This window comes from Capricornis sumatraensis, chromosome 5 (genome assembly GCF_032405125.1).
Source record: "Capricornis sumatraensis isolate serow.1 chromosome 5, serow.2, whole genome shotgun sequence".
In the NCBI taxonomy this organism is placed as follows: domain Eukaryota; kingdom Metazoa; phylum Chordata; class Mammalia; order Artiodactyla; family Bovidae; genus Capricornis; species Capricornis sumatraensis.
This window is the reverse complement of record NC_091073.1, coordinates 69,573,854-69,645,942: the sequence shown is the minus strand read 5'-3', so window position 1 is coordinate 69,645,942 and position 72,089 is coordinate 69,573,854. Positions and strand designations below refer to the sequence as shown.

Sequence of the window (72,089 nt, the reverse complement as noted above, 5' to 3'; positions counted from 1 at the left end):
GTATGGACCTAACAGAAGCAGAAGATATTAAGAAGAGGTGGCAAGAATACACAGAAGAACTGTACAAAAAAGATCTTCATGACCCAGATAATCATGATGATGTGATCACTAATCTAGAGCCAGACATCTTGGAAAGTGAAGTCAAGTGGGCCTTAGAAAGCATCACTACGAACAAAGCTAGTGGAGGTGATGGAATTCCAGTTGAGCGGTTTCAAATCCTGAAAGAGGATGCTGTGAAAGTGCTGTACTCAATAGGCCAGCAAATTTGGAAAACTCAGCAGTGGCCACAGGACTGGAAAAGGGCAGTTTTCATTCCAATCCCAAAGAAAGGTAATGCCAAAGAATGCTCAAACTACCACACAATTGCACTCATCTCACACGCTAGTAAAGTAATGCTCAAAATTCTCCAAGCCAGGCTTCAGCAATACGTGAACCGTGAACTTCCTGATGTTCAAGCTGGTTTTAGAAAAGGCAAAGGAACCAGAGATCAAATTGCCAACACCTGCTGGATCATGGAAAAAGCAAGAGAGTTCCAGAAAAACATCTATTTCTGCTTTATTGACTATGCCAAAGCCTTTGACTGTGTGGATCACAATAAACTGTGGAAAATTCTGAAAGAGATAGGAATACCAGACCACCTGACCTGCCTCTTGAGAAATCTGTATGCAGGTCAGGAAGCAACAGTTAGAACTGGACATGGAACAACAGACTGGTTCCAAATAGGAAAAGGAGTACGTCAAGGCTGTATATTGTCACCCTGCTTATTTAACTTATATGCAGAGTACACGCTGGACTGGAAGAAACACAAGCTGGAATCAAGATTGCCGGGAGAAATATCAATAACCTCAGATATGCAGATGGCAGAAAATGAAGAGGAGCTAAAAAGCCTCTTGATGAAAGTGAAAGAGGAGAGCGAAAAATTTGGCTTAAAGCTCAATATTCAGAAAACGAAGATCATGGCATCCGGTCTCATCACTTCATGGGAAATAGATGGAAAAACAGTGGAAACAGTGTCAGACTTTATTTTTGGGGGCTCCAAAATCACTGCAGATGGTGATTGCAGCCATGAAATTAAAAGACGCTTACTCCTTGGAAGAAAAGTTATGACCAACCTAGATAGTATATTCAAAAGCAGAGACATTACTTTGCCAACTAAGGTCCATCTAGTCAAGGCTATGGTTTTTCCTATGGTCATGTATGGATGTGAGAGTCGGACTGTGAAGAAAGCTGAGCGCCAAAGAATTGATGCGTTTGAACTGTGGTGTTGGAGAAGACTCTTGAGAGGCCCTTGGACTGCAAGGAGATTCAACCAGTCCATTCTGAAGGAGATCAACCCTTGGATTTCTTTGGAAGGAATGCTGCTAAAGCTTAAACTCCAGTACTGTGGCCACCTCATGCGAAGAGTTGACTCATTGGAAAAGACTCTGATGCTGGGAGGGATTGGGGGCAGGAGGAGAAGGGGACAACAGAGGATGAGATGGTTGGATGGCATCACGGACTCGATGGACATGAGTATGAACTCCAGGAGATGGTGATGAACAGGGAGGCCTGGCGTGCTGCGATTCATGGGGTTGCAAAGAGTCGGACACGACTAAGGGACTGAACTGAACTGAATGCCCCTACTAGTCCTTGTTACGCTATAATGATGACACTTATGATTATTCCATGTACTGTCAATTGTCTAACCTATTTTGTCTCTGCCCAGCTCAACAAGATACAACATACAGTGCCAGTTCAACAAAGATGTAAAACTACAGCTGACCGCAGAAAATATCACTCACCCTTAAATGGACACTGCTATAAGGACTCTGAGGCTTGAGATTAGCAAGAGGGGGAGGCCCAATACCCCTTGCCGCCCCAGTTCAGCAGGAAGTAGCCAGAAAGACCTCAATGCACCTATTCCCAAAGAATTGGGCCTCCCATCTCTTGAGGGGGGAATGTTAGGTAGGTAGAACAGGGAAAAGGAGTCCAAAATGGCGGTGGCTACAAGACAAGGAAGGGAAAAGCCCGCGAAAATAGAACAGAAGAAGGTCCGAGGACCAGAGTGAGGACCTCAGGTAAAACAAACAACCCTCCTGGCTGGCCCAATTTACATAGGACAGGCCCAGGGAGAGATAAACATATAAATAGAGGAGCCAAAGCCAGCTCTCTCTCTCTTCAGCGCGCTGGGGCACTCTTCTCCTCGTGTCTTTAGGTCGATGTGCCCTCACGCCTCAAAGATGGATTTTCCTGCTATCTTCTAAATGAAATAGAGCTGTAACACTGAGCTGTAACACTGATTTGTCTAAGAGCTATAACATGGTCCATTCGAGACCTGACAGCAATAACGCAGTCTATCCAAGACCTGAGAGATGTGACATGCCGAGGGGGCTTTAATGTCCGTCACTCCAAATCTTTGTTGTGACGAGACAAAGAATCGAGGAACATACATTCGCGTGACACTAAGTGTTAGTCACTCAGTCTTGTTCGACTCTTTGTGACCCCATGGACTATAGCCCACCAGGCTCCTCTGTCCATGGAATTCTCCAGGCAAGAATACTGGAGTGGGTTGCTATTTCCTTCTCCAGGGGATCTTTCTGACCCAGGGACTGAACCCAGGTCTCCCTCATTGCAAGCAGACTCTTTACCAACTGAGCCACCAGGGAAGACCCTAAGTGAAAGAAACCAGACACAAAAGACTATATATTTTATTCTGTATTTTATTCTCGTGCATATAAATTGTCCAGAATTATTGAATCTATAGACACAGAAAGTAGATTAGTGGTTGTCTAGAGCTGGAGAATGAGGTATGGAAATGAAAGTGGCTGCTAATGGGTATAAGATTTCTTTTGGGGGGGTGATGAAAATATTCTGAAATTAGATTATGTATGCATGCATGCTCAGTCAGTCAGTTGTGTCTGACTCTTTGTGTGCCCATGGACTGTAGCCCACCAGGCACCTCTGTCCACTTTCCAGGCAAGAATATTGGAGTGGGTTGCCATTTCCTACTCCAGGGGATCTTCCCCACCCAGGGATTGAAACCCGCATCTCCTGCATTGCAGGGGGATTCTTTACCCCTGTGCCACCTGGAAAGCCCCCAGATTATGGTGAACAATTCTATAAATATATTCAATGCCATTAAATTTTTCACTTTAAATGTACATAAATTATATCTCAGTGAAGTGGTAAAAAATAGCAAAACAAAATCAATAAAAACAAAGCAATCATAAAACACTTGAGGCAGTGTTTCCAAGGAGGTAACAGCAAGAACACCACATGAGCTGGGGATGAATTCGCCCTATATAAAGAACAGAGAGTACGGCTGGAGCAGTCGAAGAGGGAGAAGTAAGTAGGGAACAGGTCAGAAGGGTCTCAAGCCATGGTAGGATCTTTTTGAGTTTAATTTCGAGTGAATGAAAAGCCATCGAAGGATTTGAAATAGGATAGTGACCAAATGCAATGCATACTAAGAAGATTAGTCTGACTATCTTGTGGGTTATTGACTCATGGGGAATGAAAGGAAGCAGACAGAGCTGCCAGGACCTATTATAGTAGTTTGGGCAACACTCAGAAAAGTCATAGATTCCTTCCTTTTCCTTCCTTTCAGTTCCCTTTCCTTCCTTTCTTTTCTCTGCTCTTTATCATAAACAAACAGCAAGGTGACTTTATATTTAGCAGAACAATTCTCATGAGTTGCCCCAGAAAAGGACTACTTAGCCAGAATATTTGACCCACTGTTAACCTTTAGTACTTCAAAAAATTATACATCACTCCACAAGAGAACAATCTATTTATAATGAAAAGTGTAAACTCTTATATAATTAATTCTCATTAAGAAGGTAGTATCCCAATTTAGTATCAAAACCTACCTTTCACTCCAACCTACCTTTTACTCACTGTCAAAGTAAAACATAGGTCACTTAATTTGTCCATGACAACTCTTTCCACACCAGTTTTCTAGCTCACAGCAGCTAAATGATTTTCCTGCATCACAAACTGCAGTCTTTGATGCCTTATTTGGCAAAGGAACAATAAGGCATCTGTAGAAAAACAGTGTTTGCGTTTGACTCCTCTTCTTGCCTAAGGGGTTATTTCCATGGTGCAAGCTCAAGTGGGTGGCAAAGAATAGGCAGGCTTTGTGAGACCATTACTCACATAATGAGATCTGAAGTCTGCTATTCAACACAATTTTCAATGGGCACTTTCCCCAGGGCTAAATTGCAGCCTACAGATGTTTTGATTAGCAAATATAATTTAAAAATAAAAGCGTACAAAACGCCTCCCGCCCCCATCCTTTCAAATTCGTTCATTTTTCTCCTAGAAGAAGTTTGCTCAGCAGTGTACTGTGCTCAATCTTGGAATGTGTCACTCTCCTCTGGGACTCCTCCAGCCCTCCTCCCATCTCGTGACAGGTCCCAAGGTATCTCTTCACTTGACCCAGTTATTTCTATGTCAGGAGCCAATCCACCTTGAAAATATGAGTGATCTGATACCTTGTGTTTCAGCCAGCTCCAGGCATTCATATACCACATGCCCACTTCTCCATAAAACTGAGCTACACCCATGCACTGGTGATCTTATCAGTCATTTCAGAGCTTGTTTATCAGTTCTAAACCTGCCCCTGCTTCGGTGCAGTTTTCTTCCAGCTTTTCTTCTTTGTGATACTGTGCATCCTCCTGTGAAATTTGTTTTTCTCCTGATCTCTCTAACTGGCAACTCTTGTCTCCTAATAGCATAGATTCTAGGAAAGTCAAATTATGCTTTAAAGTAGACTGGCAGGTAACTTTAGAACTTTAGGTTCAAGCCCTGCCTATAACTGCTATGGGATTATCCAACCACCTGTGTTACAAAGTCTCATTGTCCCTCGCTGGTCACTTATTGCCCTGTTCCATGGTGATAGCCTCACATGTCTTCTGGGTCCCTAATGGTCAGCTAACTGCTGTGCATTCCCCACTCCACACCTCTACCTCATCTCCAGACTGGGGTACACTGGAAGGTCTGACTCTCCTCAACATCACACCCAGGCTGTGGCGAACCCTGGAACCCTGTCTCAGACCCTCTCTCCACCAAGATCCACCATGCCAGCACTTCTGATGTGCCCACACCATATAGCCACATGGTAGACACAGAGGTGCTCAACCAGAAGATCACATAGGAAGCGTGGTATAAATCCCCTGAGCTCTGGGATTCCCATACGTCTGTCAGGGAATCCCAGAGATCTCCCAGGGCTCTAGTAGCACAGCAGAAACAAGACACAAAACCCACTGAATCTGAAATTATTTTTCCCCTTTTATCTCTTTCCTAGCTTCTCCTACTCCTGACTCTGCAAGGGCTTTCGTGCTTGTGTGGCAAGAATGTTTCTTTTATCATAACTTACATTATTTCATGGTCCAAAGATTGGTTCTTGATTTGTGGAGGAAAAAAAAAAAAAACAAAAAACAGTTTTGGAATTTTCTAGAAAATTATCTTTTTTTCTTTTCTAAAGCCCTGTTTTTATGATTTTTATCTTGATAGGGATGTTACAGTGCTCAAAGCTGAGCTATGACTTCTACATTCTAAACACTATCAGTTCTCCCCTCTCCTGGGGCAAGAATCCTCAAAGTCAGGACCAAGTGTTTATGTCAAAAAAGAAAAAAAAAAAAATGTGTGGCAAGGGGGCAGGAGGTAAACTTTACCAAGAATACATTAAATGAGCTTTCAAAAAATTACACAAATGCAGACATGAACATCATTTCGTGACTGTATCTGTCATTATAATTTTTTTCCAATACTGATAATTTCCCCTGTTGACACATAGATAGCTTCTCATGTTTCCTTCTTATTAACAATGAAAAGATATCTTTGAACACAGGTCAGACAGTTTTGGTAGATTAAATTAATAAAAGTAGGATATCTGGACCAAAATGTGAACATTTTTAAAGCTTTAGATACATATTGCCAAACTATCCCCATTTCAAAATAAACTCACCAGCAATGACCTTTATTACATACTCTTCATAAATCATTATCATTCAAATCCACCAATCTGATAAATGAGTTTGGTTTGCATTATCTGAATATTAGTGAGATCAAACATATTTACATACATTTCTGACTCATTTTTTCCTTTATTCTCTTTTTTCATTTCAATTGTTTATTCACATTCTTAGCATGTTTCGGAATGTGGAAATAAGTGAAGATCACTCAAATGAGAACAAGCAGAGACTATTCACTTCAGAGCTTCCTGTAATGATGGAGTCGACCAGCAGCACTGCGTTTGGCAGTGGCTCTAGGGCAAGCAGGGGAGTGGGAAAGCTTTGTAGTGAAATGAGTGGAGGCCTTCCAGAACACTGTGATTGAAAGTTGTTGGCGTGGGGAAGCTGGAAATGAGCTAACCGGAAAGGAACTCGTTTGGATGATTGGTTTGGGGAGCATAGTTAATTTTTCTGGTTGGTCCTAAGTTGGAACTGGGGTAAAAATTAAGGAAGATGGCAGTAATTATCAACTTAGGGCCATTTGGGGCTGATTATTGCAGGAACTGTGAGTCAGAATTCCTTTTTTTTTTTTTAACATATGTTGTTGGTTTGTATATTCAGTCTTTGGGGAGGGGAAAATATCTGTTTCTCTTTGATATGTAAGAGTTCTTTATAGGATAAGGAGATTCAATCTTTGACATAAATGTTACACATAAATCATGAGTTTTGAATTTGTTTAAATGTGTTTATATCAATTTTTGAATATTATATAAACTATTACTTTTCATAACCTCTGTTTTAGTTAGCTAGGAAGATTCTTCACATTCAGATATTATGCAATATTCACTGACATGTTCTTTTAATATTTGTACTATCTTTTTAAACTTTTAATATATTTGGAATTTATATTGGCATAAGATGGGTGGTAGAAAACTAGTTTTTCTCCAAATTGATATGTAGTTGCCTCAATGTCACTTATTAATAAATTCATTTGGTGCCCATCAATAGATTTCCCACCAATAGTTTTGGTTTTGATTAAATTATAGTATCAGCCTGTAAGTTTTTAATTAAATTCTAAGCTTATGAACTGCCTCACAGAGCTTTAAATGGCAAGAGTCTAATATGGGGGAAGGGCAGGGAATAAACACCATTGTGGGCAATTTAAAAGAAAATCCAGAACTAATTGTTGTAGGAGTGTGCGTCTCATTCACAAGAGCTGTGTTCACAGTTTTTTTTTTTTCCTTTAAACATAAAATGAAATGTACCAATCTTAAATATATCATTCAACAGCTTTTGACAAATGGGTACACCTGTGCAACTCAAGATACTATCAAAATAACGAACATCACATCACTTCGGAAGTTCCCCTCATGTTCTTCACCAGTCAGCCCTGCCTCGCCCTACAGAGGCCAACCCTGCTCTGATTTTCCCCATCATTCATCTGTTTTCCCTGTTATCCTCTACAACATACTTTGAAATACATCAAAAATTAAAAGATAGAAGAATGAGTAGATGGATAGCTATACAATAAGCAAATATAGTAAAGTGTTAATGATTAAAACTGGGTTGTAGTTATACATTTATTCCCTGTAAAATACTTGCAACATTTTATGGTTGGATATTTACATAATAAAATGTTAGGGGAAAAAAAGCAAAAATTCAAGGTCTGAAACACTTCTGCAGAAGATCAAGATCAAGGAATACTGACAAATATCCAGAAAAATATAAAGAAATATTAATCAATACAATGTGGTGTTACAGAGATTTAAAAACTAACCAACAACAGAACAGAGAACTGCAAACAAGCTCATAAGTAGGCAGAAACTTTACTCATGGAAACAGCATCTTGGATTGGTGGAGGAAGAGCAAACTTTTCAAGAAATAGTACTTGGACAATCAGTTATCCATGTGGAAAAATAAAGCAGGATTCTTTCCTGACAGCATAATACCAAATGGATGAAGGACTTAAATGGGAACACAAAGCTGTAATAATTTTAGAGGAGGTGTTAGATGCAGTTGACCGATGCTCAGAAACCATTCCTACTTTCTTCTGATGTATATCCCTGCACTGCAGAAATCTTTTTTAAAAAAAAGACATTTCTTAAACTCCCAGTAGCTAAGACCCAGGATACAAATTAGGTCTCATCAAATAGGTGTGCTCACATGAGATTTAGAAGGTGGCAATGAGGCCAAGGCCACCCACCTGCTGCTTTAGGCTCTTTTCTGCTCAAGCAAGACCATGGCAAAGGGAGCAGGCCTCCTGCCCACCTAGTGGAGGGCCACTTGCAATGGCAGCGGTAGCTGGGTTCTGTCCCAGCCTTCAGTCACCAGTTTCAGAGCTGTTGAAATGTGGCTGATTTGGTGGCCATGACAGCTATGTGATTATGACTTCTTCCTCTTGCATCATGGATTTCATTTTGATCCTGGATCTAGATTTTATTAGAACTCCTTCTTTTGAACACTTCTCTGTTAAAATCCTTGAATTATTGTTGCCTGTATTCAACCCTAGCTGACACATAATACAATATTAGAAAATACCATATTGCCTTTTTTTGTGTCTGTGTGTGGCAAAGTATTTCTTAAAGATGTACTAAACAAGCCATAAATCAAAGTATTGGGTTGGCCAAAAAGTTCATTTGGATTCTTCCATAAGATGCTATGCAAAGACCTAAACAAACTTTTTGACTAACCCAATAATTCATGTTTAATTTCTGTTCAACAAAAGACACCATAAGTAGAGGAAAAAATTCACAACAGAGTTGATAGTATTTGCTACACATATTCTTGGTACAGATTATAATCAAAAATAGATTTTTTTAACTAATATGAATCAATAATAGAAAGGAAGAGGGTTAAAAATGCAGAAACAAGAGGAGAGTCTAATTAATATCATGTACAGATTTGAGAGTTGGACCATAAAGCAGGCTGAGCACCCAAGAATTGATGCTTTCAAATTGTGGTGCTGGAGAAGACTCTTGAGAGTCCCTTGGACAGCAAGGAGATCAAACCAGTCAATCCTAAAGGAAATCAATTCTGAATATTCACTGGAAGGACTAATGCTGAAGCTGAAGCACCAATACTTTGGCCATTTGATGTGAAGAGTCAACTCACTGGAAAAGATGCTGGAGAAGATTGAGGGTAGGAGAAAAAGTGGGTGACAGAGGACGAGATGGCTGAATGACATCACCAACTCAAAGGAGATGAGTTTGAGCAAACTGGGAGATAGTCAAGGACAGGGAAGCCTGGCAGGCTGCAGTTCATGGGGTTGCAAATAGCCAGACACAAATTAGTGACTGAACAACAACAACAACAAAACACATAAAGTATGTTTAACCTCACTGGAAATCAACAAAATCCATATTAAAACCACAAGATAAAATCTCATCAGATTGGTAAACATTTAAAAAGTGAATAATACAAAATTATATTGTTCAGTCAGTAACTCGTGTCCAACTCTTTGCAACCCCATAGACTACAACATGCCGTGCTCCCCATCCTCCACTATCTCCTCTAGTTTGCTCAGATTCATGTCCACTGAGTCAGATTCTATCTAACCATCTCATCCTCTACTGCCCCCTTCTCCTTTTGCCTTCAATCTTTCCTAGCAAGTGTCTTTTCCAATGAGTCAGCTCTTCATGTAAAGTAGCCAAAGCATTGAAGCTTTAGCTTCAGCATATTAGGATATGGAAAAAACAGAATTCTAAAATGTCCCTAATAAGAATATATTTTGCTGCAGCCACTTTGGAAAAGAGTCTGGATTAACTACAATAATTCAACATGGGCACACTCTTGTCCCAGCATCCCATCCAGTTATCACATGCTTTAGTTCTCAATTGCAAAATGATTTTTTGTGTCACCCTAGTTTTACATGGCTTCCCAGGTGGTGCATGATAAAGAACGTGCCTGCCAATGCAGGAGATGCAAGAGATGTGGGTTTGATCCTTGGGTCAGGAAGATCTCCTGGAGTAGGAAATGGCAACCCACTTCACTATTCTTGCCTGGAGAATTCCATGGACAGAGGAGCCTGATGAGCTACAGTCCATGGGGTCACAAAGAGTCAGACATGACTTGGTGAGTAAACAACAACAACAACAACAACTTTTGCACAACTCTATATATAAATTTGGACACAAACTAAAATGAATAATTTTGCAGAAAAATGTAGATGCAAAATTAATCACAGCAGAAACAGAAAATCTAAACAGGACAACTACTGTAGAAGATAAAGAGAAAATAGTTTTATGGATTCCCAACAAAATAAGCACCAGGACCAGGAAGTTTCAGGGAAATTCTACCAAACTTGCTACAGATAAAATGATACTAGTATAATTTAAACTACTCCAGAGCACAGTGAAAAGAAGGAAAAAAGCTTCCAAATTCAGTTCGTAAAAAGAGTAGAGTGTGCACGCTGAGTCATGTCTGATTCTTTACGACCCCATGAACTGTATGTAGCCTGCCAGGCTCCTCTGTCCATGGGATTTTCCTGCCAAGCATATTGGAATGGGTTGCCATTTTTTTCCTTCAGGGGATCTTCCTGACTCAGGGATCATACCCATGTTTCTTGAGCTTCCTGCATTGGTAGACAGATTTTTTACCACTGAGCCATCTAGGAAGTGTACACTGACACCAAAATTTGAAAGATTAACACCAAAAAGAAAACTAGAAAACTATACAACCATTCTCACTTATTAACATCAATGCAAAAATCTTAACTTATTAGCAAATAGAATTTGATGACACAATGAAAAATCAAATATACTGAGTGCCCCCTGGGAATATGCTGCTGCTGCTAAGTTGCTTCAGTCATGTCCGACTCTGTGCGACCCCATAGATGGCAGCCCACTAGGCTCCCCCATCCTTGGGATTCTCCAGGCAAGAATACTGGAGTGGGTTGCCATTTCCTTCTCCAATGCATGAAAGGAAAAGTGAAAGTGAAGTCACTCAGTCGTGTCCGACTCTTCGCGACCCCATGGACTTCAGCCTACCAGGCTCCTTCGTCCATGGGATTTTCCAGGCAAGAGTACTGGAGTGGGTTGCCATTGCCCAGGAATATAACACTTGTTAATTATTAGAAAGGCTTTAAAATTAAGCCAGCATACTAATAAAAATAAGGAGAAAGTGTATATTTTTACCTCCCTAGATGCATTTGAGATTTTTGATAAAATTCAGAACCCATCATATTAAAAATACTCAATAATAAAAGAATTAATGATAGTTTCTTAATAATGTAGCCCAAGTTAGTATAGTACCATGTCTATGTGTGTGTGTGTGTGTGTGTGTGTGTGTGCACGCTCAGTTGTGTCTGACTTTTTGCAACCTCATGGACTATAGCCCATCAGTCTCCTCTGTCCGTGGAATAGAGGCAAGAACACTGGAATGGGTTGCCATTTCATACTCCAGTGCATCTTCCCGACTTAGGAATAGAACTCCATGTCCCTTTCATCTCTTGCATTGACAGGCAGATTCTTTACCACTGTGCCACCTGGAAAGCCACACACATATTTGGAAAACTTCCAGACTTTTCTTCTAGTCAGGAACAAGAATGCCCACTATCTCCTCAACTATTAAGCATTGTTATCATACTGTATCAGCCAATGCTATTCATAAGGAGAAAACAGAGACATGTCAACTGAAAGGAAAGAGGTAGAATTATCTCTACTTACAAATGAAAAAATCATATATCTGAGAAATTCAAAGAATCATGGGAAAACTGCTGAAAACCATAAGAATTTAATAAAATAGCAGATTTTAAAATCAATATGTAAAAATTGTAGCTCTCATATTTATTAAAAAAAAAACTAGCTAGAAACATAATGAGAGAAAATTCCCCATTTATAATAGCAAAAATAAGATAAAGTCATAAACCTAGGCACAAACTTAATAAGGAATATTCAAAAGCTATATGAGAAAAACTATAAAACAGTCTTGAAGGACAAAAAATAAGTAAATTTGAAACAAAGATAGCCAGAAGATCCCTAAAAAACAAAAGCAATGAGAGTAGGGAATAGTCTTATTTTATATAATAAATCCTCCATAGTTAAGTCAGTGTGATACTAGCAATTGAATAGCTGGAACAGACCAATGGAACAGAACAGAAATTGCAGAAATAGAGCCAAATGCAAATAGAAATTTAGAATATGATAAAAGTGACATCTTAACGGTAAAGAGAGGGAGTGAACTTTTAAATAGGTGAATAACTAGATAATCATGTGGAAAAGATGAAATTGAATCCATTTCTTTCATAATATACCCGTTTCTAAGTGAACTGTATGTTTAAATATTAGAAAATAAAACCACAAAAATACCAGAAAACATGGACAAATTCCTCTGTAATGTAGAAGTAGAAAAATCTTTTCTATGATATAAATTCCAGATGCAATTTGGGAAAATAATATATTTAATTATATAATTTTTTTAAAATTTCTGCACATCAAAATGAGAAGGAACTGTCTAAATGAATAGCAAGCTTCAGGAAAGTGTGTGCAACTTCTGTCATAGACAAAGACATAACTCTAACACAGAAGAGCTACCGAGAAAGGGGTCAGAAGTATGAATGAGTTATTCACAAAAAAGAAACTCCATTGGCTCTTTACTGTATGAAATAATGTTCAACCTCACCTAAATGAAAGAAATCAGAAGTATATTGAGATATCATTTTGGCAAAACCTGTATGTTTGACAACTATTCTGTTATTGACTATGAGAAAACATTCTCTCAACACTAACAGTGTGAAAAGTGCACAATGGCATATATTTTCACTCTTTATGCCACTTCTAGGAATCTGTTCCCAAATAAGATGTAGAATATTTACATCAATTTCAGAAAGTTCCCTTGTGCCTATTTTAGTTAACTATCTATGCAAGCAGCTACTCTTCTGATTTCTTTCACCATAAATTGCATTTTTCTATTCTTGAATTTCATATAATCATGCAATAAGTGTCTGGATTTTTTCATTCAACAAAATGTTTTGAGATTCATTTACACTGTTGTTGATATGGTTGTTTACTCCTTTTCATTGTAGTATAGCATTCCACTATGTAGGAGGCTACAATTTTTTTCATCCATTTTCCTACTGATGGACATTAAAGCTGTTTCTAGTTTGAAATTTTTTTCTGTTAGAAAATTCTTGTTTCAGTTTTGTTTTCTAAGTAAATATTTAGAAATGGGATTGTACAAAGGATAGATAGTTATGGAGCTTTACCTCTTACTGGTTGTTCTCATACATGATTTTCAAAGCTCTACTGACCTTCCAAATACACATTTTTGTCTAAGTTGATCCATGAGGTTTTTATTTGACAAAATTAAACTTGATTTTATCATTTATGGGGATGGGAGAATAAAAAATAAAGCAAAGGACAAGGGAAGAGGATGAGTATTTATCAGGGAACTGCTATGAGCCAAGGCACTGTATCAGATACTTTTATGCTGTCATCTCTCTTAGTACTTATCCCAACTGTATAATATGGGTATTACTATCCCTGTTTATAGGTGGGAAAATGAGGTCTCAAGATTAAACTGCCTGTGGTCACCCAGAGGGTCACTAGCTATGATACAGATTTAGCCCCAGTTCTCTATGATTTGAAACCATCAGCTTTCTTTTCCAGTATATTATATGCTTGGGACAAGAATATGTGGGGAATATGGAGGAAAACATTTAGACAGTAATGTTAACCTAGTGGGAGAGGTGAGATAGGATCAGATCAAGTCAGCCTTGATCTGAGATGAAGAAATTCACAACTGACCTTAAAGGCAATTGGTATCATTTCAACTTCCTGGATAGTGATGAGAATGCAAGAAAAACTCCTTTGGAAGCACTGGCAGAGACAAGGGCTGGTTGACTTAGCCTCCCCATAGTGTGTATTACCAATCCAAACCCAAATGAACATGCAATCTAGTAATAACTATGCCTTGCTTTGCAAGTGCAACTTTGAGGCAGAACCTCTAACCTCCCCTTCCAACCACAGTGCACCCTGGGGCTGCTCCTCTATCAGCATTCTAGAGCTGCCAGGCCAGGGTGTCCTGGACAGACAGAAAGCAGGGCCAGAGTTCTGCATAGATAGAGGCCCTTGCCAGAAACTGAGGCGCTGACCTTCTCACTGGCAAAAGGCAAGAGAGTTTCCCACTGGGCTTTATGTGTGTGGTTATATGAGGCATGTAATTTCCTTGAAATCAAGTGCAGAAGTTATAGCCGCTTTTTTCAATACATGCTGGGTTTAAAATTTGCTTTCACATATTCCTAAATGGTGTGTCATTTTTCATGACACTGAAACTAAAGAGGCCAAGTCCTAAAACTTTAAAAGATTTTTTCCATATCCTGAAAACCTTACTCAACACTTTCATAGGCTCACAGAAAGTTAATGAACTTACTTATTAATATTTTTGTAGCACAATTCAAATGTGATAACCCCTCATTTAACTACTTCTTTCTGAGCAACAAAAGCTTTAAACCACATTGCACATACCTTGAAATTCCATGTGCCCTTCGGGAAAAAATACGTGCTTGCTCCCTCTGTGTTTAGAAGCCCCATAAACAATGCGTCGTGTTGCACTGCTATTACCATCTGGCAGCTGACATCAATTCCCTCGCTGGTTTCCTCCAACCAGGCAGCCTCATATGAATGCTTGCAGTAACGTTTGAAAGGTTTTGGTGACGCAGTGGGAATTAGGCTCAGTTCCCTCATTGTGTTGCCTCTAGTGGAAATTTCTCACAATCTGAACAAGGCTCAGATTTGGAAAACTCTAATAGCTTAGCTAGAAGGAAGCAAGCATGGAAAAGGACTATGAATTCATTCTCCACAGGCATATGCATATTGGAGAGGTAACCAGTGACCAGAGAGCATTTGGGTGCCCTTCACACCCAAGATAATCACGATGGTGTGATCACTCACCTACAGCCAGACATCCTGGAATGTGAGGTCAAGTGGGCCTTAGAAAGCATCGCTAGAAACAAAGCTAGTGGAGGTGATGGAATTCCAGTAGAGCTATTTCAAATCCTGAAAGATGATGCTCTGAAAGTGCTGCCCTCAATTGGCCAGCCAATTTGGAAAACTCAGCAGTGGCTGCAGGACTGGAAAAGGGCAGTTTTCATTCCAATCCCAAAGAAAGACAATGCCAAGGAATGCTCAAACTACCGCACAATTGCACTCATCTCACACGCTAGTAAAGTAATGCTCAAAATTCTCCAAGCCAGGCTTCAGCAATATGTGAACCGTGAACTCCCAGATGTTCAAGCTGGTTTTAGAAAAGGCAGAGGAACCAGAGATCAAATTGCCAACATCTGCTGGATAATGGAAAAAGCAAGAGTTCCAGAAAAACATCTATTTCTGTTTTATTGACTACGCCAAAGCCTTTGACTGTGTGGATCACAATAAACTGTGGAAAATTCTGAAAGAGATGGGAATACCAGACCACCTGACCTGCCTCTTGAGAAATCTGTATGCAGGTCAGGAAGCAATAGTTAGAACTGGACATGGAACAACAGACTGGTTCCAAACAGGAAAAGGAATACATCAAGGCTGTATATTGTCACCCTGCTTATTCAAATTCTAGGCAGAGTACATCATGAGAAACACTGGGCTGGAAGAAGCACAAGCTGGAATCAAGATTGCTGAGAGAAATATCAACAACCTCAGATATGCAGATGACACCACTCTTATGGCAGAAAGTGAAGAGGAACTCAAAAACCTCTTGAGGAAAGTGAAAGAGGAGAGCAAAAAAGTTGGCTTAAAGCTCAACATTCAGAAAACGAAGATCATGGCATCTGGTCCCATTGCTTCATGGGAAATAGATGGGGAAACAGTGGAAACAGTGTCAGATTTTATCTTTTGGGCTCCAAAATCACTGTAGATGCTGACTGCAGCCATGAAATTAAAAGACGCTTACTCCTTGGAAGCAAAGTTAAGACCAACCTAGATAGCATATTGAAAAGCAGAGACATTACTTTGCCAGCAATGGTCTGTCTAGTCAAAGCTACGGTTTTTCCAGTAGTCATGTATGGATGTGAGAGCTGGACTGTGAAGAAAGCTGAGCATCGAAGAACTGATGCTTTTGAACTGTGGTGTTGGAGAAGACTCTTGAGAGTCCCTTGGACTGCAAGGAGATCCAACCAGTGCATCCTAAAGGAGACCAGTCCTGGGTGTTCATTGGAAGGACTGATGCTGAAGCTGAAACTCCAATACTTTGGCCACCTGATGTGAAGAGTTGACTCATTGGAAAAGACCCTGATGCTGGGAGGGATTGGGGGCAGGAGGAGAAGGGGACGACAGAGGATGAGATGCTTGGGTGGCATCACTGACTCGATGGACGCGAGGCTGAGTGAACTCCGGGAGTTGGTGATGGACAGGGAGGCCTGGCGTGCTGCGATTCATGGGGTCGCAAAGAGTCGGACACGACTGAGTGGCTGAACTGAACTGACTGAATGACTTAGAGTTGCCTTAGTCAGCGTATTTTCAGCATATATCTCATCTTTAGTATAGTGACTTAATCGAGCATCAGAGAAGGTGTGAAAGAAGTAATATTTGAACAAAGCTTTGGATTAGTAACTGAAGAAAAGCCACCTGGCTCTCTTGCTATTCTACTGAGTGGTGATCACCATTTTATATAATAGCCAGATGTCCAGCTTTGAGAGCATGTTACTCATAAAGAATAAAACACTTGGTTTTCAAGAGGAAGCAAAGTATGGGTCCTATCTGTCTGCTTCGTTGATGCAAGAGAATGAAGCGCGGGAAGACCACCAATGCAGAGACAACTGGGGAGAGTGTCACATGCATTACAGGCAAGATAGAGAAAAGAACATTGACTGGGGAAGAGAGATGTGGGTTCAAGCCACTCCCTTGCTCCTTAGCAGCTATTCAGCATTGACAAGTGACCTAGATCTCTGATAATCAAGTTTTAACTCTGTAATATAAAATAACACATACCTAGTGGGTTGTGATGAGAATTCATTGGAATCTAGTTAGATTGAAACGAGAACTTAATAAAAGGCCATAGGGCAGGTTGATGGTGTCTGTTTGGATCAGAAGAATGCTCAAGAACAATTAATGTGATTGTGATTCTCTGGGTCAAAATGGCACTTAAGGTCACTGGGACTGTGTCCTCTTTGGTCAAAATGATGCTCAGAATCTCCTGGTTCTAGATCTCAACTGGATAAGACAAACCAGTATAGGCCAGGGCCTGGAGACTAGAGAGAAATGCACATAAGTGGTACAAAACTTGGAACAGAATCAGCTGCAGAAATGAGAGAAAATCAATGTAGAGATGACAGTGAGATAAAAGATGGTGTGTGCATGGAAAACATGGGTGTATCACAGATCAAATATCCAGTCAGGCTTTGGAAAGCTGCAATGTCAGGTCCTGACAGATGACAGGCCCATCCTAAGAGATATTTAAGCAGGTCAGCTGACATCAGAAAGTAGGGACGCCACTGTCATGTAAAGGCAAGCTACCCACATTCCTGGGGAGATGTCATCACTGAGGCCAAAACAGCATAATAATTCAAAGTTTCATTTAAAATTTGACAGTTCTTAAAATGATGTAACATGGTCCCTCCTGAAAGAGTGTCAATTTTGTTCTTTTTCAAAAGGGTAGGTAAATATTTGCTGTAGTCTTACAACCTCCAAAATTCGACGGTTTTTGGCTATCTGCCTGAACCATATTTCAGGCAAAGGACTTTGAAATTGCAGTGACACTGTATTTTATTCACTATTGTATCTGTTGCACCTAACATTGTGTCAGAAGGAAGGTTCAAAGGAAACTTGAAAACACCTAGTATTAAATGAAAACAAAAATACAACACATCAAACTCTGTAGTATATTCTTAAAGCAGTTCTGAGAGGGGAACTTATATCATTAATACATTTAAAATGAAGAGAGAAATGAAGAAAATCAATAGCTTAATTTCCTATTCCAAGAAACCAATTCAAGAAAGAGAAAATAAACCCAAATCAGGTAGAAAAAGAAAATAATACAGATAAAAGTAGAAATCAATGAAAATGAAATAAGAGAAAAACAGAAAAAAAAGTCAATGAAACAAATAGCTTATTCTTTGGGGAAAAAATTAGTAAAATTGATATACCGTTAGCTAGACCGACAAAAGAGAGAGATCACCAAATCACCAATATCAAGCATGAAACAAGCAATATTACTATGTATCCTGCTGCTGCTGCTGCTGCTGCTAAGTCGCTTCAGTCGTGTTCCACCCTGTGGGACCCCATAGACGGCAGCCCACCATGCTCCCCTGTCCCTGGGATTCTCCAGGCAAGAACACTGGAGTGGGTTGCCATTTCCTTCCTCAGTGCATGAAAGAAAAGTGAAAGTGAAGTCACTCAGTCGTGTCTGACTTTTCACGACCCCGTGGACTGAAGCCCACCAGGCTCCTCCATCCGTGGGATTTTCCAGGCAAGAGTACACCCACTTAAAAGATAACAAGGTAATAACTTTATGCTCAGAATTCAGTAATTTAGAAGAAATGAACCACCAATCCTTGAAAACCAACTACCAAAATTTAACCCACAGGAAATAAGTCATCTGTATAGACCTAGAACTTGTAAATAAATTGCAACTGTAATTTGAAAGCTCTCGAAAGAAATGTCTAGTCCTAGATGATTTCAATGGGAAATCTTTAAATAAGACTCATGAAATTTAAAATTTTGCTCTGTTAAACTCATGTAAAGAAGATAAAAAATAAACTACATACTACGAGAATATCTTTTCAAATCACATATCCAACAAAAGATTAATAACTGGAATATATAAATAATTCTCTAAACAGTAAACATTGGACAATTAGACAATAAGCAAAAGGCACATATAGACATTTCACTGAAGAGGATAAACAGCAAACGAAATACATGAAAAAATGTTCAACATCATTAGCCATAGTTCAGTTCAGTTTAGTTCAATCATTCAGTCGTGTCCAACTCTTTGCGACCCCATGAATCGCAGCACGCCAGGCCTCCCTGTCCATCACCAACTCCCGGAGTTCACTCAGCCTCGCGTCCATCGAGTCAGTGATGCCACCCAAGCATCTCATCTTCTGTCGTCCCCTTCTCCTCCTGCCCCCAATCCCTCCCAGCATCAGGGTCTTTTCCAATGAGTCAACTCTTCACATCAGGTGGCCAAAGTATTGGAGTTTCAGCTTCAGCATCAGTCCTTCCAATGAACACCCAGGACTGGTCTCCTTTAGGATGCACTGGTTGGATCTCCTTGCAGTCCAAGGGACTCTCAAGAGTCTTCTCCAACACCACAGTTCAAAAGCATCAGTTCTTCGATGCTCAGCTTTCTTCACAGTCCAACTCTCACATCCATACACGACTACTGGAAAAACCGTAGCTTTGACTAGACAGACCATTGCTGGCAAAGTAATGTCTCTGCTTTTCAATATGCTATCTAGGTTGGTCTTAACTTTGCTTCCAAGGAGTAAGCGTCTTTTAATTTCATGGCTGCAGTCAGCATCTACAGTGATTTTGGAGCCCAAAAGATAAAATCTGACACTGTTTCCACTGTTTCCCCATCTATTTCCCATGAAGCAATGGGACCAGATGCCATGATCTTCGTTTTCTGAATGTTGAGCTTTAAGCCAACTTTTTCGCTCTCCTCTTTCACTTTCCTCAAGAGGCTTTTGAGTTCCTCTTCACTTTCTGCCATAAGGGTGGTGTCATCTGCATATCTGAGGCTGTTGATATTTCTCTCAGCAATCTTGATTCCAGCTTGTGCTTCTTCCAGCCCAGCGTTTCTCATGATGTACTCTGCATAGAAGTTGAATAAGCAGGGTGACAATATACAACCTTGACGTACTCCTTTTCCTATTTGGAACCAGTCTGTTGTTCCATGTCCAGTTCTAACTATTGCTTCTTGACCTGCATACAGATTTCTCAAGAGGCAGGTCAGGTGGTCTGGTATTCCTATCTCTTTCAGAATTTTCCACAGTTTATTGTGATCCACACAGTCAAAGGCTTTGGCATAGTCAATAAAGCAGAAATAGATGTTTTTCTGGAACTCTCTTGCTTTTTCCATGATCCAGCGGATGTTGGCAATTTGATCTCTGGTTCCTCTGCCTTTTCTAAAACCAGCTTGAACATCAGGAAGTTCACAGTTCACATATTGCTGAAGCCTAGCTTGGAGAATTTTGAGCATTACTTTACTAGCGTGTGAGATGAGTGCAATTGTGCGGTAGTCTGAGCATTCCTTGGCATTGTCTTTCTTTGGGATTGGAATGGAAACTGACCTTTTCCAGTCCTGCAGCCACTGCTGAGTTTTCCAAATTGGCTGGCCAATTGAGTGCAGCACTTTGACAGCATCGTCTTTCAGGATTTGAAACAGCTCTATTGGAATTACATCACCTCGCTAGCTTTGTTCGTAGTGATGCTTTCTAAGGCTCACTTGACTTCACATTCCAGGATGTCTGGCTCTAGGTGAGTGATCACACCATCGTGATTATCTGGGTTGTGAAGATCTTTTTTGTACAGTTCTTCTGTGTATTCTTGCCACCTCTTCTTAATATCTTCTGCTTCTGTTAGGTCCATACCATTTCTGTCCTTTATCGAGCCCATCTTTGCATGAAATGTTCCCTTGGTATCTCCAATTTTCTTGAAGAGATCTCTAGTCTTTCCCATTCTGTTCTTTTCCTCTGTTTCTTTGCATTGATCGCTGAAGAAGGCTTTCTTATCTCTTCTTGCTATTTTTTGGAACTCTGCATTCAGATGCTTATATCTTTCCTTTTCTCCTTTGCTTTTTGCTTCTCTTCTTTTCACAGCTGTTTGTAAGGCTTCCTCAGACAGCCAATATCACTGCACACCTATTATAATGGCTAAAATAAAAACTAGTGTCAATGTCAAATGCTGGTGAAGATGCAGAGAAACCAGATCACTCAGACATTGCTAGTGGTAATGTAAACAGATATAACCACTCTAGAAAATGCCTGGTGACTTTTTAGAAAATTAAACAATGCATTACCTTGTTCCCATGTGTTCACTGAAATGTGTTCTCACATACTGAAATCTGTTTTGAGAGGTGATTGGAATAAAAGGTGTTTCACATTTTTGAAAAATCAAATATTCAATTGCTATACAGAACAATAATTGCACCCCTTTGCTTTAATCCCAGAGAAATGAAAACTTAGGTTCACACAAAAGCCTGTACATAAATGTACAGAGCAGTTTTATTTGTAATAAATGGTAACTGAATTAGCCCAAATAGCCTTCAACAGGTGAATGGTTAAGCAAGCTGGGGTATATGCATACCATAGAATACTTCTCATCAATAAAAAAATAATGCGAACTATTGTTAACATGAATAATCTCCAGAGAATTATGCCAAGAGGAAAAAACCCAGTACCAAATGTTATATACTATAGGATTCCATTTATAGAACATTCAGGAAATGACAAAATCACAGAAATGGGGAACAGATTAGTGGCTACCATAGGGCCATAGATAATATAATGATAGAACAGAGACCACAGGAGTGGGAAGTAGGGAGAAGAGTATGGTTATAAAAGAGCGAGAGAGATCTTCCTGGCAGTGGATATATTCAGTACCTCAACACAGGTGATAAAATTGTATAAAACTTAATACATACCCACAGCTGGAGAAATCAGAATAAGGTAGGTAAATTGTATGGATATCAATATCTGATTGTGATATTGTGATATAGTCTTAGAAATTGTCACCCCTGGGGGAAACTGAGCACAATATAGAAAGGATCTATCTTTCTGTATTATTTCTTATAATTTCATGTGAAGCTATAATTATCTCAAGTGGATTAATAATATTACCTCTAATTTCAATAAGTACTTACTATGTATTTGGCAATTTCTAGAAAGTTAAATATATTCTATATTTTTATTTCAGATGAGAATAAATTATATCAGTATTTTCTCATAGATTATCTCAAATAGTCCTCCATTTAAAGAGTTAAAGTTGTATTCAAAGCTTCCCATAGACACTATTTACCAGAAGATATTGATCTAAAACCGTAATTCTCCTCTCTGAGGGTTAAAGAGATAACCAAAGTGATCCAGCCAGATCTCTGGGATTAAACACCAGCCTACAAATAGTCAGTGCCCTCTCTCTTTCCCTTTCTTTCTCTCAATTGAAAAGCTGGAGCCCCAACACCCATCAACACAGAACTGCCTTAGATTGATTTTGGAAGGCAAATATTTCAAGTGCACCTTTTATTGGTTATTGACTGAAATAAATTGTCTGAAAATGTCCATCACTGTGACCACTCTTATTCATAAAGATTGAATATTTGTGATTAAAATAAAAATACATTCATTTAAAGCTATTTACCATTAGGCATTCATCAGGAATGAAGCCAGAAGCCAATTCAGCCACACATCAGAGGGCTCCTGGATCTACAAATCATGTCACAGATACACTGGCTCCTTGCACTCACACTGGGAAGACTGTAGGCCAAGGGTCCATGACTTCAACCCTGCACATATGTGGCTGTTGTTTCGAACTCTCCGAGGTATAGATTTACATTACCATCTGCCATCTCAGTTGCTGTTTACATCTGCCTTAAAGGGGGGGTTGGGCATAATCAATTAAAGTATGCATAGAAAGCCCTGGGGAAAAAAAAAAAAACATCACCACCAACAACCTGAACTTTGGAGAAATACATGTCTATCCAAAGGGGAAATAAAGAATTCATACTCTCTTCTCTCTTTGAAAATATTCCCTTTGAACTTGGGAAATTAAGGGACAAAAGACTGTTTTAAAATTCCTAACATTGTTCAGCTTCACTGAAGGCCCCCAGAAATCATCTCAACTTATGCTTTATAGCTAATCTAATGATATATGTGATGGTAAAAATTAAAACTTTTGCTCTACGATAGACTCTGCTAAAAATTGAAAAGACAAGCTATAGATGGAGAAAACATTTGCAAAAATATATTTCCGATACAGAAGGATTCATTTTAAAAACGGATAAAGAATTTTCAAAGCTCAACAGTAAAAAAAAAAAAAAAAATCAAACAACCTAATTAGAAATTGGGTGAAAGACAAATTTCACCAAAGAAAATTTAAGATAGCAAACAAGCATATGAAAAGAGGTTCAACGTCATTACTCATTAGGGGAATGCAAATAAAATGATGATGAGATAATGTTACACATTACACACCTATAAGAATTACTTTTAAAAAATCAAATGCCAAATGCTGACAGGCATGTGGAGGTACTGGATCACTCATAAATGGCTGGTGGAAACATGAAATGCTGCAGCCACTCTGGAAAACAGTTTGTCCATTTCTCATAAAATGAAACATGCAATTGCCATATGAGCTAGGAATTGTACTCTTGGGCTTTGTTTCAGATAAATGAACACTTACCAAAGCCTGTACATCTATGTTCATAAGAGATTTATTTTTAATAGGCCAGCATTCCCCTGGAGAAGGGAATGGCAACACACTCAGTGTTCTTGCCTGGAGAATTCCTGGGACAGAGGAGCCTGGTAAGCTACAGTCCATGGGGTTACCAAGAGTCAGACACAACTAAGCAACTAACACACACACAAACACCAGGTAGAATCCTGATATTCTACAACAGGTGAATACCATGGAATACTACTCAACGATAAAAAGGAATAAATTACTGATGCATGAGATAACTTGGATGAATCCCTAGGAACAATGCTAAGTTAAAAATAAATAAATAAAAAACTCAAAAATTTGCATACAGTGTGGTGCTAGCTGCATAACATTTTTGAAATGACAGAATAATAGAAAGTAGGTTAATGGTTGCCAGGGATAAGGAGTAGGCTAAGGGCAGGAAGAGTGAGGAAGAGAAGGGGAGGGATGGCTAACATGAAGCAGCCTTGGGATGATGAAATTGTTCTGTATCTCAGCTGTACCCATAACAGTACACTGGTTGAGACATTGTACTATAGATTTGCAAGGTAGTAACACTGAAGGAAATTGATAAAAGGTCACAGATATTTCTGTATTATTTCTTATGACTGCATGTGAACTTACAATTAACTCCAAAAAAGAGTTTAATTTTAAGTAAGAATTGAAAAGATAGGAAGAAAGTATAATTTTTCCACTTAGATTTGGAGATGAAGATACTGCTAACCCACTGGCCAACAAGGCTATTGGTAAGTGGATAAAGCAGGCAGTTCAGAACCAAGAATTGCTTTTAGGGACTTTCCCCAGCATCCAGGGGGATCTCCTTTCCTACCCAGGAGCATTACTCTTTGGCAGCCTTCTTCTCTCTCCTAGAGCTTCCAGTAAGGGCCAAGATGAGCAGGATCAAACAGGGAGGCCTACTGTCTACTGATTCATTACCATGGCATGTGAAGAAATTCTCACTCTAGGAGCCAACCTCAGAATGAATTTATCATGGTTCTCGCTCTGTGACTGGGATGCTGGCAAATATCAAAGAGGCATTGACTAGCTCAATACTGGTAGCTAACAGGTAGATGAGGCCAACAAGGGGCTTCTCAGGACCCCATGTCACATGCATCCTCAGGAAGGAAAGAAAACAACGTGCGTGCAAAGCAACCAGACCTCTTCTGTGAGAACCCATTTTTCAGGCCACATTGGTGGATAGCCTCCTGAGTGCCCTCAGGGATCGCAAGACCTTCCAGGCTGTGCTGACGCCTATCTGACCTCCCAGACTGAACCCCTGATCTTTCTGTTCCTCCGACCAGCACAGGACCTTCCTACAGTGAGCTAATGGAAAACATGGACTCTTCCTTTCCATCTGACAGTACGTCACCCCCCAACACACACTGGCTTAAATGCCCTTTGACCCTAAACCTTCCCTGGAGTGAGTGTGGATTCCTAACACTAGAACATATGGTTCAGTTCCTTTGAAGGAGCAGATTTGCCCTGCCCTCCACACCCCACCTGTACAGTGAGGGCTGCATTCTTCATTATGTTCTGTTTCTTTCTGAAACATTCTCTTTGGTGAACAGGACTGCAAACTGGTTTAGAGCATGGACTCTAGCATTCAATGCCTAGTTCAAACCTTAGCCTCACCATGTACTAGCAGTGAGAACATGGGCCCTGGGTTTCGCTTCAGTAGGATGGGCATGATGACAGCAACTTATCTTGCAAGGTTGTTATGAGGGTTAAAGAGTTGATATGTGTAGAGTGCCTGGCAGCGGGAAGCCTTATGTAAAGCAATTGCTACTATTCTTCTTAAGATGCAACAGCAGTGCTGCAATGAACATTGGGGTACATGCGTCTCTTTCAATTCTGGTTTCCTCGGTGTGTATGCCCAGCAGTGGGATTACCGGGTCATAAGGTAGTTCTATTTGCAATTTTTTAAGGAATCTCCACACTGTTCTCCATAGTGGCTGAACTAGTTTGCATTCCCACCAACAGTGTAGGAGGGTTCCCTTTTCTCCACACCCTCTGCAGCATTTATTGCTTGCAGATTTTTGGATCGCAGCCATTCTGACTGGTGTGAAGTGGTACCTCATTGTGGTTTTGATTTGCATTTTTCTGATAATGAGTGATGTTGAGCATCTTTTCATGTGTTTGTTAGCCATCCGTATGTCTTCTTTGGAGAAATGTCTATTTAGTTCTTTGGCCCATTTTTTGATTGGGTCGTTTATTTTTCTGGAATTGAGCTGCATAAGTTGCTTGTATACACCCGTGGTAGATTCATGTCAATGTATGGCAAAACCAATACAGTATTGTAAAGTAAAATAAAGTAAAAATTTAAAAAAATATATTAAAATAAATAAATAAAGTACTGAAAAAAAAAAAGATGCAACAGCAGGTAGTGAGAGTACTCTGAATTTAAATTCAAATGGATCCCAGTGTCCAGTCCATGGATTTGGGGGCAAGTCACTTAAACTGTCTGTGCCTAAACTTCCATGTGTGTAAAGTCAGGTCAAAACATTCTTATGCATAAGGTTGTTATTGTCGTTGTTGCCTCAGTGGTAAAGAACCTGCCTGGCAGTACAAAAGACATGGGTTCAATCCCTGGGTCAGGAAGATCCCCTGAAGGAGGAAATGGCAACCCACTCTAGTATTCTTGCCTGGGTAATCCCATGGACAGAGGAACCTTGCAGGCTACAGTCCATGGGGTCGCAAAGAGCTGCACATGACTGAGCAGGCACATGCAGGGTTGTTATGGGGATTAAAGGACCTAGCTGGTTTGTCTGGACTTCTTGCACACCAGGTCCTCAAAGCACTGTTCTGTGCATTGTTTTCGTAATGGACAATTATTACAATTGGGAGCAGTGGCTGTGAGATGAGTCCTCTTTCCCTCTCCATCCCCCTTACCCTGGCGCCTGAGAAACAGAGCATCCCCATGGCAACAGCGGCAGCTGGTCCCTTGATAAGAGGAGCTGGAAACGGGCAGCAGCAGCCACTGCCACTGAGGAGCCGGCCCAGCTTCAGAGAGGAAGCGCTTCCTTCCCATCCCTTGCCTTCTCATCTCAGCACCTGCACTGCCTGGTAAGTGCTTCAGGTCTTTACTCTGAGAACATTTACGGTGAGAAAAGCAAGTTTCCAGTAAGTTACTGATTTGTGGTTGCTAAGACAAAGAAGGCTGCAGCTGGTGGTACAGGGGGTGTGAGGAATAAGGGTACTTTCTGGAGCAAGACTAAGCCGGGGCTAGATGGGGACCTGTGAAAGTTACCACTTTCAAATCATTTTTACAAGAGAAGTGAAGTCCTGAGTTCTGTAAAAACCAGAGCCCTCACAAATTAAATTGTGAAGTTTCACAATGAACACAGGTATATCTGTGTATTCACACAGCAGTGTGGAGAGGCTTATCTTTGAAAGCTGAGAGTGTCCTAATCAAAAAACCTTTCTATGTCCTACTTTGAGTAACAGTCATTCCTCGAGGAATACTGCAAATTTAGGTCTTCTAAAGGAACAAATTTGATTTTAAAATGTGATATTTTTGACCTGAATTCAGTCCTCAGGTTAAAAATAGGTTTGACAAGATAAGAATTTTTATATAACCAGAGGGTATGTTAATCAGATATCACATTGGGCTGTGGCCATAACCTTCTAACTTTTTATTCCGTCTAGTAAATCCAAGCCTGACTAATATAGGGAAATTCTTTAGACTATCACATGACTTAGCTAAGTGTCAGCTTGCTCCTGAGAATCAGTGTTAGCATGTTCCCAAGGCCTGGGAAAAGGGTGTTCTGCAGTTCGTTTTTATCTTTCTCTCTCTTTTTTTTTTTTTCGCTTTGAAAAATAAAAGTGTATTTTTTAATTAATTAATTTTTATTGGAGTATTGTTGGTTTACAATGTCGTGTTAGTTTCTATTGTATAGAGAAATGAGTCAGCAATACATATACATGTATCCCCTCGCTTTTGGACTTCCTTCCCATTCAGGTCGCCACAGTGCACTAAGTAGAGTTTCCTGTGCCATATAGTATGTTCTACTTGGGATTGTTCTTATCTCATCATAGTTTCAGAAAAGGCCAGAAATGGGTCAAGGAAATGGTTCCAGTGGTTCGATTTCGATGTACACGTTGTAATTACAAGAAGCAGACGAAAAGAGCAAAAAAAGCAACTCACATTCTTGAAATGGTAGCATATACTGGGGGCTTGACACACATTGTATTATTAATACTTTCAATAGCCCTGGAGAAGAGCCACTACCCTGCCCATTTCACAGATGTGGAAACTAAGTTTCCAAGAGGACATATAACTTTCCCAAGTTCACACAGCTACAGAGTGAGACCAAGCATTTGTTTCTACCTCATATTACCTGCCAGCACCAAATGCTTACAGTCAATGAGGGATTTTCTGTCTATGAATTAAACCACATATTCTAACACCCACCTGAGAATCCACTCATTGTTAAGGTCAAAATGCCCAGAGCCTTTTCTGACCTCATACTCAACCGATCTTTTTTAGCTAAAGAAATAGCATTACTGTCCTCCTGAAATAGGAATCAGCTCTGAGCTAGCGGGCTCCCCAGGTGGCTCAGAAGTAACTAATTCACCTGCCAATGCAGGAGATGTGTGTTTGATCCCTGGGTGGGGAAGATCCCCTGGAGAAGGAAACAGCAACCCACTCCAGTATTCTTGTCTGGAGAATCCCATGGACAGAGGAATCTGGCAGACTACAGCCCATGAGGTCACAAGAGTCAGACATAACTGAGCGCTTGTCCACACACACCTGAGCTAGTGGAGTTAGGGTCCCTCCAGGCATCCTTGGCTTCCACAGGCTGCTCTGGCATGCCTGTCCTGCAACCGTGCACTTCCTTCCCTGCAACTCAGTTCCCTAGACTTTCTGTTCTCAAAAGAGAAAGACATCGTTGTCATTAATAACCCCTAGATATGGACATCAGTTAATGTTGCTCCTCTCAAATGCATTTGTATTTACAAGTGTGTCTCTAAGAAGAGCAATGTGAGAATTAGCCAGGGGAATTACAACAGTTTAGTGGTCAGAGTCCTGAAAACCTCCTTAAACCCCTGAAATACCGTCACCTGGTCTCTTGCACAAGTGTCACCAATCCAACCACATTCTCTCAAACAGCAAGGGAAAAGTCAGACAGACCCATGCTTTCTTCTTTAATGGGAAAATTCAAAAACCAAAAATTTTTTTGTTGTTAAAGTCAACATAAATTCATTCTGTAGCAAAATCTGACATAAAAAATAAATGATTTTATAGTTTAGCGTGAATGCTCGCATTTTTGCTGCAGAAGTAATGCCTGTGGTTGTGCCACTTCCTGTGACCCCTCTGGACAGGCTACATAATCATAGTTTCCTGATTTCCACCAGACAGGTAGCTCCAGGCTTTTCAGAAGAAGGTGGGAGGGCTGATATTGACAATCACAGTGGCAGTTAGAGTTGTCACTGTGCGAGTATTAAAATTCAGAGACCACACTGAACCAATAAGTGGAAAAGAATGCTAAAGAATTGCAAATTGTTGACTAGAAAACAGTTTATAAAATGCCCTTAAGGCATCTCTTCAGTCCCTAGCGCACCATGTGCTTAGGTATGAAAGAAAGAGCTGATGCTTCAGAAAGTTCCCAAAGAACAGGGAGCTGCTGAGGGAGATGATGAAAGCTTCCCTGGACAGCGTAACAAAGCAACTTCATTTGTTGTGCTTGGTGTGGGGACTGAATTCAAGAAAGGAATGCATGGGCACGGTCAGGAATAGGAAGTAGAAATATTCCATTTCCTAGTTGAAGAATGAGGCCAGCTCCTGATTTACAAGCAGCTCAATTATCTGGAGCACCCCTTCTCACTGAGGGCAGAAAAGCAGAGGGAATAAAGAGATGGCGAACATCCTCTATTATGTGCTAAACAGGCGCATACAATGACAATCCCCAGGAAGGCGATGCTTAGCCCCAAATCCCTCTCTCTTCTGTGTACTTGTTCCTCTTTTTGTGTGAATGTTTTCTGCCAAAAAGACTGTAGTAACATCATCCATAATAAAAGTAAGCTTCTAATTCCGTGGGCAAAACACATCCCTGCCCAGCACGGGGTAGTTTTGTGATGTAAAATCCCAAATGTGAAAAATCATCTGTCAGACTCCTGCAAACAGAGGCTTACCATCATTCTTTCACTCACACTGATTTAAAATAGTGATGTTTCCCCCCATAGATACTAGGTGCTGTCTTGAGGAACAAACATGTGTCAGTTTTACGACTAATCACCAGGGAGCCTTGCCTTGTCCAGGGACTTCTGAACTTCACACAGTTCACCCCTCAAGGGAAGCCTTTCTCAAGTCCTATACTGTGAGAGCCAGTTTTCTCAGATGAGGGCTGGCCATCCCATGATTCAACATCCAGATGAAAATGAGTCAATGATTTTTCAAATTTTTTCAGTTCCTTAGCAGGTCTTCCTTAGCCAGATATCTAGGAAGGTATAGACAATGTCATATAACAGTGACTGCCATCAACTCAATGCCTACAGTGTTCAAAGCACAGAGCTACTGTATAATCATCACAGTAACTCTACAGGATTGTTACTATTAAGTCTATTCTACAGATAAGAACACTGAGGCTAAGAATGGGAGACAGAGAGGAACATACGTCCCCAGGTACCAGTGTGTGGGTGCCCCAGTAAGATGCTAACTTTGGCAAATCCTACCACAGAAGCTGCAGCCTGTAGGGAGAAAGGGCAGAAATGATTATATTGTACTTGGGCTTCATCTATCCTCATGACATCATGATGATTTAGTCACTTCCTCAAAGTCGTATAGCTTTTAGTTAAAAGACTGAGATTTAACCTAGATCTATTTGGCTTGAAAGCTCAGATTCAAATTAAATGATCAGTTATTGAGCACATAGGAGCAGCCATATGATCCAAGTGAAAAGAGCAGCTTACCATAGTTTGGAGAAGAGGGGGTACTCCCACCAGAGAGGACCTAGAGTAGAAGGTAAGAGGTCTATGTTGAAGTGATGATTCTGACTCTAAGTATGTAATTAGTTGTGAGTGATTTTAAGCTCTTTAAGCCTCCATTTCTTTTTCTAGAAAATGAATATTTTAACTAGATCCTGCATGGGGTGACCTTCAGCCCAAAGTCTATGAAAGAGCCCATGAATTTCTGCCCAAAGAGATGAAAGATTGATTTGAGTAGGAGCACAGTCCATATCTGATGACTTTGCCTCCAGACCTCAGCCCTGAGTCCCCTCATCCCGAATGATGGTCCCATAGCTTTCTTCTTCATGAAAGCAGATAGGAACCGGCCACCCAAGTTAGCAGTGTTCTTCCTTATGGTTCCAGGGAATTGGCAGTCTCCATACAAACACTAAAAACAATGGCCTGAATTGATTTCTGCTGAAGTCACTCAGAGCAGTCGGTCTTCTCAGAATGACACTAAAAGCTGGCTCAAGTAATCTGTTAATGGCTCCATCTGTTCCACAATGATCTCAGCTTGTAGGGGGAGCAGCCCTCTAGCCTTCCCAGAGAACATTGGCTTCTTCCTCAGAAGACAACTGAGTTGAACTAATTCTATGGGCTTGAAATGTTAACTCAGTTGGTGTGTGCGTTCTCCAGCACGCCAGTGATCCAAGAATCTCAAGAAAAGAGGACAAACTGGGTCATTTAAATAGCATTCCTCTTCAACCATTATTGCTATGGTAGAACATGAGCAATAAATCATCCCAAAGAAACAGAAGATAGGCAGACTCTAATGAGGATTTCCTATAAATCTCATCTAATGCATTCCTCATTCAGACCTGACATATGTCCGTTCTGAACCCCTACTCCTCGTGAACAGTGGCTACAACTAATAGCTCTGTAAAGTTCGATGGATTTGCGGTTTAGGAAAGATGGGCAATGGCAGGGGGGTGGGGCAAGAGGAAACAGATTTGCTCTAATGTCAGAAATCTCTAGGGAGAAACTAATAAAGATCTGTTTCAAGACCTGGATATTTTCCTACCAGAATTGTAACACGAATAGGGAAGAAGTCTCAGTACTTCATAGTTACAAACATGCAATGGTAGAAAATCAGAAACCTTGTTCAATGTGGATTCAAAGGAACCACTATTTCAAGAGTCTTGGGTCACTAGTGGAAGTTTGCAGAAATAGAGATATATCCAAGTGTGGCTATTTAATAAATGTGGGACTGAATAAATTAATTAAATTTTCTGATCCTCAGTTTTCTTACCTGTGAAAAGTAAAAGTGAAGCCGCTCAGTCATGCCCGACTCTTTGCGACCCCATGGATAGTAGCCTACACCAAGCTCCTCTGTCCATGGGATTTTCAAGGCAAGAGTACTGGAGTGGGTTGCCATTTCCTTCTCCAGGGAATCTTCCCAACCCAGGGATCGAACCCAGGTCTCTAACATTGTAGACAGATGCTTTACCATCTGAGCCACCAGGGAAGTTTCCATACCTGTGAAGTAGGCATAATCCTACTTTGCAGAACTCAACCAAAAAAAAAAAAAATTCAGGCAAGATTTAATAAGATTTCCTGTAACTCCCAGCTAATTCATTTCTAATTCACTTTATAAGGGTTCTTTCTAAACCCCCACAGTACTTCTGAAAGATGGCAAATATTGAACATTTGATACATGACAATTACTGACAAATCCATATCTCTGTGTGTGTATGTGTGTGTGAGTGTGATTCATTTATTTTGGCTTAAATATTAAGTTTAGAACTTCTAGTAGCTAAGTAGAAAAAGCAGACTTCAAAATAGAATTGAATTGAGAGCATAGCAGTAAATGTTCAATAAATATATTTATTTAATAAGTGAGTGAATAAGCAGAAGACATACTAATGGTCTTGTTTCTATACTTCTGTGGTGCTGGGGAAGAAATCCACACACCTGCTCTCCTTTGATGATGTCTACTGAGCAAATGCAGCCTCTGGAGCTCTCAGAAGACAGACTGGACAAGCTAGACCCTCGCTGCAGCCACTTAGGTAAATGCTACAGTGTGAATGTCAGTGGTGAAAGTCAGAAAGGGGGCGTCTCTGCCATTCAGTTTGCAAGCAAGTCAGAGGGAGGTTCCCGGAAACCTGATAGTTTGAGATTTCTGTTGACAGCCAACACCAGATGGACAGGCAAATAGCCCATGGGTCTGTGGGGTCTGTCATGTAAATATTAGCTGAAGCACTGGAGAGAAGCTCATTAGAATTTAAAAAAGAGAGAAGAGGCATTGTCCTCTTTTTCGGGTCTGACAGAGTCCCAGGCAGAGCATTTTTGAGGCCATAAATGGAGAGTGGCAGTCTAGCTTGTTTCCAGTATTTCCTGACACACTTACACCCCATGTGCAGTGCCAATAAAATATTTCAAATATCTCTCTTTGCCTATCAAGACAGAATTTTAAATAGCCTTTTTCTGCTTTATTGTCAATCTGTTTCCTTTCCAGAACTGACTTTCTGCATAACCTTTGTAATGAAAATACCAGAAACATTTCTGCCTCTCCCATTTCTAAAAATGAGACACTCAGACTTTTGATGGATGGGCCTTTTGCATATTCATAGCCTTTGTTTATGCCTCGCCTGGTTATGACTCCATGCCCCCCACCACCTCTCCCTTCTCCCCATTTACTCTCAAGATATGTTGTACTCAGGATTTCTCCAAAAATCAGGGAAATGCATTTGAATTAAAAGTTAAAATTGAAGAAAATGTCTTGCTCTCTGTACAGTGCCCTGAGTGGCACCTTGGGGTTGAATAGTCACCCATGACTGGTCCATAGCCAGCCTGTACCTCCAGAGACCCCACAGCTGGGCAGTACCCATTCTGAGCCATTTTCATTCATTCAGCAAAGGTCTACAGTATGTATAATGTGGGGGAGATTAATTGTGCTCTGTGGTAATAAAGTTTTGAAATTACATTTTCAGCCAGGCATTGCAATACATAGTCCCTAGAGCCTGGCTTTAACCCTGTTGCCATAATCTACCAACAGTGGAATCTTTAGCCTTTTAGCTGGCCTTCTGAACCTGTTTCCTCAGTACAAATTATGGCTAAAAATACCTTTCCTTGTGGGCATGATATGAGAACTAAGTGAGATAATGTATTCAGAATGGTGAGAGTATTTAACAGCTAGTAAAACACAGGCATTGTCGAATAGGAGAAGGTATGGTCTATCCCACACATGAAAATGAGGTGAAATCACCAAGTTGATAAGTAGCACTCATAAAGTCCCCCTTTCATCTCCTTTCCTGTGTGCATAGAAACTTAAAATCATACAGGCCAATGCCTTACACACAGTACAATTTAAAAAAGTGTTTATTAAATTGAAATGATTGGATGAAATTATTAAAATCTCCTAGGTAGAAGGAAATATTTATTACTATTGGCTGAAGAATGATGTTTTTCATTTTTGGCTATGTATTATGACCTTTTGATGATGCAGGCATAATTATGTATGGTAACTAAATATGTCTGGTGATACGTTCCTCACACATATTTGGGTATACTCAGTCACTCCGTTGTGTCCGAGTCTTTGCAACCCTATGGGTGGACTGCAGCCTGCCAGGCTCCTCTGTTCATGGGATTTCCCAGGCAAGAATACTGGAGTGGGTTGCCATTTCCTTCTCCAGGGGATCTTCCCAACCCAGGGATCGAACCCTTGTTGCCTGTGGTATCTGCATTATACATGGATTCTTTACTGCTGAGCCACCTTGGGTTTTCTAAGGCAAAGAATCATCCAGATATAATGTCCAATAGACCATAAGTAACTTGGAAACAAAGTATGTTTTACTTCTAGTTTTAGTCCTAGCTCAATGTCTGGCATATATAGTAGGAGCTTAATCAACATTCATTGAATGAATAAATGAATGAATGACACAGGCTATGTCTAGACCCATAAAACTAAAGTGAAAATGTTTGGCACATTTAATCCTCCATGTTTTAAAGAAGCTCACCTGAATGTTTTCATTAAAAAAAAGAAAGAGAAAGCAAGAAAGGACAGATAAGAGGAAGGGAGGGAGGGAAGAGGGATTGAAAAGATTCAATTAGTCCCTAAATTTCCCCAACTTCATTCATAATTATAGATCTAGCCAGGCAATATCCAGGTGATAGTGAGTTTCCAGAGAAAACAGATAGTTTCATTGTTTTGCAGCTTCTTAGAATCCTAATAGAAGAGCTCTTTATACAAAATATATTTGAGTTCATTCATTCAAGCATACATTCAACAAATATCTGTTCATTGTTACTAAGGAGATAAAACACAAGACACCTGTCATCAAAGAGGGCAGAGAAAACACATGCATAAATAATAACTAGATTATCCTTTAAAGGTGTTACATGAGTAAAAATGCTGTGGATATTTATAAGATGAGAAAGGACATGCAGGACTAGAATTAGTGAGGTAAGACAAAGATGGGGTGGGATGAGAGGGTTGGGCTTTCCTCTGAGCCTTTGGGAAAGTATTGGGGGTTAGCAACGGCCAGAGTGAACATTTTTTAAGTATTTGAAATATATCAAATGTATCAAATGATTTATCATCATCAACAAATTTAATTATCTCTGTCTTTGTCTCTCTCTCACACACACACGCACGCATTGATTTAATATTATCCCCATCTTATAAGTTGAGAGAATATTAAAGTTCCTAAGTATTAAGACTCCCCACCCACAAAAAAAAAAATAAAGTCTTGCCAAGTTCTCAGAACTAACAAGAAATAGAATCAAAATTTTAACTCATATCAGTCTAACTCCACCTAATCATTGTTTCAACATGCATTGTTTCAACATGCATTCACAACTGAGCGACTTCACTTCCACTTTTCACTTTCATGCATTGGAGAAGGAAATGGCAACCCACTCCAGTGTTCTTGCCTGGAGAATCCCAGGGATGGGGGAGCCTGGTGGGCTGCCGTCTATGGGGTCGCAGAGAGTCGGACACGACTGAAGCGACTTAGCAGCAGCAGCAGCAGCAGCAGTTTTCCCTTTTATTGCATATATCCATGCCTGCAAAGTCCTCCATAGAAAAAGGCCACAATCAATAAATGCTTTTCTTTTTCAGACCAAAAGATTTCTCCCTCCCATCAGATTTAACTGTAAACCAACCAGTCTGTGACTGAACCCTTGCTCATGTCATATTCTTCTTTTGTCTTTGTATCTTGTCAAAATCAGATGATCTTTCAGACCAGTTTATTAAGGACTGTGATCTCAAAAAGAAGCCTATAAAGGGGAAAAATGTACAAGTCACCCTGAATGTTGAGTCAGATCAGAAAAAACCAAGGAGAAAAGACACACCGGCCCTGCATGTTCCGCCTTTCATACCAGGTAATGGACAATGAGGTCAGTTTGCATGTCTGTAAAAGGGGACTACTGGCTTCTAGATTACATTTTTTTTTCCCTTAAATAGTTTGATATTTTTCAATCATTGGTACAGACTCTGTATTTGTCTTAGTTACTCTAAGGAGGTCACTATAGCACAGAAATTCTAAAATATGAGTGGATAACACAATACAAGTGTACTTTAATCAGTGGAAGCTGGGGGGAGTGGAGAGGCAGGCTTTGCTCCAAACAGTCATTCAGGGACTCAAGACAATGGACACCATCAGCACTTGGCTTCTAAAGTCTCCGCAGGCACGGGCATCCAGCAGACTCAGAGCAGACAGAGTGGAGGGTCGGCAGGCACACGCACTTCCTTCAGTCACTTCCTCACCTGACTGCAAGGGAGGCTGAGAAATGCAGCCCAGGTCTGAGCCAGGAGCAGAACAAAACAGTCTTAGGAACAGCTAACGTGTCTCTGTAACAACCATGCATGTGACTTGTGACACCCTCTTGTTTCCAAAAGTTTTGTTTTATTTCCTCTACCCCTTCCTTCCAGGATATTTATTTAATGTCCTCTCTATTCACAACCTACTCTTAGGGAGACAGAAGAAATAGAAATTTTCCTTTCTGGAAAGAAACTTTCCGTTTTATAAAACGGAGATAAGAGAAACATAAACAGCTGAAATACGCAGTAAGAGAGAACATCATAAAGGCGGCCTCAGATAAGGCCCCTGGGAGCTCAGTTCGGCCTATGAACTGTAGACTGGTTTTCTAGAGGAGGCTGTTTTTAGAGAGTTTGTGCATAATGGAGAGAACATTCATGTGTAGAAGAGGGGAGAGGAGGCAGGTGGTGGAAGCAGAGAACTAGTTAAGCCAGTGAAGAACATAGTAGCACGTAGCTTATAGAACAGCAAATGCCCCATCATTCTAGCAAGGGTAGGCTTCAGCAGCAGACAAAACTCAGCTCAATTCCTCCAGCACATCTTTGCCTCACTTTCCTCAGCAAAGTAACAGTGGTAGTATTAAAAAACCTCACGTTTCTGAGAGGCTAAAATGAAATCAGTCATGTAAAAACCCTTTGTATAAAGCATGTTATCTAGTGTAGCCTCCATAGATATAATTCTTATGATAAAGAACCTGCTTTTATTAAGATATTTGAAAAGTTGATTATTAAGATGATGTTTGCACATCACCAGATGCATGTGCAAATATGGACACACTGTCCTCGTGTTCTGAGACATATGTGCTTGACCCTGTTTCTCCCTCTGTTCTCCTAACTACGCAGACGTCCTTTCAGAACATTTAATTACAAGATACGATGTCCAAGACATACAACCAAAGGGCAAAATGAGTCCAGTTCTTCAAAACACTGACCTGGAACAGAAAAAGCCAAGGAGAAAAGACACACCTGCCCTGCACGTGTCCCCCTTTGCAGCAGGTAAAAGAGCTGGTGCAGGGCATTTGCAAGGGGTGATGGGAACAGGTCAAGAGCCTTACCATCTGGAGTGCCACAGGCTCAGCCTTTGTCCTGGCCCAGCAGTCTGTGTCTTGCAGGAATGTTCACGGGAGGAATATTTACTGCTGCCTCTCAGGTTTGCCTTCCTTGGCAGTTTACCTGGGGCTGACAGAGCATAACTCATGCTTCAGCAGAACTGATCAGATCCGCTGAGTCAATAAAATAGAAATGCCAGTGGGTCCTCGAAAAGAATTTAAATACCCTCCTCCCCAGTCACCCAGGGATCTTGCATCCTATGACTGAGGGTTGGTTCTCCCAAAACACCTGGATATATTGACCAAATCCTCAAAATAAGAGAGAGGGAGGGAGAGAGAGAGAGCTGCAGAAATAATGATAGCCCTTTCTATGTGAGTCAAATCAAACCAAAAAATCTTGCTGAACTATGGGCACAATCCCTCACTGTAGGGCAGCCAGTGTGTGAGGTATAGTCTTGTCCCTGAGAATTTTAGGTACAAGTTGGGAAATTGGGGAGTGAGACAAGTAAGTCATGGTCAGAGGATAAGATGGGAGTGTGTGTTTGTTTTATGTAGATAGTCTGGGGTGGGAGAATGGCAGAGGAGAAAATGCACTAAGATTTATTGAAAGCCTACTAAATGTTAGGTACTGGATTTGGTATGTCTCGTGGATTTTCAAAAAATCAACTGAATAACACAATGAAGTAGATATCATCTCACTTTACAGATATAGAGATTGAGAGAGGATTTAAGTAACTTAGCTACTCTAAAATCTTTTGTTGATGAAATTGATGGACGGATAGCTGATTAGCTAATTGATGATGGGATGATTAGAAGGACTGATGAATGGATCAAATTATGCTCATGATCAAACACTGTTATGTGACAGAGCTGGGGCTCCAATCCAGGTCTGTCTCTTCTGTGAGCAGTTTTTCATTGTATCATGCTATGGTTTGGACCTATAGCAATCCAGAAGGGACACTTTTGGGAGACGATGAGATTTAGTCATTATTATAAGACTGTATTTTCGCATGATTTCATCTAATAACAAAATTGAAAGATGGTTCAGAAGACATCATGAAAAGGCAATCAGGGGAGCAGATGGTTGCTGATTTCTGAGAAAAGCCAGACAAAGAGGCATGAAGCATGAGGAGGCACTTGTCTGGAGAAATGGACTGAGGACCCATCCATAGGCTGTGAATCTGCCTTAGACATGCTTCTCATAGGTTTCATGCATCCCTACCTGCCCCTTGATCCTCAAATCTATCACGTGTTTCCTCCAAGCTCTGCCTTTGTCCACCTTACGGAGAAGGCAATGGCACCCCTCTCCAGTACTCTTGCCTGGAAAACCCCATGGACGGAGGAGCCTGGTAGGCTGCAGTCCATGGGGTCGCTGAGGGTCGGACATGACTGAGCGACTTCACTTTCACTTTTCACTTTCCTGCATTGGAGAAGGAAATGGCAACCCACTCCAGTGTTCTTGCTTGGAGAATCCCAGGGATGGGGGTGCCTGGTGGGCTGCCATCTATGGGGTCGCACAGAATCGGACACGACTGAAGCGACTTAGCAGCAGCAGCAGTCACTTTTTACAACAGCCAGCTCTAGGTCTCTACCAACAGACACCTCCAAGTCCAGAATGAATCTTTTTAATTCTAAACCTTTTTTTTTTAAATTCGAGCTGGATGTGCAAATACCAAGACTCTGCCCTCTCTTTTAGTATTGTCCTTATCTTTCATTGCTGTTACTGTAGCTGTTATTTAATTTATTTACATCTAAGACATTTTTGATGAAGTCATTAGAAATGGCCTGGGATTGCCTTGTGTTGCTGGTATTGACCTTAATAACTGGTCCAGTCCCTCCTATGTAGCCCCCACTCCATAAGTATCTGTTGATTTGGTATTCTATTTGGCAATCATGATTCAGTGTTTCACGTTCTCCATTAAGAGACTATTTTCTGCTCATTCGTGTATTTACTTTTACTAAAGTCCTTCTAGGGGAAGGCTTGGAAGAGGAACAAAACTGTTTATGGGCAGAGAGTTACTTTAGTGTACAACATTGAACATGGGCTTTGGAGTCAGAAAGCTGTAGGCTTGATCTCTGGTTCCGCTTCATTCTAGCTTAATGACTTTGGGCAACTAACATAAACTAGAAGAGCCTCATTTATTTTATCCATCTCTCAAAGAAAAACCATAAAACCCATCTTCCCACATTGCTAACAAACTTAAAGTGTATAAGATACTTAGCACACTTCCTGGCTTATTGAAAGACTTCAGTAAACATTAGTTTGTCTCCATCCTCTTTTCAACATTATATTCTTTGAAATGCTAAACCATTTCTAAAGGTGAGAATTTTTTTAGCCACAGTGTTTTACCTCTCCATGGAAAACTGCTGATTCAAGGAACTTCCTCAAATGTTGAGCTCTATTTCTCTGGCAATGGAGGCTCCCTACATCCCAAAATCAATCTTCTAAGAGAACAAGATTCCTGCACAAATAAAAAATGTTTATCAAACTGTGCAGAGTACACAAGAGTGTTGGGGGAGGGGTTGCTGTATAGTCACAAACTATACACATTATTGAATTCCTTGAATCAGCAAATCTCTGTCTTGCAAGTATTTGCAATTATCGTGTTCTATGATTCCAGCTTTTATTAGCATATTAGCTGAAGTACTTTATTTTTGAAGAGCCTTTTAGTATCTAAAGATTTGGCAGTAATCGAAATGTTAGTTAAGCTGATAAGGATAGAGCCTTCAGCAGATGTTTAGAGAGACTCACATTGGTTTTAATAAGGATGTTGAGAGGAATTCACAGAAAAATGCTCTCCAGAGACATCTCCTCTCATTAGCCCTTGGCAAGGAAAGGCTGGACAAGGATTCACTCTCTCCTTTAAATTTCCAGTTAACTACCTTCATTCCCCGAGGTTAACAAGCTTTTGTGACAGATTCCAATCACCAGACAACTCCTCTGAGCAGTAAGGAGTCATCTTGGGCTTCCTCTCCAGTTTTGCTCTCAGTGTGATCCGAGGTTGCCAGGGCCAAAGAGCTGCAGGGCAGGGAGCACTGGGTTAGGACTGGTCAGATCTGAGTAGCCAAGATCCGCTTAAGAATCTTTAGTTGAGATCTGTGGCAAAAGAAACCGGAGAAAGTAATGAACAATTTGGCTGAAAGTCTTGAAGAGAAGCCTCCTAGGTAACTGACCCATGAACTGTGAACACTTGGAGATCAAAGCTCAATTTTGTACTTGTAGACAGGAGACTGACGTGTCCTTTGAAAGTGATGTCTCTTCTGTCCTGCCAAGAAGAGAGCACTCTCTGGTGTGGTTGACCAGGAATGGTGGTGTCTTAGGTCTGACTGCCGTAGATCCACACACATCTGTGATGCAGGTGACCACCTCTGGATGGTGCTCTGGCTGGGATCATGACTGAAGACAGCTTACTGCAGAACTAATTGACACTTTAGAGGTCTTGGACCGACAGCTTCAGCCTTAAAAGCACATCAGGTTCTGAGAAGGAGCCAAGTTCCCTAAACTTGCCTACAGAAAGAGTGGAAGGGAAAGAGTTAACATTTTCTAAATCCCTACTATATTCCACGTCTTGTGCTGCTGCTGCTGCTGCTAAGTCGCTTCAGTCGTGTCCAACTCTGCGCCTCCATAGACGGCAGCCCACCAGGCTTCCCCATCCCTGGGATTCTCCAGACCAGAACACTGGAGTGGGTTGCCAGTTCCTTCTCCAATGCGTAAAAGTGAAAAGTGAAAGTGAAGTCGCTCAGTTGTGTCCCACTCTTCGCGACCCCATGGACTGCAGCCGACCAGGCTCCTCCGTCCATGGGATTTTCCAGGCAAGAGTACTGGAGTGGGGTGCCATTGCCTTTTCTGAGTCTTATGCTAGATATTAGAATATCCTCTGAGACTCTCATAGTTTGGTAGGACATACAGATGTCTTCTCCAACAATTCCTACAATGTGAAAAATATTTTAACAGAGGTTCATGTAAAGTGTGAAAGTGTTAGTCACTCAGTCATGTCTGACTCTTCGTGACCCCATGGACTGTGGCCCACCAGCCTCCTCTGTCCATGGAATTCTCCAGGCAAGGATACTGGAGTGGGTTGCCATTTCCTACTCTGGGGGATATTTCTGACCCAGGGAACGAGCCCAGGTTTCCTGCACTGCAGGCAGATTCTGTACCATCTGATCCACCAAGGAAGTCCTCATGTAAGGTGTGGTTGAAGCCAAAAAGAATGTTGGACTAGATCTTTCCTGATGGGATCACCTCCTGTGATGGATACAAAGTATGTTTCCTCCAGTTTTACAGATGAATAAACTGAGAGTCACACAGGCTGAGTGACCTGCTCCAAACTGAATGAATGGCCATTGAAAGCAAAGTTTTCCAGCTCTAAAGCACATTGCTTTGATAACACACCTTTGCTTCTACAGGAAAATGTGAGCATCATGACTGAGTTAACCCAGTTAAACCAGACTAGTGTTTATCAAAACCCATTCATCTTTAAATGACCAAAGGCAATAAAATGAAGAATCAAGAGTAAGAACATAGAGATGACATATAAATGCTACTGATTTAAACATCATTCTAAGCAATGAGATCCAAGAAATCAAGAGTGTGACAAGTTACCACATTTTTTTTTCATTATAAGACATTATAAGTGAATGCTTAACTACACTAATATAAATGTTAGTTCACTTTCCATTTGAAACTATCTCCTGTGTCCCTGTGGAAAGCCTAGACTACTTTGGGAAGGGCTGACCTCTTCCCTTCCCTGAAATCTCAGTACTTTTTTCCCCCTGCCCAGATGCTTGTATAACTTGGTGTCAAGGATACTAAAAATAACCAGAAAGTTGAATTTAGAACATGTAGAGGAACCAGAGGTCAAAATGCCAACATCCAGTGGATCATCAAAAAAGTAACAGAGTTCCAGAAAAACATCTATTTCTGTTTTGTTGATTATGCCAAAGCCTTTGACTGTGTGGATCACAATAAACTGTGGAAAATTCTGAAAGAGATGGAAATACCAGACCACCTGACCTGCCTCCTGAGAAATCTATATGCAAGTCAAGAAGCAACAGTTAGAACAGGACATGGAACAACAGACTGGTTCCAAACAGAGAAAGGAGTATGTCAAGGCTTATTCTGTCACCCTGCTTATTTAACTTATATGCAGAGTACATCATGAGAAATGCTGGACTGCATGAAGCACAAGCTGGAATCAAGACTTCTGGGAGAAATATCAATAACCTCACGTATGCAGATGATACCGCCTTTATGGCAGAAAGTGAAGAAGAACTAAAGAGCCTCTTGATGAAAGGGAAAGAGGAGAGTGAAAAAGTTGGCTTAAAGCTCAATATTCAGAAAACAAAAATCATGGCATCTGGTCCCATCACTTCATGGGAAATAGATGGGGAAACAAAGGAAATAGTGAGATACTTTTATTTTGGGGGGCTCCAAAATCACTGCAGATGGTGACTGCAGCCATGAAATTAAAAGACTCTTGCTCCTTGGAAGAAAAGCTATGACCAACTTAGATAGCATACTAAAAAGCAGAGACATTACTTTGCCCACAAAGTTCCATCTAGTCAAAGCTATGGTTTTTCTAGTAGTCATGTATGGATGTGAGAGTTGGACCATAAAGAAAGCCGAGCACCAAAGAATTGATGCTTTTGAACTGTGGTGTTGGGGAAGACTCTTGAGGGTCCCTTGCACTGCAAGGAGATCCAACCAGTCCATCCTAAAGGAAATCAGTCCTGGGTGTTCATTGGAAGGACTGATGTTGAAGCTGAAGCTCCAATACTTTGGCCACCTGATGTGAAGAGCTGACTCATTTGAAAAGTCCCTGATGCTGGGAAAGATTGAAGGCAGGAGGAGAAGGGGATGACAGAGGATGAGATCGTTGGATGGCATCACCAACTCAATGGACATGAGTTTGAGCAGGCTCTGGGAGTTGGTGATGGACAGGGAAGCCTGGCGTGCTACAGTTTATGAGGTTGCAAAGAGTCAGACATGACTGAGTGACTGAACTGACTGTCCACTTTGAATTCACCCAAAATTGAATTAATGTGAAGAAATATCAAAGAAGGAAGGACTGGATACTTGGGAACTCAGCATGGCTAACTCTGTGTTCTCTTACCAAGACAGCCTACATTCCAAGTAAAAATTCAAACTTCTGTGTGGCTGGTATATGAGAAAATATCTCCCAGAGTGTTTCATAAGTGATTTATGCAAAAGCCTTAGTTTCAACCAGATTCCTGAAATTGTTTTTCGCCTCCAATAAATATCAGCTAATTGGTAAAGAACCCATATGAACAAACTAGCGACTGAATCAAATAAATAGTCATTAAGATCAAAGCATAGTTTTCATTAATTTGCTACTGTTGAATGGAGTTCAGTGTTGTAAAAAGGCCTCTTGTGGTGCACAGCTTTCCTCCCTTAAGTTTCGATCTTTATGAAACGCTTCATGAACGGAAAGGTCTCTAATTACGGAAAGGGTGGGGGATTATGCAAGGCAGTGGTGGGAAAACAAAGCTGATAGACTGAGTGAGATGATAGAAAGCATGGACGACTGGCCTTGGATCACAGCTCCCTTTCCTTTTATTAAAATGACCCCATTTCATAACTCACAGGATGAGCAGAACCACCCAGACCTTGAATGGCCTGTTCTGGGTTGACCCATCCAGAAAATGGTGCTCAGGCTTCTGAATTCCACAGATCAGTAAACTTTTAAAGCAAGATATTGTGGGGTCTAAAAGGGGGATCACAACTTTGAGCTTTGCGTAGTGAGGCTGCTGACAATACAGCCATCAGATATCCCTAAAATTTCATAAAAGAAAGAATACTTTAATCCCTTAAAGAAGAGAAAGAATTGTTTTAAAATAAGGACAATTTTTAAAATTAGAGCCATAGAGCTGTATGAAAAAATTCACTGCATTTTTCTTATTTTCTCATTTTGCTCTAAACCACATGAACTTTTTCAATCTACTAGCACTGGCATTCGGAAATGGCATGTTCAGAGTCTCAGTTCAGTATTTATTTTCCCCAGATGTTAGTAAAATACGTGTAGTTTGACTTCATGAGATTTACCAGTTCTTTTCTAAGGGAAAATAAACTAGCAAATGGTCCAAGCAAAGGAAACACCAAGTTGCTCACGGGTGTAGCACTGTGCTAAGCATTATTTCATACTTCTTATTTAATTGTCAACATAACCCTTAATATAAGCATTAATGCCTTCATTTTACATACAAGAAAATTTCGATCTGAAAGTGTAATCTGGCCCAGTACAAATTAAGGGAGTGGTAGAATGAGAAATCCAAAGCGGTTAGACTCCCAAATTTGTTCGTTTTCCATCCTAATTGCTGCAAGCAAAATTGCAGAATGTAGAGAAGGGGGTGAAGGTTGCCTGTGGCTCCCAGGCTGAGCATCTCTTCTAATCAGAGCAGTATTCTCATTGAGCCACAGCTCCTCTGGGAAAGCCAAATAAGGCCACTCCGCGCCCTCTCTCTCTCTCTCTGTTGGCATCTTTAGCAGTTAGTTTTGCAGCCACTGAAACTTTTCAGGGTTGCCATGCTCCTGTGAACTGTCTATGCTGTAAAGTCATCTAATATTTTAATTAGAGGTGCTTAATTGCAGATCTGTGCTTTGTTTTTCAGGTGTGACACTGCTCAGGGACGAGAGACCCAAAGTGATCGTGGAAGATGATGAAAAAGATGGTGACAAGATGTCTATTTAAAGACATTTCCCCTGAGGCCACTTGTAAATAGGTTAGATTGGCTCCCTACGGCAATCTAGCAAAAAATAGACTTGCATTTGCTCTCATTTTGTCATAGTCCACCTTTAACATCCAGGCACCTTTTCCCCAGGAGGCACACTGTATCAGATCGCCAGTCACCTCTTTGTCTCTACTTTCTTAAATCTAGTTTCAATCCCACTGCTTGAACTTTCATTTTTCTGATGAAAAGTGGAAAGAAAGCAGACCATCTTAGACTTGGTAGATAATAGGGAAAGCTTTAGTGCTCAGCCTCTGCATCAGTTCATGGAGCAAAGAACATGGATAACACGGGAACTCTATAGTTTTTGGTTTGTGCTGCCATGTGGACTTGACTTCACATCATTCAACACCAGTTCAAGTGGGAGTTCCCTCGTGCCAATTAGGGAAGAGAATGTTTGGGTTCTAACCCACTGATTGCTTTGGAGAACATAGTCTTTCATCTCTTTTATCCTCTCTCAAGAGTCCAAGTGTCTCTGGTTACATACCTAACTATGAGCCTTGTAACTGATACCCCTTAGGGTGTAAGTAATATGTGAGCTGGGAGAGTCAACCTAGGCAACCATGCCTTGGCTGAAAACACCACACATAGAGAGTGTTCGTCTCTCTGGAGAGCTTAGCAATATACTCTAGTTATTTTTTAAAAACTTAACCATGTTGACCTGAAATTTTGTGTGTTGTGTCACAAATGAACCTTTACTAATGATGGGTAGAATACCAATATTCATGGTGAATTTACATTTTAAAAAGTTAAATAAGATCAATGGGAGGCCATTCCTATACTTCTGGCAGTCTCACTTGTTTAGACCCCAGTAAGCTTTCATGGGTGAGAAGGGAAGGTATGGTCTTGGCTAGTAAGCAGGAGTCTATGCATAACCCTGGTGGCAGCCTGCAGTCTGTGGATGTGGTGGAAAGGCTTTCTGTCCAAGGGCCTCATCCTCTGGGTGATGGACATGGGGAAAGATGAAAGCTATTATGCAAAGGTGTTTGGGTGGATATTCAAAGAGATGCTGGCTGAAAGCAATCATTTGGAAGCTTTGTTTGCACTCTGATTCTATCAGTTTGTTAATCCTTTCTGTCTTTCTGTCCTTCTCACAAACATGGAAAAGATGCAGGACCCTGCTAGTAATAAAGATGCTTCTGGTAACAGGATGCATCTCTGTGCACATTTCTCCTAAACTATCCTATTTTTTTTCACAGGAAGAAGAGGTTGCAAGAGAGACTTGAGAATTGTCATGTTTGTTTTTAACTCACAGAGATTTTTAAATGTTTCAACCAACCATTAATATTTAATAATCCAATCAGGAGAGTTTACATAAAATCCTAGATTTCCAGATTCTCTTGAAAAAAACACCTCAAGATCTGGCCACCTGAGCCTGATTTAGAAGCAAAGTGACTGTCAGTGGGTACTAAGCACCAGTCCTTTTAGGAGAAAATACATTCTCCAGCTCACCATCTGCCCCACCAGGTGTATTTCTCCCTCTGACTTCACCCTCCAGCCTCCACTTTTGAGTCTGGAAGCCCTGGTGGTGATCCATACTAAGGATCTCTCCCTCTTTGATCCAGTACTCACTCCGCACTCACAGCTTTGGGAGGAGCAGAATAAAACTGTGGCCAGGATGACAGCTGAAGCATAAGTGGTGAAACAAGCCACCATATCTCTCAAAAGCAACATGCAATTACAGGTATTAGATAAACAGGGTTACATCAGCACCAAGGGATTCTTAGAAAGAAAACACAGATGAATATCATCCTATCAGCTTCTCTGTACACGCCTGGCATACCTGAAGCCATGCCCACAGGGTGTGCTCAGTAAACTCGCAGGTGCTCAGAAAAGCCCTCCTCCTTTCTGACTTCCTGGAATGGGGTGGAAAGTAGACTGGCAGTTGTAGAGACAAAGGCCTTGAGTTCTTGCCCTGAATGTGCAACATTGAACAAGACCTTAGAATTCTCTGAGTCTGTTTCTTTATCATGAAAATGAAGGAATAATCCTCACTTTACCCTCACAGTCTGAGAATTACATGAGGTATTAATAACAACATATGGCAAAGGGTATAGTAAGCTCTATTCATCTGTAACAGGATACTTTTAAGATGTATTCAGAATATGGACTGTGCCTTTTCTATTGCCAAATCCCCATTGCCTGGTTATTAAGTCACTGGACTTAATTGTGAAATTTAATCACAGCCTCTGAAGAAGTACTGCAAGAGGGAATCCTGTCTGCTTAACTGAAAGACTAGTCCTTCTCTTTCCAGGAAGATGGTCTTTGTAATACTCCCAGCCTCAAAGAAGCACTCACAGAAATGGTGAGGGACAATGCTAGTCAGAACATCTCAGCAACCCTGGATGTCACTGGGCAATTTGGATTGAAACCAAGTCTCCCTCACTTCCCTTGATGCATGTGGCCCTTTTCTGAGCAGGTGAATTAGAAGTTTAATGATTACAGTTACATTTGGATTAAAGTAGTTTTCAATACATTTTGAATAACTTCCCTCCAGCTAAATAATTGTCATATTAAGAAAACAGGAGCATTACATGGTAGCCTATTCAGAAAGAAGGCCCAAATTAAAGGCAATCCCAACAGAACTGGTAAATCAGTTGGCCTTTGTTCACTCTGAAGGCACCTATCCAAAGCCCAGGCTGCCTGGGAGGAGGAGGGACTAGACAGGAAACTCTCAGCTGTCTTTCACAAAACCCACACAGCACTGGTGTCTTCATCTAAATCCAGATCCTCTTTAAAAGCTGTTTTCTGAGTTCACACAGTTCAGTTCAGTCGCTCAGTCGTGTCCGACTCTTTGCGACCCCATGGGTTGCAGCATGCCAGGCTACCCTGTCCATCACCAACTCCTGAGCTTGCTCTAACTCATGTCCATCGAGTCTGTGATGAGTTCACATAGACGCTTACTTCTTGGAAGAAAAGTTGTGACCAACCTAGATAGTATATTCAAAAGCAGAGACATTACTTTACCAACTAAGGTCCGTTTAGTCAACGCTATGGTTTTATCTGTGGTCATGTATGGATGTGAGTGTTGGTCTGTGAAGAGAGCTGAGCGCCAAAGAATTGATGTGTTTGAACTGTGGTGTTGGAGAAGACTCTTGAGGGTCCCTTGGACTGCAAGGAGATCCAACCAATCCATCCTGAAGGAGATCAACCCTGGGCTTTCTTTGGAAAGAATGATGCTAAAGCTGAAGCTCTAGTACTTTGGACACCTCATGCGAAGAGTTGACTCATTGGAAAAGACTCTGATGCTGGGAGAGATTGGGGGCAGGAGGAGAAGGGGACGACCAAGGATGAGATGGCTGGATGGCATCATGGACTCGATGGACGTGAGTCTGAGTGAACCCTGGGAGATGGTAATGGACAGGGAGGCCTGGCGTGCTGCGATTCATGGGGTCAGAAAGAGCTGGACAAGACTGAGCGACTGAACTGAATGCTTAATTATCACCTGGAAAGGCAGAGGCGGATGCTGACAAGATGTGGATAGGACCATAAAGGACTCAAGCAGTTTCCTTTTAAACACCCTTAAATGAATTTTCCCTCCCTAGCCTGTGTTGTCCATACTGTTTTCTTAAAACAAGGATAGACTGAGATGGCATGTGGCCGTGAGAGTAGGTTGATGGAGCAATTACTTTCCCTAGCTACAGGATGGAGGTGTAGACCCTCTGTCATCTAGTGTGAATGAAGCTCCCTTGAAACTTGTAGCTTCTAAGTGTGAGTTACTCAGCAAACTCCCGAAGGCAGTGAATGAATGCACAGGAAACAAATGGACTAAAAATCTCCTCCTCCTGAACACAGCTTGCCTTTGAATTGGTTTGAAAGTATCACCTCTGTAGCAGTTCAGAACATGGTAAGGACCATAATCCCTGACCCCAAAACTCAAGGCAGGAGACTCTCCACAGATATCTGTATTCATAGGGGAAATAATGTAGTATTTGAAATGAGTTCTGCCATTGAAGAATCCAAGATATCAACTTGCCTTTCTTAATAAGAGAAGGATAGGTATTTCCTAACTTGCAGTAGCATGTCCTTCTTCCAAGACAAGATTCCTCATCTTTCAGGAGACTTGTTGAGAAGAAACAAAAAATGGAAGATAATTGGGCTCAACCAAGCCAATATCACTCTTCCAATCTGGTGCCAAATGTGAGCTTTGAGAGTTGAATGAAAAACAGTGAACCATAAATCTTCATGTCCTTGCAATTAAGTATTAGAACTTCAGAAAAACAGTATTTATCCATCAAATCATATATAAACTATATGTAAAATGTATTATTTAGTCATTACTTAAATAATGTCCTTCATGAAAAGAAGAGTGTTCTCTGTGCCCTTGTATGTGTTCAATCATTTTCCCCTATCATCCCATTTGATCCTCAAAGCAATTATAAGAAAACTAAATAACCAAGGAAATTGACATAGAGGAGGAGCCAGCATGGGAATTCAGGCTTCTGTACTCATGTGTGCTGTGGTCCTGGCAGTTGGGTATGGAAGAATGACTGCTGTGTACAACCTCCTGCAGCTCCTAGCTGCCAGGCACCCAGGGTAGCTCCTACGGGCTTGTCATGGGTCCTGGGATCACCTTAGAAGGAAAGTGTCTGAAATGCTCTCTGGTGTAAGTAGAGTCAAGATTGTGCCCTTCCTGAGGTTCTATAACCAGAGTTTTTATACCAAACTGATCTTCAATTATCAGCCTGGGGCTGCTGAACCGCAGTAATGATGTACACAAAGTCAGATTAGGAGACAGTAGTTGGAAAGGTGTGTGAAACCAGGTTATGAGGTGGGGAGGATGTGGAGTGGGGGAGAGGCTGAGCCCAGTGTTAGATGTAGCTTCTGGAATCTTAAATATCTGAGTCCTCTATTCTGCGATTTCTCTAACATCTTACCAGAAAGGCTTCCTTCTGGCAGCCTGGCATTCCCTTCCCCCTGAACATTTTGCAGCTCCCAGCTACCCCCAGCACTCAAGAGGATACATGCTAGTGAGAGTCTTGAAAGTTAAAACTGATTGCTGGAATTAAAAGATGAACATTAATAACACAAGAATACCTATTTCAGGAAGTTCAAAAAGCAAGACTTCCCGCAGTTCTCATGCTGACAAGGTTGTCCTTCAATGCTGAGTGACTGGCACAACTCTTCCTCCCCTGGTCAGCACTATTATAGTTTCTTGATGCCAGAGTCTCACATGTGCCAGGAAACGCAGACTTTTCCTTGATCTGTTTCCTCCATCCTCTCCCCAGTCACATGTTGCTCTCCCTCCCTATCCCACTGCATGAGCATGCGGCTCTGTGCTCTGTTTGACAGACAGTAGTTGGAACAAGAATGAATCTCACATTCACTGAAACAAACCATCACACATAGGAAGGGCTTGAGGCATACCAGCCAACAGCCATTGCTCTAAGGCATCTGCTCAGAAAGAAAACAAGTACCATGGCCTATCCTGCTTTCCCTAAGCCCCTTAACCCCATAGAAAAGTGGCATGCTTCCCAAATGACAAAGAATTAATCTCAAAAATATACAAGCAACTCCTGCAGCCCAATTCCAGAAAAATAAGTGACCCAATAAAAAAAATAGGCCAAAGAACTAAACAGACATTTCTCCAAAGAAGACATACGGATGGCTAACAAACACATGAAAAGATGCTCAACATCACTCATTATCAGAGAAATGCAAATCAAGACCACAATGAGGTACCATCTCACGCCAGTCAGAATGGCTGCGACCCAAAAGTCTACAAGCAATAAATGCTGGAGAGGGTGCAGAGAAAAAGGAACCCTCTTACACTGTTGGTGGGAATGCAAACTAGTTCAGCCACTATGGAGAACAGTGTGGAGATTCCTTAAAAAACTGGAAATAGAACTGCCATATGACCCAGCAATCCCACTGCTGGGCATACACACCAAGGAAACCAGAATTGAAAGGGAACACATGTACCGCAATGTTCATCACAGCACTGTTTATATTAGCCAGGATATGGAAGCAACCTAGATGTCCATCAGCAGACGAATGGATAAGAAAGCTGTGGTACACATACACAATGGAATATTACTCAGCCATCAAAAAGAATGCATTTGAATCTGTTCTAATGAGGTGGATGAAACTGGAGCCTGTTATACAGAGTGAAGTAAGTCAGAAAGAAAAACACCAATACAGTGTACTAACGCATATATGTGGAATTTAGAAAGATGGTAACGATGACCCTATATATGAGACAGCAAAAGAGACACAGATGTATAGAACAGACTTTTGGACTTTGTGGGAGAAGGTGAAGGTGGGATGATCTAAGAGAATAGCATTGAAACGTATATTATCCTATGTGAAACAGATCGCCAGTCCAGGTTTGAGGCATGAGACAGGGTGCTCAGGGCTGGTGCACTGGGATGACCCTGAGGGATGGGATGGGGAGGGAGGTGGGAGGGAGGTTCAGGATGGGGAACAAATGTACACCCATGGCTGATTCATGTCAATGTATGGCAAAAAACACCAGAATATTGTCAAGTAATTAGCCTCCAATTAAGATAAATAAATAAAAACAAATAAAATTTTTTTAAAAAGAAAAGTGTCATGCTTCAATTATCCAGTGTTTGGGGGATGATTTTTTTTTTCTTTTTTAAATTTTGTGTATTTAGTTTCTTGGTTGTGCTGGATCTTTGTTGCTTTGCGTGGGCTTTCTCCAGTTGAAGCAAGTGGGGGCTACTCTTCGTTGTGGGGTATGGGCTTCTCATTGCTGTGGCTTCTCTGCTTGCAGGAACGAGATTTTAGAATGTGCAGGCTTCAGTAGTTGCAGCACCTGGGCTCAGCAGTTGCGGCCACGGGCTTAGTTGCTCCACACCATGTGGAATCTTCCCAGACCAGGGATCGAATCTGTGTAACCTGCATCGCAAGGCAGATTTTTATCCATTGTGCCAACTAGGGGGATGCTTTTGTTGAAGGGAAATCATATTGAGAAGGCCAGTATATAGAACACGTAGAATGTGAGGCACTAAGTGGGAGTAGCGTATTAGAGGGAAGCCCCACGTTTCTTCCCTCCTTCCTTCCTCTTCCCCATCACTTCCCTTGGTGGTCTTTAAGGAACTCATAGGAATTTGCCAAGCAGGGTCAGAAGCCCTGTAACTAGATAATTAGGGAGGCCGAGCATTCCTTCAGCTGCCTCCAGTGTGAAAGCCCTCTATTCACACTCAGCCCCAGGCCTCCCACATGGAGTGGGATGAGGGTTTTCATTGTGCTGGTAATGTATGGGTTTTAATATACAAGTTTGCAAGCTCCGTCTTTGATATACCCCATGCATTTCTGAATAGGAACAATGTCCCTGGCGACTCCTCAGTCTGAGCAGCGGCCAAATCTGCAGTCGCTCTCCTATAGAGCAAAGCAAAAAGCCAGCAATAAAAAAACTAAATAGCAAATCAACAGGGTGCCGTTCTTGAACAAATGCACATTCATAATTTGTAACTGTGTAGTTATAAATCCCCTCCTAGAGCTTTGCTCTAACGACCCAAAGCAGAGAGGAAGTTTTAATTTTTTTTTCCCTCCATTCGGGTATTTGGTGACAGAGCAATGTTCATTTGCCAACAGTACAAATATTTATCCTTTTTATTACTTTAAAGCATTGCTTCAGATGTAGTGGAATTACAGAGAATCGATGCTTAACTTTACCAAACCCTGCCTCTCCAGAAAAAAAAAAAAAATTCTATCAGGCATAGGTACTAATTTTAGAGAGAAAAGAGTATTCTTGGTCTATCCCAAGAGGTTTAAAGAATCCTACAAGAATGCTTGTATGTGCACATGAGTGTATACATATAAATCTCAACACAAAATATTTAACCAAAAAGTCAAGCACACAGTAGCTTGTAATGAGCCAGTCTGGGGACCAGTGGGCACACCTGGGAAAGGAGGACTAGCGGGGGTGGCAGGTCTGTCTGTACCTGTTGTTTCCTGTACCTTGTCTTGGCCAGGCCTGATCACAGAGCTCTGTTTTTCCTCCCCATCAGATTTTTGGCTGCCACAAAGTGGTGATGGAGTAAGAATTTATACAGGATAATGGGGTGGGAGGGCAGGAGAAAAAGAGATGCAACATAGAGGCTTTTCTCTAGCTTATTCTCATCCACAGCATCCTGGTCTCTCTAGCTGCTCCCATCCATTCCCAACCTCCAAATACATAGACACAGATCTATGCACCAACCCGGTACCTATCACCTGTCTCTCGCAGGGGTTCTCACCATGTTTGCATTGCTTTCTCAGATTCTTCTACCTTTTTCTTCATTCTGTGGCCTCTTTAGCATCAGGTTTAGAGGAAGAGGCCAGTGTCCCTGCTGAATCACCATTTTACTGCTTTTTAATTTTCCAAGTGTAACTGTTTTAGTGAACCACCTGAACCCAAGGGCTACAGAGAGAAATGACTTATAATTTCTCCTGCCTCTGCTATCCAATGCACTCTAACTTATCTATGTCCCACTTCTCTGTGTCAAAAGGGACTGGATTGCTTCCATTTCCTGGCACGATAATATACTATAGTTATGCAAAATGTTACCTACTGGGGGAAACTGGGTAAAGGGTATGTGAGATCTCTCCCGTATCACTTCTTACAACTTCACGTGAATTCACAGTGATCTCAAAATAAAAGTTTAATAAGACTGAAGATCATCAAGGTCAATATTTTCCTTTTATCTGTTTTTACTGAGTGTATAATATATCAAACTTCCTATTGCAGGGCAAAATCTTTCTTATAGAAGCAACCTCTGATTTATGTGAGAGAGAAAAAGAGAAATCCTGAAAAGTGAGGGGGGAAAACAAATTATGTTTATTCCCACTTCATTAATTTGATGATAGTACCCACATGGTGAATGTTTCACATGGCTTTCACAAAGTTAAAAATAAGACTCCTTGTATTATATTTTATATTATGCTTTTAGAATCAGCAATTGAGAAACAAATAGAAAGCAGCCCCTGATATTGGTGCTGAGATGCCCGGCAGTTACCTGTGGGTGTGCCCTTTCACCCCGATGACTGATAAGCCTGACTTGTCCATCTACAAGTGTGTTTCTGTTGGTCTTTTGCTGGAAGGCATTGATAAGCTATATTATGAGCATTCAGTTATTCTATCACACATGCCTTTCACCTCTCCTTTTAAATAGCTGCACATATTCCATTCAATGAATGCATCGTGATTCATTTGACCCTAATAATGGACCTTAGCTATTTTTCAGTTTCTCCATAATATACATAATACTGTGATGTGCACTTTGTTACAAAAATATTTCTGGTCATTTCCTCAGGTAAGAGGCATAGAAGTAGAATTTCTGAGACAAATAGCATGCATGTGTTTTAAGGTCTTTGATGCATTTTATCTGTCTCTTGATTTTACGGAGAAGGAAACTGAGGGACAGAGACAGAAAGTGACTTGTCCAAATGCAAACAGATTCAAGACCTATGTTTCTTGTAAGTGAAGGCTGTAAAAACACTTTTATGAGATTACAACCAGAGATGTGTATATAACCAATCACTTCCCACATGGTGAAGTAGTAAAGAAGCCCCTGGCCAATGCAGGAGGCTCAAGAGACATGGGTTCAATCCCTGGGTTGGGAAGATCCCCCAGAGAAGGAAATGATGACCACTCCAGTATTCTTGCCTGGAAAATTCCATGGACAGAAGAGCCTGGTAGGCTGTAGTCCATGGGGTCACAAAGAGTCAGACTCAACTGAGCACAGCTCAGCACACACACACTGAGCACATACAATCAATCAGTTTAACATTTCAGGTCCTGTCCACTTTGCCTGGTTCATAACCGCTGAAATTGTAGAGACCATCACAGGGGTCAAGTCCTCAGTCAGGCTGATGTTCTCTGGAATGGTCTTGTACTCAGGCTCTCAGGCCACAGTGGACAAAAATTTTTGGCACTAATCCTACAGCCAGTGGCCCAGGAGAGCCTGGAGCTGCCACCTGTCCTCTGGGAAAGGAAATGAGCCAGCACTTCTCTGTTGGGTGAAGATCTCCTAAGACACGTGGGGCCACCAACCTGTTTCTCCCATTTGCTAATAAGGGTCATCCTAGGCCAACCAAATAAAGAGACACGGCATTGCTTTTGTCTGGTTCTGGTTTTTTACAGTGTTATTTTGGCAGTTATTTCACAATCCTTGTCAATTTTCTGTTCTGGTGCTTGGTAATTTGCCAGGAGCCAGCGTGAGGAACTCCGCCCATGGCAAAGGTCATGAGGAAGGAGGCTTGGCATACGCAAAGGCGTGATCAAGCCTCAGGAAACCCCCTGTTCCCGAGCGTCTAACCCCAAAACCAGAGTCTGTTTTATGCTCTCACCTACACCTCTGACTTTACGGGGGGCTCTCCCCCATAACCGTTTCTCTCGGAGAAGGAGTAAATGTGCAGCTCCAAGGCAATAAAAATTCTTGGGCGTGACAAGAGTGTTTCAGCTGACAGACTCCTCTGAAGTTTATCTAGCCCACCTGTATAGGTTCGTACAGCCACATGTGATTGTTTATAGCCTCCCAATCTGAGAGGCACGAGATGTTTTAGACTTACTAAAGGCAAATTCTTTTGGGGAGTGAGAAATTATTAGTATAGTGGGTTGGTTAGGAATTATATTGGTGAAGGGTTTTTCATTTGTTGTGTCAATAATTGCTGCTAATTCCCTGCTCTGGGTGGGACAAGGATGTCTCAGGTCAAACCTCTCTGCTGACAGACTAGCTTGTGTGACAGGATTATCCATACTCCTGCCACATGATTGTTTACTACCTCTCAACCATAAACAGCACAGAGAGTTTTGGAGTATTTTGAGAGTCTTAATTAGCATAGGGCTTTTTCTTCTTCTTGAGTCAATGATTGCTGCCAGGCCTCCATATCCTTAGGCACCTGGGAATATATTAGTCAATATATTTGGACTATAGAAAAGGAAATATAGTAGTTTTTGATGTTAGCAATACTAGACTTTTTGAGTTAATGGATTTTCCCTTTTGTAATAGATCACTGTGCTTTGTTATAAATCACTGTGTCCTTGTTATGTAAAAATGTAACTTTATCACCATCTTAAGACTAAATAGATCTTAAGGGGAACATTGGTGAAAGGATTTTCACTTGTTGGGCTGATGTTTGCTGCTAAATCTCCATATTCCCTACCCTTATAACGAATATAACTAACATATAGGAGAAATAAGCATTAACCTTTAAGCATATAGGAGAAATAAGTATTAACCTTTAAGATTAATCATGTTAACCTTGGGTTAAATAAATTCCTTTTTTGATTGTAACTCACTACACCCTCACCCTATAGAAATGTAACTTTATTTGGAGGGTGGTGCCTGTTTTAAGAAAAAACACCCTTGGAAAAAATACGTTTTTTGGTTATCAGAAAGAAAGGATCATAAAATCCCTAAGACCTTTTTATGTGAAGCACCTGATTTTGATAAAGGTCAGGACTGCTGACCCCCCCCTGTGACTCTGTATTCATCCCTATGTGTAACAAAAGGTATATAAGCAAACCTAAAAATAAAGAAAATGGACCAGTTTCCGGAAAGACTGATTCCCCCATGTCACTTCCTTCTTACTCCCGTTTCTCTGGCTGAATTCCCATCTGGATTCAGCCTCCTTTTCTCCACTACACTATCTCCTACTACACTATCTGTTTCTAATCTCTCTCTATATCTGTAATTAAATATGTATTTTTCCAAAGACGCCGATGCCGTCCCCACCTTCGAATTCCCTGGATCCACTGGGGCTGGACCCCTGCAGTAATTTATATTAATTCAGATGTTTGTGAACCATCCATTGTTTTCTGAGCTCTGGAGTTTGAGAGATAGAATCAGACACAGTCTCAGGCTTCCCTGAGCTTACACCATCTGGGAGGGAACCACCCCCAAGTACCATACATAATACTGTATGATAATACTGCGTACTATTGACCTACTAAGTTCAGTGCTAAATAAATGTCAGTCCCAGAGCCCAGAAGAGTTGGGGGCAGGGGGTGCTAAGTGCTGCCAGGAGCATCTTAGATTTCACAGAGAAGGTAAAATTTGGAAAAGAATTTTCCATGCTCTGAAAAAGAATGAAAAATAGAGAGTATTCCAATTTAACATTTGAAATACTAGGTGTCAGTATTGATTTCTTTAATTTGTTTATTTGGCTGTGCCAGGTCTTAGCTGCAACGCTGTGAAATCTTCAGTCTTCATTGTAGCACATGAACTCTTAGTTGCAGCATGGGATACCTAGCTCCCAGGCCAGAGATCAAACCCGGGCCCCTGAACTGGGAGTGTGGAGTTACCTTGAGTTCAGTGGACTTTATTTGTTCATTTAATACTTAGGTATCTAGATCTAAGGACACCTAAATGTAAACAAAGAGGAATGGAAGTAAAAGACTATTCATCTCCTAGGGGGATAAATCTTTCCCGTCCAGAGCCTGTGGTTTGTGCCTGTGATCAGGTGGACTTAGCTCAGTGTCAGGCACCACATCACTGCCTTGACATTTGACCTTAGACTTGAGTCTTTACTTCCTTGGGTGTCTTGCTTCTTCACTGGTTAAAAAAAAAAAAAAAAAGAAGATGAATGCAGAATTTGTTAGGCTTTGGTGAGGATTAAATGTAAAAAACGTATGTGGGGACTTCCCTGGTGCTCCAGTGGCTGACTGTGATGGCTAAAATGCCACACTCCCAATGCAGAGGGCCCAGGTTTTATCCCTGATCAGGGAACTAGACATCCTATGTGGTAACTAAGTTCGTGTGCTGCAAGGAAGATTGAAGTTTCCACAATGCTGCAACTAAGACCTGGCACAGCCAAAAAAGTACATAAATAAAAACATATGTGAAGGAAAGACAAAAGTGAATTTTCTGTCTTCATTGCACTGTACAAGTAAGTTTCCAGGGGGCCTTTCTTAGAAATATGACACAGTGACAGGTCTTGTCTGGGGTTACCTTGGGCTTAGCAGATTCTATTCGTTCAGTCTCAAAAGATTTGCTCTACCAGAAATGACAAACTTCATAAAAACTCAGGTCCTGATACAGCACAAGGCTGCCCAGAGTAGGCACTTGGTGAGGACCCAACCAGTGAGAGAAAGGAATATGATAAGTTTTGTAGTTTTGAAGATGTTCCCTGTTGCAGGATACTTTTTAAACTGAACAATAGTAGTAAATTTAATCTCATAGATGCTGGAAGATTTTGAATCTAGAGCACTCAGTAGGTGACATCCCTGTTTCCATTGGAGAAGAACTGCTCACAGCAAAAGTGTTGAAGAAAGACAGGGCTACCATCCAGATGATTCCCACCCAGATTGTTGACAGGAGGCCAGGTCCATGTTATGCTCAGTCCAGTAAGGAAAAAAGGATCTGGCAAGTGAAAGTTGCTTGGGCTTGGATCTCAGGAGATCATCTCTATGTAATCCAGAACCCACCAGTTGCTGAGTTGTGTTCGACTCTTTGCAATCCCATGGACTATAGCCCGCCAGGCTCCTCTGTCCATGGGATTCTTTAGACAAGAATACCCGAGTGGGTTGCCATTACCTGATCCAAGGGATCTTCCCAACCCAGGGACTGAACCTGTGTCTCCCGAGTCTCCTGCAGTGCAGGCGGATTACCACTGAGCCATGGGGCTTCCCTGATGATACATGAGGCCTGTTTCTCTGATTGAGTCACCTTTGGGAAACATATTTTAAATTCTCCTCAGGACTTTCTGCATAGAGAGCATGCAAACATAACTTGAGAGTACAAACGCACATCTGGGGAGGGTGTGTGGTACAATGAGGAGCTTTGGAACCAGACTTGTGGGATATCACTAACCGCTCAGTCATTTACTAGCTTTGCCTATGTGGCAAGTTTCTCTAACTCTCTTAGCTTCAGTGTCTTTATCTGTAAAAACAGCTGGGCTATACCACCTTTCCAGGTTGATGTGACAAGTAGTTCAGATAATGCATTTAAAGCCTCTGGTTTCCCGAGACATTTACTCAATCTTAGTTCACCTCTCTTTCCCATCACTTTCCTCTTGGTGTCTGAGACCTTGTTTACATCAGTTAGGTGGTTCACCAACAGATACTGTGCTGCACAAACTCACGTGTGTGTGTGCACAAGTGCACATTCAACACACACACACACACACACACACACACACGTCATTCTTTCAGCTCAATCAAAACAACTCAGGATCACTGCTCTCTAATCCCAGCTCTGTTCCCTTCACTCTACTTCCTTCTCGGCCCCTTCACCAGGCAAAGAAACCCCACAAAGGACGGACAGAAAAAGAAAACGACACTGCAGAGGGAAGGAGGAAGCAACATTAATAAAGGAGACCCCCAAATCTCCTGGCAGGTCAGAAAATCTAACTAGACCAGAAAACGGAAGATTAGGGAGAATAAGATGAAAAAGCAACATGGAGGCAGACCACGGAGGGCCTTGCAGACCATGCGCAGCACGTGGACCTTCACCATCCCCTCAACCGTCAGCCAGGGCATGGCACTACAGAACAAGGCGACGCCGTGTGGTTTGTGTTTCACTGCATGCTGGGGGTGGACAGGGAGTCAGTGCCTAAGGGGGGCAGTTAAGGACATCAGGAGCCACAACACGCAAGCTAAGCTCACTGGAACCTGTAGGACCCTAAGGATGGAAAGGAGGCCTGAGGACCAATGGGCGGGTTCCTTTAGCTCTTCTCAGAAGCACCATCCAATCACTGGCTAGAAATCACCTCCTAGGGGCTTCCCTGGTGGCTCAGTGGTAAAGAATCTGCCTGCCAATACAGGAGACATGGGTTTGATTCCTGGGCTAGGAGGATCCCACGTGCTGTGGAGCAAATAACTCCGTGTGCCACACCTACTGAGCTTGTGCTCTAGAGCCTGGGAACCACAACTACTGAGCCACGTGCCACACTACTGAAGCCCGTGCACGCTAGTGCTTGTGTTCCACAGCAAGAGAAGCTACTACACTGAGAAAACCTCACACCACAAGTAGAGTAGTCCCTGCTCACCACAGTTAGAGAAAAGTCCTTACAGCCACAGACCTGCACAGCCAAAAATAAGTAAATAAATATTTTTAAATAAAGAAATCACCTCCTAGTACAACCAAGCACAACATTTTGGGGGAGATGGGGAGAGGGAATTACATTTTTCAATAAACAGGCAGAATATTTCCAGGGGTACCTTTTTCACAATACTCCAGGCATCGGTCAACCTTCCAACAAGTTAACCTCTTTGCCACTAGGCTGATCTAACCCATGTTCTGGCTGAGGGAGAGGGTAGGTGGGGTGAGGGTGGGGTGGGGATTTAAGGACATTACTTTCCGTGAGTGACCATTTTGCATTGTTTGTTTCACCAGAGTTCCAACCCTCCTCTGGATTAGATAAAGCAGTGTTACCCAGAAAGGACTTGCCCCAGTGGAGGAGGAAATGTTGATGAAAAGGGTGCATCAACCCAAAGATTGATTGCCTTGCAGTGAACACACCCATGCAGATGTTTCCACACCTACCCAGATGTTCCCATTCAGTATGTGGGGCCAGGAGACACAGACAGGGATTGCTGGAGGAGGAACACTGGTATTTTGTTTTCCTAAGACAGCTGCCTGGGAAAGCTCCTCCATCCTGAGTCTTTTCTCCCACTTTTATTCATCTCCCGGTGGTACCAGTTGAATTACAATAAACGGCCAATTTTAGGCTGTTATGAATGGCCTTAGTCATTTTTAGACACCAGGTCTGATGCTTGACTTATGTGTCAACTTGGATAGGCTAACATGTTAAGTTTTTTGGTCAAACACCAGTCTAGATCCACTAGGAGGTAATTTTTAGATGCCACTCACATTTAAATGTGCAGACTTTGAGTAAAGCATTTGGGTGGGCCTCATCTAATCAGTGGATGGCACTGAAAACAAAGACAGAGGCTTCCCAAAGAAGAAATTTGGCTTCAAGATTGCAAAATAGAAACCCTGTCTGAATTCACAGGCTTCCAGCCTACCCTGCAGATTTCAAATTTGCAAAACTCACAGTTGCATGAGCTAATTTCTCGAAACATCTCTCTGTGTGTTTCTGTGTTATTGGTTCCATTTCTCTGAATAATTCTGATGAATTCACCCATACACACAGAGTTCTTCATTTCCACAGAATGTGTCTGGTCTATTTTAGATTTAATAATCAATACAGCTAAAATCAGAGCCAACCAGGTGGCTGAAATGGTCAAGAGTCTGCTTGCAATGCAGGAGACCTGAGTTTGAGCCCTGGGTCCAGAAGATGCCCTGGAGAAGGGAATGGCAATCCACTCCAGTATTCTTGCCCAGAGAATTACATGGACAGAGGGCGGGCTACAATTCATAGGGTCGCAAACAGTCAAACATAACTGAGTGCCTAGCACAACAGCAACAGCTAAAATCAATAATGAAGAACTATAAACCTAAGGGGCACCTTGAGGATTAACTGGCAGATGTTCTTGAATGTGATTCCCAAAAGAGAGTTAGTAGAGCCCTGAGGTCTCATCAATTAGGGGACAGGAGGACAACTGACTTATGTGGGTGGACAAAGGGATTCATCTTGATACTGAGGTGAAATCGGAAGATGGTTCAATTGTTTTAAGGAAGAGTATCAGGTTCTGAGCTTGGAATTTTCATTTTTAAAGGAAAGCCATTCCACACTTTGATTTGTTCCAAGGAAAGGATAAGAATGTTTGACATTCTGCTGATGTCCATTTTCTTCTGTTCCTTAAATTAAGGTGAAAGATTCTATCTCAAAGGACACATAAATATGAAATAAATATGATGCCTAATTTGTTACCTCTCCCATGGATAGAGACTTAGGGTCCCCTTGACTTCTCCTAATGACTGCTCCCTGATTACCTGGATCACATCTGAACCCCGTAATTAAAGTAGTGATGCTGGGCAGGGAGCTCTACTCCTGGTTATGGTTTTGGGAAGCTGCTGGCATTTACGGGACAGAGTGGACAGTGGTAGTCACTCTTCTGTGGAGGGGGCAGTGAGAGGACTATGGTGGGATGACGAGGATGCCTAACTCACAAAACACACTCACACACGGCACCTGTTAAAATATTCATAATTACTCCATAGGCAGAGAGTAGCTGTTGTGATTCCCGTTAAACAGATAAGGAGGCTGAGGGACAGGAATCAAGCGACTTGCCCAAATCCACACAGGTAGTAAGCACTTGTCCTAGAATTGGAATCTAGTCCTTCTCCGTTGCCATTTCCCTTCCCACCCTTCTGGAATCCCATGGTACATATGTCTCTCCTTTTAAAATTACAAGTCGGGACTTCCCCGGTGGTCCAGTGGTTAAGAATTCTCCTTCCAATGCAGGGGACGTGGGTTCGATCTCTGGTTGGAAAACTAAGATCTCACATGCTGCAGGGCAACTGAGTTTGCACCAAAACCAGAAGCCCACACACCACAACCACTGAGCCTGCGAGCTCTAGGGCCCATGTTCTGCGACCAGAGAAAGACCGAGCACCGCAACGAAGACCCAGTGCAGCCAAATATACAAAAAAATTAAACCACTGCTAAAACACTGGCCACTAAAATGCTTTTATCAAACTTGAAAATGTTTTGGATGTAAAAGAATTAATAAAAGCTCCATCCACCCCACCCCACCCCCAACCCCCTGGAAATTGATCAAGACTTTCAAAAAGCATTTACTCTACAAGTCTTTATTGAACACCTACTGTGAGGAAGGTGATATGGGGTTTGATGCTGAATAAGACTCAGCCCCTGCCTTCTAAGAGCTTGATCTTACAGGAGAGCTGAGACATGTGTACAGATCATAAGTGTTATGCCCAGAGTCCGATTCCCCAAAACTGAGAGAATAAGACGTCCACAGCAATGCAAAAGCATAAAGGGGTTTATTACTAGCTCGAGCCAGGACCCATGTTTCATCCAGCACAGTGGAATCAGACAAAGGCCCCGAGCTCTGAATCACATATACTTTTATACAGACGGTTCTTTGTTTCTGTAACAGCATAGCTGATTGGTTAAACCGTACGCGCGCGCAGGACTTTTAAACCTTGCACCCCTATCTGGATTGGCTCAGGTCTGGCACGGGCGGGGGGCTACGGGGATTTTTTCTGATTGGTCGAGCTACACTGCCTGCAGGAATTCCCAGAGCCTCAGCTTTTCTCAGGCCTAGCCCGCCTCTTAGAGCCTGTCCTGGCTTCAGTTTGGTCCTAACAATAAGAATCACAGATATTCTATCTGAAATGTTAGAGGTCAGTTCATGTGGTCCCCTCTCTAGTCAGAAAAAGGCCTCAAGACCTTGGCAACCTTTCACAGTGATTTAGTGAAAGAGTCTCTAAGCACCTATCACAGACTAGCAATGTCAGATTGCTGCTCTTCTCTAACACAGGCAGGGTGCCCAAAAGCCACAGTTCCCAAACTGTGGAGTGCCTTGGGATAGATTTCAAAGGGAAATCCAGCAATGCTTGATATCTGACAGTGTCTGTGTGAAATATGAATTCCAGTAGTTCACAATTTCAACAGTTCACTGAATTTCTTTTAATGATGTCATATCTTTTGGAAGCTGGGTGTTGCTGTCCTAAGGAGCCAGTATGGAACAGGAAGGAAATGAGGGCCGTGGCGTCCACAATGATCTCAAGGTTTGAGAAGTTGTGCAGGGCAGGGGTAGGCATAAATCCCACTTGTAAGTAATGGTGCTTATTTAAGAATGAAATAAAAATATTATAGTTTTCTTCAATTATTATATACATAGTTGCTTAATGGCTACCAAGCTGTTAGAACATAATATTTAGTAAGGTGCTTTTATCTAACAAAAAATGGAATAAGAATTTCTTTTGACCTAGGTTTCTGAGAAAAAGCTGCTGAGACAGTGAGAAAGTTTGAAAATTGTGCAGATTAAAGTCTTGCTAGTCAAAGTGATACCAGCACCTTCCCTATCCCCTGGGAGCTTATTAGAAATGCATACTTGGTTCACTTTTGAAAAGCACTGTATTTAAGCATCATAAGGGCAGTACGGTATAAGCAAACAGCCCAGGTCTGCTCTCCTCTCATCAGGCCACACAGTATCCATCGATGCAGTCAGAATTCAGATCCTGACGCTTTCTAGTTCACAGATCTTGGGTAACACTGTGAACTTTGAGCCACAATTTCCTTACTTGCCAAGTGAGAATGATGGCTGATCCTGACTTTCTGGGGTGATTAAATAAAGGTAAAATGAGACAATGCTTACAAAAGAGAATGCCTGGCCCTCGTTTCTTTCTGCTTCCTGGGTCTATGGCTCTAGGGCAGACGATTGTCTTCTTTTTCTGCACCTTTGAAAGGTCACAACTGTGGAAGGGAGAAGTGGAATTGCACAGTAGGTCATTGGATTGAGGACCACACCTGCCACAATAGCCAAGCAAGTGTAAACACACACTCTCTTTCCAGATCTCCAGCCCAGAAGGCTGCCTGAAAATATGGGTAGTTTTGCCTTAGGGATTTCGCTGTGTCCTACAGAGGGTATACACTGCAGACAGGCCCATGGGCAGAGAACTTGTGGTGGGGTTTTTGTGTGTGTGGTAAATTACACATAACAGAGCAATTACCATCTTAACCACATTAAACTGTACAGTTCATAGTATTAACTATATTCATATGGTGCAAACATCTATCCCTGGATCTCTTTTCATCTTGTAAAAGTGCAACTTTGTAACTAAACTCTAACTTCCTCTTCCCCTACTCTCTGGCAACTACTGGCTTCTATTATCTGTCTCAGTGAATTCCAAGACTCCAAGTATTTCATAAAAGTGGAATCACACAGCAGTTGTATTTTTGTGAGTGGCTTATTTCACTCAGCATAGTGCCTTCAAGCTTCATCCATGCTGCAGCATATATCAGAATGCTCATCCTTTATTTCAGGCTGAATTATACACATAAACTTTCTTTTGGGGCACTCCAAAATCACTGCAGATGGTGATTGCAGCTATGAAATTAAAATCCTTACTCCTTGGAAGGAAAGTTATGACCAACCTAGATAACATATTGAAAAGCAAAGACATTACTTTGCCCACAAAGGTCCGTCTAAGTCAAGGCTATGGTTTTTCCAGTGGTCATGTATGGATGTGAAAGTTGGATTGTGAAGAAGGCTGAGCGCCAAAGAATTGATGCTTTTGAACTGTGGTGTTGGAGAAGACTCTTGAGAGTCTCTTGGACTACAAGGAGATCCAACCAGTCTATCCTAAAGGAGATCAGTCCTGGGTGTTCATTGAAAGGACTGATGCTGAAGCTGAAACTCCAGTACTTTGGCCACCTCATGCAAAGAGTTGACTCATTGGAAAAGACCCTGATGCTGGGAGGGATTGAGGGCGGGAAGAGAAGAGGACGACAGAGGATGAGATGGCTGGATGGCATCACCGACTCAATGGACATGAGTTTGGGTAGACTCTGGGAGTTGGTGATGGACAGGGAGGCCTGGAGTGCTGCGATTCATGGGGTTGCAAAGAGTTGGACACGACTGAGCAACTGAACTGAACTGAACTGATACACATATATACTACATTTTGTTTATCCATTCACCCATCTATAGGCACTTTGGTTGTTTCCACATTTTAGCTATTTGATTAGTGATACTATGAGCATGGTGTACAAACATCTCTTCAAGACCCTACTTTTAATTCATTTAGGTATATACCCAGAAATGGAATTGCTGGATAGTACGGCAATTCTATTTTTAATATTTTGAGGAACAACCTTGCTGTTGGCCACCACATTACATTCCTATCAACAGTGCAAAAGGTGTGGAGTTTGTTTTTTAAATTCTTTAAGTTCTTTTCCGACAGCAGCACAGATGAATGACCCAGTCTGATAGATGACCCCTAACACTGGGAGTTTCCCAAGCTGGGACAGCCTGCCTCACTCCTGCTGGCTGGCTGCACTGCACACCTAGGACAGTGCCTGGGAAGGCTAATTTGCCAGCTTAAATGAATTGTCTCCAGCCAGCCTCCAACCACCTTTAGCCGGAGGGTAGCTTTTCTTCCTACACAGCACCGCCACCTGCTGGAAGAACTCTCACATTGCAGTTTCTGGGCCTTTGATCCTCAGCAAACGATTTTGCAATACAGTATTTGGATTTTTGTGCTCCTTTAGACAAGACTGAGGTTTATTTTCCGCTTTGTCAAGTTTTTTTCTGGGAGATCAAAATGTAATAGAATTAAGATTTTGATTGCACAAAAAATGTGTACAAGAGAAAAAGAACGGGGATAACAATGCAAATGGCAAAATGTGACAATGGTGTGAAAGGACACAGGAGGCCAAGACCAAACCAGGTCAGCCTCCAAGCATTTTAAAGGTGCTCATTTAATGCAGTTGACATTCTCATCACAAACTATTTGCTCATTATAACAACCCCTCTAACTGCAGACTCGTTGCAGGAAAAAATTAAATGAACCCCACCACCATTAACCTAGTTTGATCTCTTTGTCTTCATGTACAATAAAAACCATTCCTGTTGAAACTTAGAATTAAGAATTTTGCTTTCCAGTAGCTCAAACTGATCTCCCCTAAATAGTAGCCTAAATTAATTTTCTCACAAATAAAATGTCACCCCTTCTCTAAAGATACGAGAATATACCACAGGAAGTCTAAAGTCTAAACCTGTATCTCTTTCTTCTGACACAACTATTCTGAAATGCTGATTTTGGTCATTATTAATAAGAAGAGGAGTGAACAGTTGGCTTAAGCCTTGCCTGAATCGAACAACTGTAATGTTGGTTAAATAAGACCATTCAAAGCCTGAAAGACATAGTAGATGCTCCACAGAAATTTGTTTGCTTTCCAAATGGGCTGGGATTTCTCTCTCCATCCCCATCTCTGCCCATGGCCTCCCTGCCACCACCACGGAAGCCAAGGCCACACTAGATGCCACAGGTGATGAGGTGGGTCCTAGGGGGTTATCAGTTCACAATTTCTTCCAGCAACTCTGCCAAGCAGGTCAGGAGGAGGAACTGTGCCAGCTGAGAAGGGGTAAGGAAAAGCAAGGATAAACATAATCTCATTTCAAATAGATTTTGCCTGAAAAGAAATGGCTAGGAGAGGAGGCGTTTCTGAAAGGCCACTCTAAGGAGGCTTCCCTAGTGGCTCAGACAGTAAAGAATCTGCCTGCAATGCCAGAGACCCAGGTTCAATCTCTGGGTCAGGAAAATCCCCTGGAGATGGGAATGGTTAGCCACTCCAGTATTCTTCCCTGGAGAATTCCACGGCCAGAGGAGCCTGGCGGCCTACAGCCCATGGGTCACAAAGAATCAGAAACGGCTGAGTGACTGACACACACACTCTAAGGGGAGTAATTTCCATGGCACCAAGCACTTCAGAAGAGGCCCTTAGAGGGCCAGGAAGACATCAAATCCACCGGTCCCTGGCGAGGGGGTGAAGCCAGGGCTTTGGGCTCAGACAGGCCGGGGTTCAGCTGTCGTCAATCCTGTGACCTCATGCAGGGCACTGGACCTCTGAGGCTTTGTTTTCTCCTGTGTAGAACAGGGATGGTCATTCCTACTCATGACAAGGTGAGGATATAATGAACTGACATGTGAAAGCCTGTCCCATAGAGACTTTCTTACAGCAAGAGTTCAAAATGTGTTTGTCCCCTTTGGAAAACACCAGGTGTCTCCCCAAACCCTGGTCTCACTCCCGATCCCCCAAAACATAAATGCATATTTCACCTCACCACTAACCTCTATGGATGCCGCATCTGCCAGCCTGCCATCCTCAAATCCTTGGCCTCCAAACTCAGTGGCAACTTTCTGCTCATGCTGTACAATAATCTATTGACATTTCTTAGGATTCTTTTTCAAAGATTTCCTGTTCATTGACCCCATTGACTAGCAGTCAACAGTAATATACACACACTCTCACACACACACACATGCACACACACACACAGAGCAGTTTTTCAGAGGAAATGGTTTCTTGAAGAATTAAATCACTTGTTCAAGGTTATAAAGCTGACAAACTGAGCAGCGGTGAAGACATTCTGATACCGGTGGTGTGCTGGGGAGCCCAGGGCACTTGCAGGAGTCCTCCTGAGGAGCACTTAGGAGCGCACCCACCGCACAGGTGGTTCTTGAGCCCTCTGACCACCCTGTCTCATGTTCTTCTCAAAGAACAGCATTGCTGGTGCTCTCAGATTGTGACCTTGACTTACAGTGACTGCAAGTCATCACTCAGGTGAGAGTTCAGCCAGCGCAGCCTGTCCAGAGGCTGCCCCTAGCTACCAATCCCTGTCCCACCTAACCCCCAGCCTTGGCTCCCCAGCCAACCCAGACCAAGCACCCAGGAGGGCATGCAAAGCCTGTGAACCCCTGGACTCTTGGTGTTTTCAGCAGCGGGAGTTTAGGGAGCATGTATGGGAAGCAAGAAGGCAGAGACCGCACTGAGGGTACCTGAGTTAGCCCCAGCACTCACACTGTGTTCTGAGAGCAGTGGGGCCTCACTAGAGGTTCTAAGCAGGGGAAGTGACTGGATTGACTTTGTAATGAAAAATATCACTCTGGTAGTACTAGCAGCTGTGACTTTGAATTTACCTGTCAGTCTGCCCTTTTATTCCCTAATCCAGTAGACTGTTGTTAGGTGCTTGACAAGTTTGTGATGAACTACAAGTGGTATCCATCTTAGAAAATAGAACTCAATTTCTGATTTGATTTAAAAGTAAAAAAATTTCTTCTTTGTTAAGTGCTGTGGGTTCTCCACCTGGATTGACAGTGATAAGCTTCAGTTCAGTTCAGTTCAGTCACTCAGTCGTGTCCAGCTCTTTGCGACCCCATGAATCGCAGCACACCAGGCCTCCCTGTCCATCACTAACTCCAGTAGTTCACCCAAACCCACGTCCATTGAGTCGGTGATGCCATCCAGCCATCTCATCCTCTGTCGTCCCCTCTTCCTCCTGCCCTCAATCCCTCCCAGCATCAGAGTCTTTTCCAATGAGTCAACTCTTTGCATGAGGTGGCCAAGGTACTGGAGTTTCTGCTTTAGTATCATTCCTTCCAAAGAAATCCCAGGGCTGATCTCCTTCAGAATGGACTGGTTGGATCTCCTTGCAGTCCAAGGGACTCTCAAGAGTCTTCTCCAACACCACAGTTCAAAAGCATTAATTCTTTGGCGCTCAGCTTTCTTCACAGTCCAACTCTCACATCCATACATGACTACTGGAAAAACCATAGCCTTGACTAGACAGACCTTTCTTGGCAAAGTAATGGCTCTGCTTTTTAATATGCTGTCTAGGTTGGTCATAACTTTCCTTCCACGGAGTGAGCATCTTACATACAAGTAAAACAAAAGAGTTAGCTGAAATTATGGAATTTTTTCAAAGGGAGCAAATGTTAGAGATTTTTCTAACTTAATGTTTCTCTGTATTAGTATTAAAAATGTCTCACCTTCTAATTTAAATGAGGTATCTCTACGTAAGTGTTAAAGGCAAGTATTCTGTGGTGCTCTCAATTATTATTTAGTTTAGGTTATGATCATATGAATGGAATTTTGTCTTAAGAAACTTGGAGAGATTAGGCATTAGTAACAGTGTACTGGTTTATGACGTATGAATCGTCTCTATTATTTAGTGATCAATGCTATAAAAGTTGTCTGTTTTAAGTTTAAAGATAATGGGATCCTTTGGCCAAATCATCTGAAATGTCAGCTCCCATTCTATGATGATCTGGAGTTTAGAGTCTATATGTTGGATCAATAGAAAGAATCATGATATAAAACAGGCAGACAAATTCTCAATGAGGCTTGTTGTTGCTGCTGTGTTACTTCAGTCGTGTCCGAATCTGCGCAACCCCGTAGATGACAGCCCACCAGGCTCCCCCATCCTTGGGATTCTCCAGGCAAGAACACTGGAGTGGGTTGCCATTTCCTTCTCCAAAGCGTGAAAATGAAAAGTGAAAGTGAAGTCACTCAGTCGTGTCCGACTCTCAGCAACCCCATGGACTGCAGCCCACCAGGCTCCTCCATCCATGGGATTTTCCAGGCAAGAGTACTGGAGTGGGTTGCCATTGCCTTCTCTGCAATGAGGCTTGACCAGGCAGTAATTCATTGTGCAGGCAACTCTCTTGTTGAAAGAACTATTTCATTCACAGTGATTAGGTGAAGACTAATCATACAATAAGATTTTAACACTTTGTCTTGAGTGTGTTTAGGACATCTTAGTTTTAGGGAAATATATGTATATGTGTGGGCTTCCCTGATGGCTCAGGGGGAAAAGAATCCACCCTCACACAGGAGATGTGGGTTTTGACCTCTGGGTCAGGAAGATCTCTTGGAGAAGGGCATGGAAATCCACTCCAGTATTCTTGCCTGGAGAATCCCATGGACAGAGGAGCCTGGTGGGCTATGGTCCATAGAGTCACAAAGACTGAGACACCAGTGACGTGACTTTTTTAGCACAGACACATTCATGAATTCATACGTGTGTGTTTTTTTTTCTCCACATGTGATGATCTTGACTACTGGTCTGTTGTATTATAAGATGTTGTAATATATTAAAGTATTTTTGTACAATAATAAGAAAGTCTAACTTCATATGAGTAAGTTAGAGTTTTGGAAAACATTGAAAAAATTAACAGGAAAAATTCATTGTAATTTCAACTATATCAAAGGTATTTTTATTATTTACACCAGCATCCACAAAGATTCAGGAGGAATATAATTATCTATATCTATATGTAAATATAGGTGTGTGTATAATAGGCTTTCTTTTGGTAAAGTCTTTCTTTGTAAGTAAAACATTATCCAGTCAATGATGGGGAATAAAATAAAATATTACAACCACAAAAATAATTCTTGAAATACTTTTAAAATAAGCAGATTCAGCCATCTAAAGACCAACTGGCTTGTCCTTCTCCTCTACCCCAAAATATGAATACAAAACCTGAAGTACAAGGACAGTGATAACACATATAAGTCATTTTATCACCAACCAGAGACTGTAAGGGCTTCCTTGGTGGTTCAGACAGCAAAGAATCCACCTGCAATGAAGGAGAACTGGGTTCGATCCCTAGGTTGGGAAGATCCTCTGGAGAAGGAAATGGCTATTCACTCCAGTATTCTGTCCTGGAGAATTCCATGTACTGAATAGTCCATGGGTTAGCAAGGAGTCGGACCCAACTGAGCAACTTTAACTTTCAGGGTCTGTAAAATATAAGTAAAGCTTATATAGTTTGGGTCACACAGTTTGCAGGAACTGGAGAGAAAAAGTTGTTCATCAGGGTGTGCTAACTTCTAAAATGAATAGCCCCAAATCTCAGTGGATTGTTACACTTAAGGATTGATTCCCATGTTGCCACTGTGCAAGTGGGTTGGTAGCCCTGGAGTAGGGTTGGTGGGGAGAGGGGATGCTTTTTTATACAGCTTCCATCTCATGGTTCCACCAACCCCTAGGACTTCAGTTCCCTCCTCTGCACCTGTTGTATTTAGGGGATGACAAAAATCGTTGAGAACTGAAAAGGAGATTTGACCGCCAGAGCTGGAGGTCACATACATCACCTTCCCTACATTTCTTTGGTCAAAAATCAGTCACCTAATTACAGAGGGCTCTGAGAAAGGAAGTCTAAGCGTGTGGCCAGCAGGGAAGGAAACCAATTGGTAAACAGTCAATATCAGCATCTGCCAGGAGCCAGCATGGGGAATCCCGCCCATGGCAAAGGTCATGAGGAAGAAGCCTGATAGGCAAAGGTGAGATCAGGCCTTGAGGAAATCCCCCTGGGCCTTCTCGAGCATCTACCCCCAAAGCAGAATCTGTCTGTCTTATTATTTTATGACTTTCACCAATGTTTCTGACATTAACAGGGGCTATCCTCGACCACCTTTCTCTGGAAAAAGTTAACTTAGAACTCCAGTTGACAATCTCCTGCATATAAAAGGAGTGTTTCAGCTCAAACCCCTTTGATGGCTCTCTAACTTGCCTGACAGATTTAACTACACATGTGATTGTTTACAGCCCCCCAGCCACGAGAGGCAAGAAGCTTAAAGCATCTTAAAGATATACAGCCCCTTTTTAAAGAGCTAAAAATTATATCGGTGTAGGTTTTCATTGTTGAGTTAATGACTGCCGCCAGGCCTCCATATCCTTTATCTTTTAGGCACCTGGAGGATATTAATCAATGTAATTGGGATGTAGAAAAAAGAATATAGTAATTTTGATGTTAGCAATACTAGACTTTTGAGTTAATGAATTTTCTCTTTGTTATAAATCATTGTACTCCTCTTTCCTTGTTATAAATTGTTGTGTCCTTGCTATGTAAGAATGTAACCTTAATTAGTGCTTTCTGAGAGTGGCACCAGACTTTAGTAAGAACAACACTTTTAGGGCAAATAAGTTTTCTGGTTGACGGACCCTTATCAGGAAAGGGCCATAAAATGCTAATAGGCCTCC

At 41.7% G+C, this 72,089-nt stretch overlaps 1 protein-coding gene across 2 annotated transcripts; it reads left to right on the top strand.

Moving 5' to 3' along the window:
• The first annotated feature begins 32,150 nt into the window (after positions 1-32,150).
• PPP1R17 (protein phosphatase 1 regulatory subunit 17) lies at positions 32,151-44,742 on the top strand. Of its 2 annotated transcripts, XM_068972292.1 has the most exons (4): positions 32,151-32,232; positions 35,396-35,548; positions 36,828-36,980; positions 44,663-44,742. In XM_068972292.1, exons 1-4 carry the CDS (start codon positions 32,151-32,153, stop codon positions 44,740-44,742), a joined length of 468 nt encoding a protein of 155 aa, XP_068828393.1. The 2 variants fall into 2 exon arrangements, with proteins under 2 accessions (XP_068828393.1, XP_068828394.1); XM_068972293.1 differs by lacking the exon at positions 35,396-35,548.
• The last annotated feature ends 27,347 nt before the right edge of the window (positions 44,743-72,089 follow it).

Excerpts from the sequence above, each read along its gene's own strand:
- PPP1R17 (XM_068972292.1), top strand. The coding sequence starts at position 32,151 with ATGATGTCTACTGAGCAAATGCAGCCTCTGGAGCTCTCAGAAGACAGA. Across the intron at positions 35,549-36,827 it reads TGTTCCGCCTTTCATACCAG|ACGTCCTTTCAGAACATTTA; the intron begins GTAATGGACAAT and ends CTAACTACGCAG. Across the intron at positions 36,981-44,662 it reads CGTGTCCCCCTTTGCAGCAG|GTGTGACACTGCTCAGGGAC; the intron begins GTAAAAGAGCTG and ends TTTGTTTTTCAG.